This window comes from Triturus cristatus, chromosome 3_2 (assembly GCF_964204655.1).
Source record: "Triturus cristatus chromosome 3_2, aTriCri1.1, whole genome shotgun sequence".
Taxonomy (NCBI): Eukaryota; Metazoa; Chordata; class Amphibia; order Caudata; family Salamandridae; genus Triturus; species Triturus cristatus.
The window spans coordinates 576,251,921-576,324,009 of NC_140584.1; the positions used below are offsets into that span (position 1 = coordinate 576,251,921).

Sequence of the window (72,089 nt, forward strand, 5' to 3'; positions counted from 1 at the left end):
ACAATGAAGGACAGCTCACTGTTTAGCTCTTTGTCCAGCAGTCTGTTTCTAAACGCTTTTGTCCTTGAAAACTGACAAAACTCCCCCACCTACTGTAAACTACATAACCCCCGGAATCCTCTCTGAAGCGGCGTTCGGCATATCTGCAAGCTCTGGAGCAGTTTCTACTCGCTCAGCACTGGTCTATAACTAGTAACCAGAGCACGCGAAGGGCACGATAAACGAGCCCAGGAATGGTGCGTGCGCAGTCTTCACTTTTCAAGCACTGCACTCGTGGCACGCCGCTGCTCGCTCTCGCAAGGTGGATGCCGGCACAAGCATGAGTGCAGTTCTTGAAAAGTGAAGACCGATGGCTAAAGGCCTCCTAGAGCAACGCATGCGCGCTGCCTAGGCGAGACCTAAACACCTCTCCAAATGTGTTGCCCTCTCACCATCGAATCCAACAACTTCAGACTAGAAGACTTTAATGCTCACCTGAAAGACTGGAACACTAACACCACTGTACTCGAGAGCCTAGGGAACCTGGGACTGACAATACGTCAGACAACCCACTCAGTGACATATCCTCCACCACTATCTACACCACATTCAACAGCATTGAAATCACATCAACCACACCCATTACCTGGACCAACCACGCCATCATCCAATTCCAAATCAGCATCCCACTCCAAATACTGCAGCTACCAGCCTGACCAGACACAGCTGGAGCAGCATTTTAGAGTACAACTAACTCGATAACCTGTGCCACAAACAGCCAAACCCTACAAGTGACCTAATTAAATATTTCAAAATGGATCACAAGCAGCACTGACTGGCACACCTCAGAGAACACCGCAAACAAATGGAAAGAACATGGAGAACTTACCACCTTGAAAACACCAAATACTTTGAATGCAGCCCTGAGGCGTTACAAACAGTAAAATCAAGGAAACCAAAATACCCTAGCAGAGCTACATCAAAGAAATCTTCGCAATCAAAGATCACTTCACCAGCTCAAACCATGATCACCCTCTTGCAGGAGCTTTGCGACATTTCTTCAGCAACAATATCAAAACTATAACTTCTGCCCCTGACCGAACTCCTGCACAGTCACCTCAAACCTACCACAGACAACCATCAGAATTACCATGAAACACCAGCTCCTACCCAATCCAATCAGGCTTCTGGCCCAGCCACATCAGGCTGATCCTAGACTGTGGCGAGAGTGATCCTCAAACTGCTCAACCAGCCTGCAACTTCAACACCGTCTCATGAAACACCCAGATCAGAAGACAACATAAAAAGGGCAACAAAGAACCCACCCTCAGCTGGATCTGCTTCCTCAGAGAAACAAAAATACATTTTAAAAAAATTTACACAAAAAAAAAAAATCTACCTGCCACTTATGTCCGATGCAAATCATATGAGAGTTTCCTTCAAGGATCATTATTCAATATCTACATGACCCCGCTGGTGGACCTCCTCATATCACACATCACTCTACTTATAAGAAGCCCCCCCCCCTCCAAAAACAAGCATTTACAATGCAACGGTCTCTGCATTGTTAAAGTTAGAGCTATTGGCATTGCTCATGACAATGCCGTTTCTTTAACCTCTTCAGCACTGCGCGGATTCCCGCGCAGTGCTGAAAGATCTGAGCGTGGGCGGGGCCATGACGGAACGGTTCCGTCATAAGCACAGCCCAACCGGCGTGCATGACGGAACCGTTCCGTCAACGGCATCGAAGAGGTTAAATGTTTTAAAAACAAAAACATAAACAAAAATAATGTCATGAGCAATGCCAATAGCTCCAACTTTACCAATGCCGAGACCATTGCATTGTAAATGCTTGTTACTCCCTGTGAGCTCAGTGCCCATCCCTTCTTACCTACTAAGGCAGAACAGCCCACAGCATCACCACTCGTTCACTCGGGGCACCTAGCCATCCCTTTCGACCGACGTCACCAGCCTCTCATCTCTTGATACACACTGCCCCGCCTGCGAGGGGAGATGTTCAATTTTAAAAGAGAAATGTTCCTCCTCCGGGGAAACATGAAGTAGTAGTTTCGGACAGTGGCTCTGTCTTTCTCTAATGCGCTCTCCTCCACGCAGGCGTAATATGTCAGAGTTTCCTTCCGCACTGTAATCGGGGTCAGTGTCATGGTGTGCTGCAGCGTAACGCCTGCGTAATACGGGCCCTGCTGCATGCTTCCCAAGTGCGTGGAATTGCACTAGTGCTCGGATCCATGTGCCTCCCGTATTACTTGTAAAATATGAGGTGGGTAGAGTAACGGAGAGAAGGAAGAGGGCGGACGTCACTACATCAGAATGTTCATGAGGGAGTTGAGATGAGGGAGGGGGGGGGGGGGGGTGTATTCTGCTCAATACGATTAGAGGGGTGCGAGTCTCATATTTTCCCGGCACTCACAAAGGTGCCCCCAATTAGAAAACGTGATACAAGTGTGGCACGAGGATGGTATAAGAGGCATTGGAAGCATAGGGGGTTGTGGGGAGAGGGGGTCAGAGGCATCAGGGGGAGAAAACATTAAATAACCAACAATTTGGAAGACTTTATAGTACATCTAAGCACTAAGGTATCTGCGAAAATATTACCATGGTTTAAACATCAGGTTTGAGTAGCATTAGAGTCCCATCAGCAAGATATTGCCACACGGGTGCCACCTAGAAGGCAGAGGCCGGCTAGTGCCAGTCAGGTGGTGGTATCCCTGTCTTTGCCAGTGGCCAACCAAACCTCGACCCAGAAGCCAAGTTATGCACAAACACCAGCTGACAAAGGGGGAATCCCAGAAATGTCCTCAGAGATACAACTGGCATGCAGGAGAGGTTTCCCCTTTTGCTGGGAGTGGGGGAGGTACTTGTGCCCCAAGAGAAGGTAACCCTTGGGGTTGACATGGTGCCTTGTAGCCCTCATGGCCTGGTGAAGCGCAATAAATCCCTTGAGACTGCCCCAGGATGTCTCTGCTGCACTGCCTGTAGGCCCAGAATTCTCCACAGCTGGGGAGTCTCCACCAGGTGCTGTTTCCACAAAACAACCATTCAGAGATGTCATTAGTTGAGAACAATTACCACCAGTGGATGTGGGAATGGCAGGCAGCAGAAGGGTCCTGACTAGCATGGAAGCAATGCCTCTGCCCAGACCTGAACAAGGCCTTTGACATCTTCATCACTTTCCGGTGACAAGCTTCAGTAGTGTTTGCAGCAGAGTTCAGCTGATCAGAGGTTTTATGCCAGTAAGATGGCATGCTGGGTTAAAGAACCTGTTTTACAAACATGTGTTTGTGAGAAGGCAGTGCACCTTTTGAGAGAGTGTGTGTGTGTGTTTGCATACGTGCATGCATGGGTGTGTGTGAATAATCACTTCCAAGGTTTAGTGGGACGAGTCACTCCCGTCATTAATTTTTTCATCTACAAATCTTTGTTTTCAGCTGTGTTAGTCTAATGGAAGCAAAGCAGGACTACAACCCCCAGAATGCATAGTGTGGTCACACAAAAGTACAGGACGGGAAACTGTGTCCATAATGACACAGGAAGTGTTTCAGTCTCTCCAGTGCCAAGGGCGAGTGGAGACACATACTGTGGTGGAGAAGTAGAAGAAGGACACGTGTCCGTAGACGAGAAGTAGAGGGAATGTAAAAGGAGCGAGTGAGGTACGGAGGAGAGCTGCCCCCCCTGCGATACAAGAAGAGGGGCATGTGTAGGTGAGAGGCGTTGGAAGCCAGAGGACATCGGCACTCGTAAAAGCAATACAGTGACGAAAAGACTGCATATGGAAGACACCGAGCGACTGAAGTAGTGAATGGCCATGTGGAGAGAAGCGGGGAGAAGGAATGAACACGTGGGGCAGAAGCAGAGGTTAGAAAGGGAATCGAAGTGGAGCGGGGGAGGAATAGCTGTGCTTGTGGGAGAGACGTCGAGTTTAGAAGGTAATGTAGCTGGGGAGAGGACTGCGCGTGCAGGAAAGTATATGGGAGACAAGGGATGCGCACCTGGGAGAGTAGAAGAGCGAAGAGGAGGCATGTGCGGAGAGGAGAGCCCGTGAAAGTGCATGCGTGAGAGAAGACGTGTGGAGAGGAAGCGAATTAGAGCGGAAGAGGAAGAAATGAGACGAGGGGAAGGGAGTGCGCACCGAAGCGGAGAGCGGAGAGCGGAGGGCCCCGGAGAAGGGGCGAGGAGGGACAGGGAGATTGAGAGGGAGGGAGTTTTGCATTTACGGCTTACATAAAAGGCCCAATTATTCGCCCATCTTTGCGTCACTCGCTGCTCCGCCGCCGCGCTGGCACACACGCGGCTGGCAGGCACCAATTAATCTGTCCCTGCCAGCCCACGACGCGCGCCAGGGGCTCCAAGACACACCCGCCTCCCCTTCAAATGTATTATTATTTTCCCTCCCTTGAAATAAAGGAAAAGGTCAGCTGCGCCCCCCTTATAGAGTGGTCTCAGGTCTGCACCCCCTTGCTGCCAGGCTCGCCGGGCCCTCCAGATCTGCGACCCCGATCGTGGCGCGAGCTGATGGAGTATTCATGCGTGGAGCGGCGCCTCGTGCCAATTAAGATTCCTTTATCCTCCCATTCTTTTTATTTCCGAATGTAATGAACGGCCTGCACTCTACATCTCTCTAGAAACCGTCAACATAATTAATCTTCTGTTCACAGCTCCAGTAACAAGTCCTAAACAAGGAGATCAGGTGAGGGAGCAACGCCGGGACACCACCGCCTTTCTCCAAGGCAGAGAAGAACTGCCTCGGAGAAACGCAGCCTCGGTTTCGGATTCGGGGGCGTGTTTCTTTTTCTCTCCTCTTTCCATTGGCTGGAGGAGAGAAAAACACGCCCTGCGAAAAGCAACGAAAAAACACGCCCCCCGATCCGAAAAGGACGGGGCTTCAACGGAGTGACTGGACCTCTTCTCCAGTGGCTGGCCAGCATTTAAGAGGCCAGCCAATGGAGAACAGGAGAGAAGAGGGGCGGGTGCAAGCCCCTCTTCTCAAAGTCACTCAAAGTCATTAAATCTCGGAGCGAGACTGCGCAAGCGCAGCCTTCGCAGCCGAGACCTAAAAACTATTTCGCTACTTGCATGACTGCTGTAGCCACCTGGATGAAATCCAACTGCCTCCAACTCAATGACAAAACTGAAGTAGTGATTTTTGGAAGGGAAGTCTCTACTTAGGACTACACATGGTGTGCAATTGACCTCGGAACGCCCCCCCCCCCCCCCCCCCCGACATTCATATCGGAATTCCAAGAAGCTCCTGAACCGGCACAAGATCATCCAAAATGCCACAGCAAGGTTTAACCCACCTCACCACTCCCGTATCATCCCACATCTTGAAGACCTCTACTGGCTCCCCATACACAAATGCACCCAGTTTCAACTCCCGACACACCCATATAAAGCACAACAGCACCATCCAAGTGTACATCAGCTGCATACACTTCCATTTACCCACCCCAGACATCCTCCACTAAGCCACAACTGGAGATCACACAGTCTCCTACATCTTAAAGACTTGGACCGACCTCCCATACCAGAGCCTCCTCCTTACTTCTGGGACTACACAGAAAGATCAAGACCTGGCTCTGAATAACCTCTCAAAGGAAACCGTTGCCTAAACATGTGAAGCTCCTGGATTCCATGCCATACAAATACTCATAACATGATCAGATCCCCTACTGGATTTTCTCTCATTATGGTGTCAATTTATTAATTTCTATTAATTTGGTTCGAAATATTTTGCTTTTACTATTTCAGTAATGCATAAATACTTTCACCCCCCCTCCCCCGGGAAGATACTTGCATCCCAAGGGAGAGGGTCATCCCATGCACAGGGAGGTAGAATGCTGCTCCGGGGGAGGTGGGGTGCTCATGTAGAGGTATCACTGGAAAGGAGACTTTTTCCACTCTTGGTGCAAGTCGCCTGGTGGGCTGACACCAGAACTCCATGTGTTTGGAATTTGATCTCAGGTGTGTACTACCTTTTCACTCTTAAATTAGTGGCCTGCCAAGGGAACTTGCCATTTTTACATGGAAGAGCGCATATCATTTTGACAAGAGATTTATAAGTCAGGTGATGTGAAACCCTTTTTTTGTAATTTTGAGAAAGGCAGAAGCTCTGTTAGCATCCTCAGTTTGTACAACCACTTGCATGAAAGCTACAAGAGAAAATGTGGACCTGCCACCTCTTGGAAGGCCAAAAACAGACTACTTTAGAGAACCTGAAGCAAACCTTTCAAGTGGCCATTGGACTAGTCTTGAAAGGATGGATTTGCCTTTACAAAGGAGAAATCTCATCTAAAACTCCAGGAAACTCCAAATTACAGAAAAAGGGGAGGTGTTCTGAAAAATGAACATGGCAAAAATTTAAAAAATAAAGCACACCATTAATGTTATTGCCCTCAAGCTGCGTGAGAACAAAGCAATGTGGAGACGGTCTGGTAACAATTCTATCAGCTAACTATGCAATACCAAGAAACCACAGGGGGGAAAAAAGCAGTATACTGAAGTTTATTTCGCATGAACCAAATAATGGTACGGAAAAGTTACCACAGACCAACAATCTCTTAATGTGAAAATCAGAGCCGTCAATGGGGAAAAAAGGGAATTAAGACTGCTTTGGAAAAAAATAAAGTGTTGACACTTAAATGGGCATTTTCTTTAACAAGTTTTCTAAATATCTTTTGCTTTATGCCCAGTATTAATTTATTATTGAAACCAAAGCAGAGTATAGTCTTTCGAAAAACATTTGTGGTATGAAATACGCAAACAAGCTTGCTAAATGAGCTACACGCATATGGTACTTGATGGCATCCAATAACAATCACAAATCAAGAGACCAAGAATTACAACATGCAGGGTTGGAGCCCCAAGATTTCAGATTGAGGGTTTGACCCAGGCTATTCATTACAGTTAGACATCCACGACCACCTTTTATACCAACTCCCAAAAACTACTATGTTCCAAAACAAGGACAACAGGTGTCAACATCTACTCACATCAGCAATCACCCAACACTTCTTCCCATGACAGTTGCTCACCCAGACCAATAACGTCGCTTCTACCCGCAGAGTAAAAAAGCATGACAGGAGCAGCAAAAGAAATATTGGCATAACTTTATTAACAAAAGTGTACATTTGAGAGCGCCTCACTTTCCTGGAAGGATGATGCCATCGTACTGAAAGAGAAAAAAAAAACGTCAGCAGTGAAAACGAAGGCAATGGTCACTAAAATGCAAGCACCGAGAACTCAGCCAATGATAACCAATAAATCAAGATTTGGGGCAGGAATGTGAAAATATGTGAAAGCCCCTCAAATCTAGGGCAACAATTAAAAGGGTTATGGATAAAGGAGCCCTCCTCTAATCAAAGATTGTCCTGTGACCTTGCATAAACTATTTAGGCTTGCTCCATTCCCAATTGTTCCTTGCTTCGCTAAATCTCACACTGAAGGAAACTACTCAATCCAAAATGCTAAGATACGGAACTTGCGTCATGCAAGAATAAGCTTTGCAACCATCCTGAATTCCGGGGAGCAGCTGCCTCTTAAGTTAAAATTAACATTTATCTTAACACCCAAGTCCTTTCTCAACTTTTCCTTAACATCTCATGCTTATGTTCAGCATCTAGCCTGTATGAGTTACAGCACGTTCTGGAAAGCTCACCCTTATCCCACATTTGCTACATCCCATATTTGCCACACAATCAATAGCAACCTGCCCAATCTAGCAATCTGAAAGGGTGAAGCACACAGCCATTCATGCGTGTTTACACATTTTACAATACACTATTTCACAAATGTGGAGATGTGATGTGTAGGAAAGATTGTGTACATTTCTAAGGAGGACAGTGGAGCCCTTACACACGGAGGGTCCAAGGTGAGAGGGCTTCATTAGCAGTAGGCCAGGTACAGCTGAATCAGACACCCAGACTGTCCAACTCTAGCCCCTCGAGAACGGAGTTTGTGACTGGAATAGGTTTCAGTATTCATTGTAAGCAAGACAAATCAACTTGGTAAAAAAGCATGCCAGGAATAGGACTCTGGTTCACAGAACGCTGGAGGAGAATTTTTTGTTTTACCCTGAACCAATCCAATGACTGGTTAGCTTTAGGATGTTACAAGGTTATTGGAGAAGAGCTCTATGCAAGATGCTTAAAGCTTTCACAGTACGCAGGGACTGCACAAGCCTGTGGGTGCAAGTGTACAGAACCCACCCAACGTGGAAACTGCAGAGTTAAGTGTGGAAGGAATGAAGTACAATAAAACTCACACAGCCTTCAAGCTGCTGTAGTACCTGCTCCTACTTGACCCCCAAAGCGCTTTCTAGTGGTTGAATAGGAGGTTTGCTGGGCATCTTTGCTGGTGTCAACTTTGATTTGTTTATGTGGAACAGTACATCATGTATGTGCGAACCTTGAAGTATTTCAAACTTGTCAATACGAGCTTGAAGTAGCACTGAAGCATGTTGTCAAGAGGATATAACGGCCTATGGAAGCAAACCCCATGAAACTGATCCACCTGGGCACTGCATGATTAGAAACTGTGCCAACTGTCTAACCTGGCAGACTCTGAAAAACGTTCTTAAAAAAAAAAGCTTGTTACAATGCAGACCAGGTAAGAATTAACAGCCACTTCGTCAAGCAGCAGTGTACCCTCATTTCTGTTAGTCAAATAACCAGTAACTCGTACTAAACAGTTGTGGTGTAACCATATTGCAGGCTCACCTTCTGCTGGAACCAGCGCATGGCTTCCTCCTTGCCAATTCGGTGCTTTGCGCCAATGACTCCAGTCCTACGTTTTTTGTCTGCAATGCTGAAGCCGGGTCTGCCTAGGACCTGCATCGAAGGCAAAATATGATTTTAGTCTCAATTTTTCCAATTTCATAACGTCTAATGATTATGGTACTGATTTCAACACTCACCACGTAGAAATCCAGGCCATAGATACCGATGCTAGGATCATACTTAATTCCCAGATCAATGTGTTCCTGGATTCCAAAACCAAAGTTGCCGGTGGCTGAGAAATTGTTTTTCCTCAACTCATATTCTCTCACCTGTAACAAGAACACACCCCAGTCACCATCTCTCACCTCAGACTGGTCAATGTACATTTTGTTTTTCATAAGCAGCTGCATATATCTAAGACCTTAATAAGGACTATGATGGTACAAGGATAGGTAAACCAGATCTGTTTTTTACAATGGCAACTGAAATTTTGATTAAAGAAGCGGTTTTGTGATTAACAGCAGCAAACAGGTTAGTGACACTTGACGCATTTAAAATTCTTGCACAACAGCCTTGTCACATATGTAGAACACCCAAGACATTTCGTATTGTTTCACTGCATGGTCACCATTTGCCCTTTTATACAGAACTAGTAAGGTAATCGAGTTATTTTGCTAGATGTTAGAATGCGAAATAGCAGAGCATGTTCAAGGCTTACATTAAATTGAAGAAGGTGTCTGGAGTTTTAAGTAAGGTGGGTGCCCCCAAGAGCTCGCAGTTTTCTACACTGAAGTCAGCTGCCCACCGCTTGGCATGAGTAAATAGTTAACATCTCAGCCTAAATATAAAACTGCAATGCACGTTATGCTCAATTTTTTGCAGTTATTTAACATTGAGCCCAATTATGGTGCACATCAATGCTATTGGTTTAGCTCAGTTTTGAGGCCTTCATGCTAAAGTTGCATTGTTGTGGGCAGGAAAGTAAGAGTTCTCTAATGTGTGCTGTTCAAGAAAACCCACATGAAGGGGTGCCTGGAATGTTGTTTCCAAATAGTACCATTGGGAATCTCCGAGCCCAGTTTAAAGGCTTTTGGACAATCTTTGGGTGTAGGGGGTATGGCCTTTGTAAGGTGTCACTTTGCCATAAAATGCCAACACGTGCATTCAAGCTGAAAGGACACGTTTGCACTCTGAGGGACAAGCTTGCAATTTAGTGGCAGAGTACGAATGATGGGAGCCTTGAAAGTAGAGATATATAGATTTGCCACATGGTTGTTTGTGTGGCCATCAAATGTTGGTTGGCAAAACAACCTCCTGGTAAGTGTGTTGCAGTTCTGTATTTTAAGGGAGCCTAGAACCACTTAAAATGAGATGACAAGTCTAATAAGTTGTAGAGGGCCTTTTTAAAAGAAAAATTACGAAGATTCATGATAAATGAGTGTTCCAGGGCAGATAACTTGGGGGCAGATTACAATGTCGTTCGGAAAGGCTCAGCATGGGATTCGGAACCCTTTTTTTCTGAACGAATCGTCCACATTTCCCAATGATGGATTCCGATGTGCGGAAACCGTTCGGGCAGTCCGAATAAACGATTCTCTACATGCTATTGGTTGGAAAGTACAGAAAATTCAAAGAGGAGTCATAACGACCTGATGGAAAAAGAACTAGGAGGATGGACTGGTGTTGTGGATGAGGGAAAGTAAAGGATCACATGTTTATACGGGTTCAAAATAAAACAGCTAAGGATCAGCCTCAGTTGAACTGCTGTGAAGCAATCAGATGTACAATTGGAGATCGGGGAAGAGGATAGAAAAAGGCCTCTTCAGTCTTCGCGCACCACACCTGGGTGAAGCAGACTGGCTTCTGCTGCACCAGAACCAATCGGAGTGCTAACCAAGGCTTACTGGCTTTCTTTCCCTTGTTTTCACCCCACTTTGAAATCCTTGTTGCAACGCACATCTGCTCTTTGATCAGGATGACATGGAAAGATTTTACTTGCGTTTCATGGAACAATTATCGATGAAAGATATTGGGGGGGGGGGGGAGGGGGAGAGGAGGGTCTTGTTATCTTGATGCCTCGAATTGGCTGAATACCTCCTGTAATTATATTTGTCCTTAAAAAGTCCATTGTTAGACTTACCGCGTGATGCTTTTTAAAGAAAAGACAGACAAGAGTTACTTTTTTTTATTTTGGTTATGGTGCACCTCTACGCTTCACTGTCATTTGTAACCATTTTGGTATATGCACCTAAGCAGCAGGTGCCTCTAGCATGCGCACACATTGGTATACACTTATGTTGACCTACAATTTCAGAACACATGTCAAGTTCAGTGTATGGGATCCGCTGCTGTTGCGCTCTTGTTTTTGAACAAGACCCAAGCCATAGAGTATCAGAGCGCTAGAGTGCTTTACATGCACACCAGTTTCGTTACATTGTTAGGCACAGAGAGATTAAGTGATTTGCCTAGAATCACTGAATGTTAAGCGTTGTTGCCAAGACTCGAACCTGGTTCCCCAGGTTAGAGGTCGACCTCTCTAGCCGTAGGGCTACATCCTCTCTTCCTGCTGTTGAGATACACAAAGGTGGTTGTATACTCATCCCCATATTCGAAAAACTCCTGTTCTTCGCGGGGTTCCAGCAAACTGGTTTTAATGTCCAGTTCCTCGCTTTCTTCCAGCTCAGGGTTTGGTTAGTGTGAAATCCCTTCAGGGGCTCAAAAGTCCTTCCTCTGCAGGGCAGCTGCCATTTTGGCCTCAAACCAGCGCTTCTTCCATTCTATTGCAAGCGTCTGTTGTAGAGCTGCATGGCTTTCTCTTTTTCATTCACTTTCCTGCTCCTGCTAAGGGATGTTCCAAAGATTTGCCTGCATCTATGTCCCTGTAGCTTGCCACATGCTGGCAGTCTTGGAGGGCTTACAGTCCAAGACTTTTGGCAGTTTGCAGGACGTGAGGAGAAGTGCCAAAAGGTAACCAGTCTAAGGACTGCGCCCACACCCTCTTTGGCAACAGAATCTCCTCCCTGTGCCAGTTCTGTGTCTTCGACTCTTCCCCTTTGTCACTGGACAGGACCATCTCCTTCAGGGAGGGCTGCTGCTCCTACTGGGAGTCAACCATGGCGCAGTGTGCCCCCTGGGCTGAAATTCTGCCCATGCCTTGCAACTCTGTACTATGGTCCTCCAGAGGGCACAATTTATAGCTCGCATTTCTTTCTGAACAAACTTGTGGTGAAAGTTGATGCAGAAATTGGCTGCAATGTTCCCCATCTACCTTTGCTGCCTCACCTCTCTGAATTCTATGGCTAAGTGTTCCCAGCCAGAAAAGTCCTCAGTCAGCAAACATAAAGGCCACTTTTTCAGCTTCTCTGCAGGTGTGGCCTTCTGTGTTAAATGGTGCTCACTCCATTCTATGTAGTTTTGCCCAATGATCGGTCATTCGATTCTTTCGGGGCTCATGTGCCTCGTCTCCAGACTGGACAGCAGAGAAAAGAATAGGATGGCGATCTCACACTAACTTAAAGGGCACACACGTCTGATATCCCTGAAGGGCTAAACATATGGGCAAACTACAAAACGGTGGTTAATGACAACGTCCACAAAAATAGAACCCAAGAAACATCATTGCAGACCCAACGACTAGATTGCAGAATGGTGCCCAGCATGTGAATCCAGAAAATGACTCTTGCTGAAAAACCCCAATATAAAATACTTGGGAGATTTCACTCTTGAGGGTTCCACAGATAAGTATATAGAGTCAATCTGCCACTTTTAATGGTAGTGTTTAAAGGCTAGGCACATAAGGCTATCCTCTGGAAGCAAAGGATTTAAATTAGCTAGATTGCGTTGAGTTAGGAAAAGAACCTATTTGGCATTGTGCGAAAACACGTGATGTATTAGTCTCCGTTATCTCCGATGAGAATTGATCCAACCACCTAACTATACGTTGAAGATTGAAATCTCTTGCAATAAAAACAATGCTGTAAGGCACTGAAGCCTAAATTTAAACCAATTCGTTTTTTTTTTAAATTAGTCTTAAAAATGAGAATGAGGGTTATAGGTATTCACATACCATTGAATTGCATAAAACCAAGGCTGAATAAACACGATACACAACAAAACTTTGCTAAACTCAATTTTTTTAACGTATGCTGGCTCCATAAGAGACTAATCTAACATGTGAAAGCTCAACTTTCATCACATTCAAGTCTTATAAAAGATAATGACTGAATGGTGAGTTGAAGTTTATGGATTGCTTATGTCTGCCTTGATTTTTGTCATTTAGAAAAAAGTGACATTGGTTGCCTCATAGATGCAATTACAGTAGGATGTCACTAGAATAAGCAGTCGTAGGAATCTACTAAAAGTGAGCAAAATATTCCACAATTAACCCTGAGAACTCAAAAAAAATGTCAGTACATATTGTAAGAATCCTTTAATTCCTTCATCTGGTGTCAACAGAAGTTCGTGAACCATTTCAATGCATCCAATAGCCAACACATGTTTCGTCAATGGTGTATAAACCACTGACTTCATCAAGGGTGTCCACACAAGGTCCAGGCTCTTGTTCTGTCTAAACTCGATTACACTAATAGCCTCTACCACGGATCACCCTCAACTATGAGACTAACAGATTGAGAACCTGGCTGCCAGACTACTCTTACATATAAAGCCACAGGCCCACATCTCCCCTGCTTTGAAAGCCCTATATAGGTTACTGGTTGCCAGAAGAGCTACATTCTAGCTGCTTTTTATCACCTATAAAGCGATGCATGGAACAGGACCCCTCTTGATCAGGAATAAAATCACAAAATACAAAGGAACCTTCACTTTAGATTGGAACCTCGCCTCAAAATCCCACCATACAAGAAAAAAACAGATGGAACATCCTTTGTTCAAGCAAAACTATGGAACTCTTTAACCCCCCCTCCCCAACGCAAGATCAACAGATAACTACCTTCTCTTCAGAAGACTACTCATGGGTTGGCTATTCCCCACATAACCACCCTACTCAAATATATAGCATATCCCTCTGTATACAAGCACTTTAGATTATAGATACGTACCTACATGTAGATTGCTTTGTATAAACATGTATAATTATGTTTTTAAATATATGTTAGTTCTGCTTAACAAATGCACATATTACAGTTAGATTATTCAGTTTAACATGTACATAGGTGACTGCAAAAGTAAGTAAATCTTTTATCATATCAATTGCTTCACTATTGAATTACAAAAATCTTAAAAACAAACAAGTTAACTTACAGTACAACACTGGAAAGTATTTAATACAACTTAAATCTACATACATTACCTTCTTTATACATATAAAGATACACAAGTACATGGGAGGTATATATTTATAACTATGCTTCAAATTCAGCATCACCAATGCACTACCCTTACACTATACCTCTTGCAATAGATTCTCTACCTCCACTCAGACGCACCTCAAACCTCATTCTACTACTCTCTCCAATACACTACCCTATTTCTCACTGTATACCTCTTTCAATATATCCTCTACTCCCATTCACTCACTCTAAACCCCATTCACTACTATGATCCCCAAAAGGACCCTTTGTAGACTATTTTCTCCTTGCATTCTCATACCCCCAACTATTCGGTTCTCCCAAACAAGCATTTCTAAACCCTTCCCCCACCTCCCCCTTCCCTTGTTCACCAACTGTGCAGCTGCGGTCAGCAATGTCTAGCACACATTGCAGAGGCAGTTTCGCTATTACAAAGTTTAGGATTCACAACCAATGCAAAAAGTTTCATCTAGATAGTAACTACAACCATTCTGGGAGCCATATTAAACGCCGTAACATGTAAGGCCTTAACCAAAAAAAGAGGGGATTGCACTTCAAAGGCCGCTTCCCTTTTGTGACGCCTTGTCCTTTGGCTGGGAGGACCAGGATCAAGTTGATGGGGCTGATAGTGCAGCACGCAAGACCAGGATACACCAGTTGCAGGAGGGTCTAGCACAGCAATGGTCGCAAGCAGTATTACTGGGAAGATTTAGGGTTGGTGAAGCTGAGAATTCAGTACTGCCTCAAATGGTGGGACACCTAAAATTTGACATTGGGTGGGGTATTTCTGAACCCTCAACCACAGGTGACCATTAACATGGGTGCCTCACTCCTGGAGTGGGAAGCACACCTCTGCTACAAAACTATAGAGCACCGGGGTGGAGGAACACTGACCTGGAAATGGCAGTTCAGTTGGCACTCAGTTTACACATTTTTTTCGGGGCAAGACATCTAGTGAATATAAACAGTTTGGTCACTACCTTCATAAACTGGAATGGCTGGACAGAACTGGCTCACTCGCCCCACCGGATAGTCTTAGCTTTAACAATCTGGCATTGTGCTGCTTACAGTTCCATTCAGATGCTAGCAGAGCACCTACCCGGGGTGGACAAGATTATACAGACTTGATAAACAGGACTTGAAGTACACGTGGGAAATTAGTCTCCGAGTAACGCAGAGGAATTTTACAACATAACAGAACTTTCAGTCTTACTTTCCCCAACTGCCGAAAATGCAAAATGCCCAGGTGTCTGCTCTAGGTACCCACATACTCAGGCCACTGACCATGCACCATGGATGAATTGGTCCGGGAAATTTGCTTTTCCTCCACTACCTCTAATCCTACTTGTAGTGAGGCAAAAGTTTCCTAATCGCCCCCATTTGAAGGATGCAGCCATATTACTCACGGTCTAGAAATATTCTATTAGCAGGAAAAGCTACACATCCGACCACACCTGACTCGGCACCAAGGTCAACTGGGCAGCCCAACCTCAGAGAGATGACATCGGGCTACCCAACCACAGGGAAATGACTTCGTGATTTGGCAACCGAGGTTAAGGGTTTAGCTAATTGAAACTTCCACGAGTGTATGCAAATCCTGTGTGAGGCACCCAAGTCCACCACATGGGTTTGTTGTTCTTCAAAACAGGCAAGTTTTGTTCAGGGTTGAATAAGAAAAACCAGTTACAACCCCACCTTCCTTACAGCAACACAATTGCAGCATTTTTAAGAGGCCACAATAGCTTACACTTCCACCCATTTACAACTAGCCGCAGAAGCAACTAGCATGCAAAATTGAGAACACTGCCATTAAAAACGTTATGGAGGATCTTAAAAGCGCCATTCCTTCTAGAACTTCACTGTCCCCACTTGGGATCCAAGTGTGATACTTGAGACTTGCTGGACTTTTGCTGCTTAACTTGTGCCCTTCTATTTCTCTCACCAGAAATACAATTCCTTGTTGCAAAAACCCCACTAAGGAAAGTTAATGAATTGCAGGGTGGAAAACAAAAGAAGAACTCTTCACTTAAGTTTAGGATAGTGGTATTCTTAAAAACAAACCCTAGCTTCCTACCAAAGGCGGTTTTCCATTCCACGAAAAGCAGCCCACCGAGTTGCTCATTCTTTCCTCTACCTCAAACAGTGGCTGAAAGGTCTTTTACACATTAAATGTTAAGACAGCACAACATAGACGGGCCATCATCTGCAATACAAATCAGCTATTTGTTGCATCTGAAACCACACAAGGAAACCCCATTCACAAGGCTGGAAATGCACAAAATCTAGTTAGGTGAATACAAACATAACATGATAAAGCTAACCACACTAGAAAGAGGCAACTATGGCTTTTTTACGAAATGCATAGCATGAATTTGTAAAGCTGCTACATGGGCGACAACACATCCTTCACTAAACATTACTATGTGAATACACAAAGCAGGCAGAAAGGTTTGGTTGATCAAACTATCCGTAAAACCTTACTACATAGCAACTGCTCAGTGGGACAATACTACATCTTTAAGGTCTAAGCAGAGCAGGTTACCTACAACAGCACACTATAAACTCAAAATGTTACGTACCCTGTGACCATCCGTTTCTAACTTGCTAGGGCTGCTCAAAGCGTAGGCTACCCACGATGTATGATGGAAACTGCACAAGCCATTCCCCTAGACAATGGGAAGCTACAGATGAGTGGAATTGGCAATTGCTTGGACTGTCAGACGGTCCTACGGTTTGTGAATGAATAAGCTTCAGCTGACGGTCTGCTATAGGATATGTCCAGGCATGTTAGCTCAAATGCCTCCGAGGCATTAGAAAAGGCCTTTAGAGTCAGACCTAGATTCACGTGGTTAAATGACGTTTAACTAAAGGAGGTTTAAAGATTAGATGCAAATCACAACAGGAAGGTGGCGCTGAAGTAGCGAAAAGTCAGATTTTTTCCCTTGGTGTTTAAAGGGAGTGGAGCCTGGATATTGACATTTTGAATAGGCCATTGCCCTACAGTGAATTATTTGGCCTCTAACGCACCCATCAATTAATCACCAAGGTAGGTGTTTCAGTCTCAGAATCATTATATGCTCTATTAAGACATTACTCTGAGCGACAATCTGGTTTGCTTGCAAACCAATTAGAACCTCTGGTTGTCCTGGTTAAGTTGATTAGAACATCAAAATAAAATAGACGGAGTTTTGAATCTTTTCAAACACTCACTCCACGTCACAGATCTGATTTGTTGCCCTGAGTGGGAAGGGCATGCCCAAACGCGGGTCCTGTGCTCATTGTGCACCTGCATTTAGGTTAGCCTGCATGATGTGGGGGTGATACCCCGACACAGTTTACGGTTCAGGGAAGACCTGGCCTAGCACTTCGGGACTGACATTTCCCCATGAGAAGCAGGGTCAAGACTGGTCTGCCCATGTCCCAAACTGGAGAGGCGTGGTGAGCAAAAAACAATGGATTAAACCGAGATCTCCGAATGGTGGTGAATGTTTGCATTGTTAGGCATTCCAGCCGAAATCTATTACAAACCTACAGAAGTAGGTACATTCATTACAACCAGACTACATGCAAATGCCTATATTTTCATTTACAACAGGTTGTAAACAAGGTCTGGACGTTTTTATTTAGTATTCCATATAACAGGTGTGACAGAGTGGGTTGCACAATGCCAAGTTGTGAGCGAGGGGAAGTGTAATGCAAGACTTCAGTGTGACAATCGAGGCCAGATAATACACCAATTTAAAAGTCCCAATAATGAATAAAATAGAAACACGGGCTGAAATAGAGAATCCTAATATAAAATATGAGGACATACCAGGGAGAATGCGAGCAAGAAGTTATCGCATGGTCAGAGGATGCAAGGTGGGGGCAGAAACAAGTGATATGTAAACAGGCAAGATGATCTATGTGGCGATGGGCTGGTTATAGACAACTAGGAGCGAGAAAGAAATCCAGAATATCCATGGATGTCACCATATCCCGTGGCTACAAGATCTCACCTTAAGGCCTTTCTCCAAAATTTCCTCAGCCTTGGCCCCGCGCACTGTGCAGTGCACAGCAATCTTTTCATTTCTACGGATGCCGAAGGATCGCACTGTGTAACGCGCTGAAGAAAAAAAAAACATGATTAGAATGGAACAAGTGCACCAGCCATGAGAAGCTGACAGTTAACAGAAACGAGTCAGAAGCCACACAAGACCTCTCCTTCACACATCATGGCAAGTATAGCGCACCCTTAAATTCCTCACTTTCACAATTGCCTCCCGTTTTCTTATAAAAACCCAAACCACCTTTCCCAGCACACACCATACTTTCCTCTGAGGGCCTCTACTAACCTTTGGAGAACACTGGTGTCTGGCCGGTGAGTTGTTCGAGCACCTTGGCTGCACGGGTCAGTCTGTCACCGCTTTCACCTACACAGATGTTGAGGCAGAGTTTGCGAATACGCAGTTCCCTCATGGGGTTCTCCTTTTCACCTTTATCCTGTAGGCACAAAAACAATTAGCATCAATTCACACGTTGAAGTCCAAACATACTCCTCACAAGAAAACATTTCAACGTCATTTATTCCCCTCCCCTACAAGAGATAACAGTTCACACCTACCACTATAATCTGCAAGAACTCAAACCAAGGATTCTTCAAATTACACGTTTCGCAAGCATATAAAAGACTGGTTCGGTCATTTTCACAAATGTCTATCTAATCATGTGACCTAACCTCAAGCCACCTGCCAACCCTAGAAGCAGACCTCCATCTCCAGATGTTATGAACCCTAAACACCAAAGTAAAGATACATTTAACTCAAATCCTTAAAATTATCAAACCATGACCACTCTAATCACTAAACTCGCCTAATTTAGGTCTGCAAGACCTTTATATGCTTTCATTCCACCTACCAAATGCCTCCAAACTGCATATCCGGATAGCTCTGCCCAATAATCAGTCTCGCCCCAGACACTACTTCCCCAACTTACCAGTGATAGGCCAACTGCAAGCTCATCTAAAAAGAAACATCTTGCACAAACTTACCTCCGGAGAGCTAAAAGCAAAGCTCTAACCCAACACTACCTGTGAACATACAGAAGTCTGAACCCACCGGGCCAGGCATATTATCTTCTTCAGAACTATTTCATATACCCTCCTGCTACCTTCTTCCGTCTCCTGCCACCTGCATTGGCTAACAAATCCCACACACATGACGCTAAGGCGCTAGCAAATGGTCTCCGCGCTTTGAGGCGAATACGAAATTAACAGTTTAAGAATAAACGTAACTTCCCTCCCCCAACTTTCGATCTTCTAAAAAACTCGAGACATTAGCAAACTGACTACATGCCACGCTTTTTCTTGGGAAGCATCCAGAGAAAAAGCAACACAAATCGCATTTTATAGCTAGGATCAGTACAGTGACACTTCGCCCTCTGTTTGAATGCTATAAGAGGTTGGATCAGCACACGCATCAAAAAGCGTCGAACTTTAACCTTTTATTAAATAATGCGGGGTTCGTAGGAGCAAAAAATAGCGGCTTCTTGGAAACACGACTCGATACCCTTGAATTACATACAGAAGGGTTCGCTGCTCTCCAACAGGGGTAGAAAAGAAGCGTACCAAACGTCTACTCAAAAGAGAGGAGGCACGTCGCAATGCTGGCTTTCATGCAATAACCAGACCCACAGAATCTATGGGAACCCAACAGTCAGTTTCTATACGTGGGTCGGAATGAGACGGGGAATACATGGACAGGGTAAAACCTTCATCATATAACCTGTATCAGAAAGATACAGGGTCAGGAAAACCACTCAAATTTGCCTATGAGCAGAGGAGGCGTACAGCCTACAGGATGGACATGGATTAAGTAGCGCAACGACTCCTTCCGTCCCACAACACCATGTACTCACCGCCATGATGGGAGACTGGAAGAGATCGCGAGATTTCCGGCTAAGCCTTTTATATGGCACGAGACCTTAGCTTCAAAATAATGTACGTCACGTTGAAATGCGGAAATGAGAGGAGTAGAGAAGCAAATGTAGCCGTACAGGTTCGACTTCCAACCGGGTGCTCAAAAGAAACAGAGAGCGGACAAAAGAAGCAATTTGAAAGACATAGAAAAAGGACACTAGTCACTTGCGCTTTTTTGCCCAAACCTGGCGGCCATCTTCGCGCAGTTTAGTGTTTTTCTGAGACCGTCTCTGAAGGCGAACCCACCACCCCAACCCAAATACCTTGAAATACATTGTTTTGTCTCTGATACGAGTATGAGCTTCGGCATAAAGAATAACAATATTAATACATGATCGAACGCTTATCGCAACCTTTATAGTGGCAGATTAATAAAATTACTTACCATGTTCATTTAAAATTCCTTTTCAGGATTGGAGGATCATATTATGCTTCTATTTTCTGCAAAATAAACAGCAGCCAATGAAAACAGTATATTTCAAACTACATTACTAGAACACTGTCCCAAATCAAGGGCACCAAACACATATTCTATTTTTTTGCCCTGAGCAGCACCCTCGCTTTCTCCCATTCAAAATTACTACTTTTCAACCCTTCCTAAAAATACTTGAGGACTTTGTAACTTTTCCGAAATATTCCAGTACTGGAGTTAAAATAGTAAATAAGTCCCCTAGAATATTTTGGGGAAAGTTGCCCTTTCACCAAATATTCTAAAACTGGAGTTTATAGTAAATTTGAGTCTACAGTGTCTGCCACGTGCACTGCTGCCCTGAGGCTCAGATTATGCTGAAATTTCTTTACTGTTTACTCACAGGAGACAATTAAAACATGAACTACAATACCCAGTAGGCTTGTATAACAAACTACCAAAAAATGTGATACAAAATGTCCAATTACAGTCCTTATAACCATATAAATGATCCTGTCACAGTCTCTGTTCCTCTTTCTTCGCTGCTCACAGCAGCTGAGATTAGTACCTTGATTCTATGTCAGGACCGGAGGCTCCGATTATGCTTCTCTTTTCTTTACTCAGAAAACTCAGCAGCCAATCAGATTACAGTAGCAGAAAAAACAACTACAATACCCATGAATACAGTGGGTATCACCTGACAACCATAGAGAGTCCCTCTATAAAAGGTCCATAAGAGAATACCACATCCTCTTTCTTTGCTGCTACGCAGCCAGTTAAGTGCTTTCACATTATTATTGCATTGTTCATGTTCTTAATGCACTGTATTACTACGTATTGCTGCCTGTGATATTCATTGCTGTTACCTCGCTTTCCCTCCGTTTGCCGCGTAGCGCTGCTATTCACTTGGCTCCCGTTTTTCATTGCTTTGCCTTGCCAGTTTCTCCTTTCTGTTTGGGAGCGTGTGTCACCTCCCTGCCTCGGGCGCTTCGCGCCCGCGCGCTTTCTTTTATTTGTGGAGCGGGAGACCGGGGGTAGAGGACAGCGCGTCTGTGTATCACGCTGTCCTCTTTTCATTGCAGACTAGGCAGCCGATACCGCGCATGCGCGGCGGCCATTTTGTTTGACACTGCAGATTTTGCCGTTTTCCTTCAAATTGGAGCGCGGGAGCAGCGCTTTTGATGCTCATTTTGCCCACAGCCTAGTTTTTGCCCCCACTGACGCCCAAACTACCATTTCAGGCTTTGGGCTGTATAATTGTTGCATAGGCTCTGCCTAGAGTGGTTCTTTTTGGCAAGCCCTCCCTCCCCATTTAAGTTACTTTTCTACACAGTTCCTTCGTATCTGTGTGTATTGGCTTGCCTGGGGTTGTTTCCACTCCCCCTTATTTTGCCTTTAGGCATTACATTTAAGTACTGTTTTTACTACCTCCTGTGGGCATTATTTCACTTCTGTGTTCCTATGGCTGAATATATTGAGGAGGAGGAATGCTAGTATGACGAAGGGGCCTCTGGGTCCATGGAACAGGAGTTGGCCGAGGCACTTGATGTGGGTGTCCAACAGTCGGTTAATAAAGCGCTGGTTTGCGCTATTCAGCCTTTGAAGCGCCATTTATGTTCTTATGCTGTCCAACAGGGCTGGTTGCCGGGTCCTTCTGCTAAGGCTTCGAACCCTCAGAAATCTGATTTTGCTAAATTGGCCAAGGCTCTCTCCAATGACCATTCTTAAGTTCATTCCTCCAAACCTGCGGCGAGCTCTCCTTCTCGCCAGGCGGATGATGGGGAAACGTCTTCTGGTCCGTCATCTGACCCTAACGATTCACCCCCTCCTGCAAAAAAGGCTCGTAAGGAGCATTTTGTTGATGCACCCTCGCATCCTCAACTTCTGACTTTTGAACCTAAGGACATTGTACATCCTAATTCTTCTGCTTGGCTCCCGTCCACAGAGGTTGCAGAATATGTCCAGGCTCATATTCGCCAACCTTTTGATATAGATGCACGGACGCGTCTGCGTTCGGAATGTCCGCGTCCTGATCTAGCCGATAAATTGGCTGACACACTGGAAGTAGATCCGTCCATGATGACGTATTTGAAAAAGTATGCTAAGGACACCAAAAAGGGTATTGATAGAGCTTGGCGTTCTTGCCAAGACAAGTTATTAGACTTGCTGGGTCCCCTTACAAAAATTTTGGATTAGGGATTTCGGGCTAAGGAATCCTCTTCTGCTATTGCCACTGATGAACTTATTGAGTGGGCTCAGAGAGCCGTTTGTATTTTGGGCAACGCCAATTGTGCCATGTCTTGTGAACGTAGGCTTTCAATTCTTTTAAAATTGGATCCGAAATTAGCGGAATTGTCCTCTTCTGAATCTGGCCCATTGGCTCAGGGTTTATTATTTGGGCAACCTTTTCTGAAAGTGTTGACCAAGTTTGTTGCCACTTTCAGCGGTCTGGACAAGGCTCAGTCGTCCCTTCGACGAGCTTTCCGTCCGGTTTTTGGTCGGGCCGGACGATATAGAGGACGATCGTTCGGCCGCGGAAATAGTCAGGGTTCCCAGCGTGGACTTCAGTCCCACCGTGGAGGGTATCAAGACTCCGGATATAATAATACCTCCAATTTCTACCCCAGTCGCAGAGCCCGCAACAGGTTCCGGAAAGGACGTTGCGATACAAATCAAGGGGGACATCACGATTCCTCCACTTCAGGTGCGTTTACTAACCCCTTCGGAGGTTGTGTTGGGGGCAGGATTCCATTTTTTCTCCCCAATTGGCGACACATCTCGAACGATGCTTGGGTGTTAGAAACCGTGATGGGTTACAAGATAGAATTCTTCAGTTTTCCCACCCAGTCTCATCCTCCATCCCCTCTGGTTTTTTCCCTTCAAGATCAAACAGTTATTTCTGCAGAAATAGATTCTCTTCTGCACAAAGGAGCCATTGTTCGAACCTCCCCTCATCCTCACGGTTTCTCCAGCAATATCTTTCTGGTCCAAAAGAAAGGGGGCGGATCCAGACTGGTTCTGAATCTCAAAGACTTCAATGGCTGGGTCGTTTATCGTCACTTCAAGATGGAGGGCATCCATCTTCTTCGAGATCTTCAGGAAGTGGACTGGATGGTCCGTCTGGACCTGAAGGATGTGTATTTGTTATTTCCCATTTTTGGTCCTCATCGTCGGTTTCTCCAGTTACAATGGCAGGGGGCCTGGTTCGAGTACAAGGTTCTCCCTTTCGGCCTATCGTCAGCGCCTTGGTGCTTCCCGAAACTTCTGAGGCCTGTCGTGGAGTCTCTCAGAGCACGGGGTGTTCGTCTGATCATTTACTTGGACGACATTCTTATCATGGCTCGTTGTCCTCGTCTTCTCCTGACTCATTTGGAATGGTCAATACATCTTTTACAATCGCTCGGCTTTCTAGTGAATCCACAGAAGTCAGTGTTCGTCCCGTCTCAATCAATAGAATTTCTGGGATATCTGGTCAATTCTCTCAATTGTCAGCTCCTTTTACCCTCTCAGAAGATCAGATCCATCAAGAGGGAATTGAGATTGATTTTACGCAAACAGATTGTGTCATTGAGATCTGTAGCCCGGATAGTTGGCCTTCTAGCTTCATCGATTCAGGCAATATTCCCGGGTCCTCTCCATTACCGCGCACTTCAGCGGCTCAAAATCCGCCATCTCCAGAAAGGTCTCAAATATTCAGATCAGATTCCTCTTTCGGAGGAGGCGAGGTGGGAGATGTTGTGGTGGTTGGAACACATGGAGTCTTGGAATGGTCGAGCCCTATTCGGGGCGACTCCGGAAGTGGTGATAGAGTCAGATGCCAGTCGGTGGGGGTGGGGAGCCCGTTGCGGTTCTCTAACCACGGGGGGCCGGTGATCCCAGGACGAATTATCTCTCCATATCAATTGTCTGGAACTTCTGGCAGGATCTTTTGCGATTCGTTGTATTCCACCCCGCATGACGAATTGTTGCATTCTTCTCTGCATAGGCAATGTGTCAGCGGTTCGATATGTCAACAAATTAGGGGGCACGAGGTCCAAGATCCTGGCAGAGATTGCCAAGGATTTCTGGCACTTTTGCCTTGAGAGACAAATCTCAGTGATTGCGGAATATCTTCCGGGGTGCAACAATCTGATTGCCGATTGGAACTCTCGTCATCTCCGAGACTTCAGCGATTGAAGACTTCATCCTCGTGTCTTCAGGACTCTCACTCGGGTTTGGGGTCCGTGTCAGATAGATCTTTTTGCCTCTCGTCTCAACAGGCAACTTCCTCTGTTTTTCAGCTGGCGCCCGGATCCGGAAGCTCTGGCCACGGATGCAGGACTGGCCGTCTCATCTGTGTTATGCCTTTCCCCCGTTCATGATGCTCCCCAGAGTCTTGGTTCGCACAAAACGTTATCAGTCGGAATTGATTCTGATCACTCCTCTTTGGAGGGCTCAGGCTTGGTTCCCGGTTCTTCTGGAGATGATTTGTGCAGTGCCACTCCTTCTTCCCCAACGCTGGAATCTGTTGCTGGACCCTCTAGGCAACCCGCATCCTCTGATCGAATCAGGTCAACTTCTTCTTGTGGCCTGGCGGGTTTCGGGGATTGCTGGAAAATCCCAGGCCTTTCGCGAGACGCCTCCAAGTTTATCAGCGAGGCTTGGTCTCCCAACACACACAAACGTTATTCCGCAGCCTGGAAACAATGGTGTTGTTGGTACGATCAACGGGAGGTGGATCCCGCTTCAGCAGATATCTCTTTAATTGTGCATTTCCTTGCATCTATCGCTTCTTCCGGTCTTGCTTATAGAACGGTTAATAATTTTCGTTCTGCAATTTCGGCTGGCCATTTTATGATCAATGACAAACCTGCAGGTGAGCATCCCTTGGTTTGCAAATTACTCAGGGGTATTAGGTTGGTGAAACCTCCTTGCCCTAAATATGTTGCTTTGTGGGATGTTTCGCTGGTTTTACGATTCTTAGAAACCTGGCCATCCAATTGTAATCTGTCCCACAAACAGCTTTCAGCCAAATTAGCTATGTTGTTATGTTTGGTTTCATGTTAACGCGTTTCAGATATCCGTGCTCTGGATCTGGCAGGTCGTAGATTTTCACCTGAAGGTGTTACTTTTGCCATCTCCAGATGCACTAAGTGCAATACTACTTCTATTACTTACCCGAGTTTTCCTAACAATCCTAAACTTTGTGTAGTTCAATGTATTAAGGATTATGAGGTAAGTACTGCTCAATTTCGACAGGATACACAGGGTCAGTTGTTGATTGCTTTACAAAAACCTTTTTGCCCGGTCACCCCTGCTACCCTGGCACGATGGGTGAGATGACTCATGAGTGAGGCTGGAATTGATGTTAGAAAATTTGGTGCACACTCGGCTTGTGGAGCTATGGCCTCCAAAGCTTTATCTTTGGGAGTTGGTTTAATGGATATTATGAAAGCCACTGATTGGTCAACTGATTCTATGTTTAAAACTTTTTATTACAAACCAATTGTGGATATTGCTTCTGTAGTGGTGGCACAGCTTTGAACAAGCATAATCGGAGCCTCCGGTCCTGACATAGAATTCAAAATTTGCAAACATACGTGACAAGAATTTTCAATTCTATTAAGGACACGGAGGCGAGGATTATCCCACCCAGTACTGTTTCATATGGTTGTTTATATCATCTGCTTTTACTGCATATGTATATTTGTATTTTGGATATATTCCTTCTTTTCCCTCCCCTTTACTGTAATGTTTTTTCTACCATGAGGGAATGGTGTATTACGACTCTATCTTTCCTTTCAGGTTCGGATCCTAAGTAAGGCGTGTTACTCTGTCTCCATGGGGTGTCTAATTATTGTTGCAGGTTCCTGTTTTTTCTGCTGCTGTGTGCATCCAGCCTTCTGTTTCCATCCTGTTGATCTGCTGTTCAAGAATCGAGCTGCTTTCATTTCCAAGCTCTTTGCAAGTTGGACTGTTCTTCAAGCTACCTGTTCTGTTTACAAAGAAAGAGGATGTGGTATTCTCTTATGGACCTTTTATAGAGGGACTCTCTATGGTTGTCAGGTGATACCCACTGTATTCATGGGTATTGTAGTTGGTTTTTTTGCTACTGTAATCTGATTGGCTGCTGAGTTTTCTGAGTAAAGAAAAGAGAAGCATAATCCTCGCCTCCGTGTCCTTAATAGAATTGAAAATTCTTGTCATGTACGTTCGCAAATTTTGAATTTTGTTTTAACTTCTTTATGAATAATGTGTAACGCCCTGAACGTCTCAGGATTGTTTAACAGACACGACAATGAGGACGCAACCACTTGTGAAGGGTTAGTTCTTTTAATGAAGGCAAATAAAATACAAAGAACAAACAAAAGTTATAGTCACTGGAATCCTCCAGGCTAAGTACGTTACCAGCCCACAGCACGGATGGTCCTAACCGTCCTCTGCATATACGCCGATCCCGGCGTATGCCAACAGAGGGCAGAAATGAAATGGCCGACAATGCCAATCGGTAGGCTGTGAGGGGCACGAAGAGTGTTGGGGGAGAATCGAGGAGTCAGGGAAACACCCAGCCGGGGTCTCTACCTGAAGGGAGCAGCCGCTCAACCTCTTCCTCAGACTGCACCGGGACGCGGAGTCACCTCCTGGTGATGCGTCACCGATACCCCAATCACAAGCAAGAAGACTGAACCGAGAGCAGCCGCTCGATCGATCCTGTGGACTTCCGAGTCTGTAACGCGGCAAACACCTCCTGGTGTGCGTTACAGCTGGCAGTCCCTGTGTCTCTGGTCGGGCTGGGAGTTACGACTCCAACCAGCAAAAGCGCCACTGCGCTTGGACTCAGCCGAGTCAAAAAGCGAAGCTCAATGGTTGACCGGTAGAGCTTCCGGGTCCTTCACAGGTGACGATGGGGCAAGACACGGCCCAGGGAGTAACGACTCGACCTACCTCCGTTCTTGCCTTACTGGAGCACCACTCCTGAACACTGCTCTTCACGAAGCAGGTACGTCGGTGTAAACACAATATCCGACAGCCTTGTACCTCCCGGTTCCTCCCTTTATAGGGCGTGTTTTCCTTGAGTTATGTAACAGCTCTCCTGTTTACATAAGGGCGTGTTTCCCTTGAGTTATGTAACAGCTCTCCTGTTTACATAAGGGCGTGTTTCCCTTGAGTTATGTAACAGCTCTCCTGTTTACATAAGGGCGTGTTTCCCTTGAGTTATGTAACAGCTCTCCTGTTTACATAAGGGCGTGTTTCCCTTGTATGACAGGAATTCTTGACAGTACATCCTCCCTCTCAGCGGCTCCCCATGGGTCCAGCGCTGGCAGGAAAACGCCGATGGAACAAGGAGACCAAGCGCGGAGCATGAACCCCTTCAGCCGGTTCCCATGAATGCTCCTCCGGGCCATAGCCTTTCCACGCAACCAGGTACCACAGCTTCCCCCTGCGCCATTTGGACGCCCGTATGCCCGACACTTCATACTCCACCTCCGACTCCACGCATACCGGCCTAGGTGTCCCAGACGGCTTGGAGGGTGCTGGTTTGAGCAATGATACATGAAAGACAGGGTGTATCCGCAATGACTGGGGCAAGCACACCTTCACGTTCACGGGACCCATACACTTGGTAATTCGATAGGGGCCCATGTACTTGGGATGGAACACACTGTTCTTTCGAAACCTCATGTTTCTTGTGGATATCCAGACGTAGTCTCCAGTGCGGTACAGTGGCCCGGGCCTTCTCTTCCTATCTGCCGCAGCCTTGTATCTTCTCTTGGCCTCTATTAGGACAGCCCTTGAGCGCATCAACGTGTCTTTTATGTGTGCCACCCTGTCCGCTGTGGCGGGAATCCTGTCCTCTCTGAACGGATGTAGAAATGGCAAGAACCTGGGATGTTGGCCATAGTTCCTATAGAACGGAGATGACTGTGTGGAGCTGTGAGTGGCGTTGTTATAGGCTATCTCTGCAACCCATAGCAAGTCGACCCATTCTTCCCTGCCCTGGTCCACAAAACATCGCAGATACTGTTTGAGCGTTTGGTTCAGGCGCTCGGTTTGGCCGTCCGTTTGAGGGTGGTAGCTGGTGGACAGGGCGGTCTTAACATGCAGCGCAGTGCACCAAGTCTTCCAGAATTGCGCAGTAAACTGCGACCCCCGGTCCGACACGATCACCCCAGGTAATCCATGCAGTCGTACCACATTCTTTAGGAGTAGTGACGCCAATTCCCCGGCCGTAGGGACTCTCTTGCAGGGGATGAAGTGCCCCATTTTCGTCAAGTAATCCACCACCACCAGTATTGCCGTCATCCCCTGGTCTACCGGTAGGCCCACCACGAAGTCCAGTGATATGCTATCCCATGGTCTATCCGGGGTCGGAAGTGGATGTAAGAGCCCTTGGGTTCGGCCATGGTCGGCCTTCATGGTAGCACACGTAGGACACTCCTGTCCCCACCTCCTGACATCCACTCTCATGGTTGGCCACCAGAAATGCCGTCCCATGCTAGCCACCGTTTTTTCAAAGCCCAAATGACCTGCGCATGGAGAGTCATGGCACCAGATGAATGCTTGTTTCCTTAGCCTAGGCGTGGGTATCAATAGGCACCTGCCCTTCAGGGGTATCCCGTCCTTCAGCTGCCATTCTCTGTGACTGAGGAGCCACCTCCGCCATGCGAATGACCTGATCCCTCTCTTTATTCCCCTCAGGAAAGTATCCGGTTGGATAACCCCCAATACCATCCTCGGGGAAATGATGGAACGCTCGGTTGCAGGCAATGGTTCCTTAACTGCAGATTGACGGGACAGGGCGTCCGCCTTCCGGTTTTCCGTCCCCGGCCGATATGTGATGCGGAAGTTGAACCCCGCAAAGAAGATCATCCACCGCAGCTGCCTGGGAGAAAGGTGTCTAGTGGCCGTCATGAACTGTAGGTTCCGATGGTCCGTGTACACCGATACCACATGTCTTGCCCCCATCAACCAATGCCTCCATTCGGTGAAGGCGTCCTTGATTGCGAGAAGCTCCTTCTCCGCAATATGGTAGTTGCGTTCGGCGTCGTTGAGTTTGCGGGACATGTACGCAACGGGATGAAGCACCCCTGTGTCGTGGTTGCGTTGGGACAAGATAGCCCCCAGCGCCACATCCGACGCGTCCGCTTCCACCACGTAGGGGAGATCCGGATCGGGGTGAGCCAACACCGGCGCCTTACCAAAGGCGCTTTTCAGGGCCTCAAAGGCTTTGTTCGCTTCAGGGGACCAGACAAACTCCTTGGACTTCCTCAGTAGCTGTGTGATTGGGGCCACCACTCCTGAAAATCCATCTATAAACCGCCTGTAAAAGTTGGCGAAGCCAATGAAACTTTGGACGTCCTTCACGCTTTGGGGCACCGGCCATTCTTTCACCGCCTTGATCTTTCGTTCTGCCATCTCCTGTCCCTCTGGACTCAGCATCACTCCGAGGAATTCCACGGATGTGACGTGGAAGTCACACTTGCTGAGTTTACAAAACAGCATGTTTTCCCTCAGCTTTTGGAGCACAGTTTTGACGTGGTGTACGTGCTCCTCCACACTGGACGAATAGATGAGGATGTCGTCGATATATACGACCACGTAGATATCCAACTCCTCTCTGAATACCTCATTCAAAAAGTACTGAAAGGCTGCCGGGGCGTTGCACAGACCGAACGGCATGACGAGGTACTCAAAAAGGCCGAACCTGGTCTTAAAGGCGGTCTTCCACTCGTCTCCGTCCCTCATGCGCACCAGATGGTATGCCCCTTTCAAATCCAACTTGGTGTAGATACGAGCTTTCTTGACCTGTTCCAGAAGTACACTGATGAGAGGCAAGGGGTACCGATTTTTTATGGTTATCGCATTCAATGCCCTAAAGTCCACACAGGCTCTCAGCTCCCCATTAGCCTTCGGGATGAAGAAGAGTGGCGAGGCGGCCGGAGACTTGGACGGGCGGATGAATCCTAGCCTGAGGAGTTTATCCAGGTACCCCCGGAGATGCACGTTTTCAGGCTCCGTCAGGGCATACAGCCTGCCGCTGGGAACGCTGGCCCCTGGCACCAGGTCGATCTGGCAGTCAAACTGTCTATGTGGTGGTAGCACTTCCGCCTTCACCTCATCAAATACATCCTCAAAACTGTGATAAGCCTGGGGGAGAGCCACATCTTTTTCTGCCGCTGTAGCCACCGTCTGACTCCCGCTCTCATCTGCGTCAAGGGATTCCGTTCTTATTCCACAATGCAGGATGCAATACGGTGACGTAATTTCGATGCGATGTGTTGGCCAATCTACAAAGGGGTTGTGTTTCTGTAGCCACGGCAATCCCAATATGAAGCCATATTGGGGCGCTCGGATGATGTTAAAATCGATTTGTTCCAAATGGTTCCTCCCATATCTCATCGGAAGGACCCCCGTGTGCTGTCCGATGGGCCCCGTCACCAATCGCCTTCCGTCTACCGCATAGACGTCTTCGGGTACTGCTTTGGGAAGAAGCACTAGCCCTAGCCTGCATGCCTCGTTGTGGTCCATAAACATGCCAGTGGCCCCTGAATCCACCATGGCCACAACGGGTATCCACTGGTCATGCACTCCCACGTGCACCGTGATAAACAGGTGTCGTTGTCCCTTAGTGACCGAGTTGGAAAGTGAAGGGATGGATGAGTGACTCCGAGATGCCCCTTCTCTGGTCTTGGAGTCCTCTAGTTTTCCGCCGGTATGTCCACCACGGCTGTTACCGACCGGTTGGCCCGATAACGTGACGTCTTCGGTTTGGCAGGGCATTCACGTACGTAGTGGCCTTTTTTGCCACAATATAGGCACAATCCTTGTTTACGGCGTGACTCTTTTTCCGTGGCTGTGAGGCTCGCTCGTATTGCGCTGATGTCCATGGGTTCTCCCTTGGATGCGGTGGAAGTTTCAGGACTTCCCACCGTCACATAGGATGGAAGGGATTTTCCTTTTCTCCCATGATCCCCCTTTCTTTCACTTAGCCTATGTTCCAGCCGTAATACCAGGTTGATAAGGCCCTCACATGTCTTGGGTTGAGGGTCAATATGAGCCACGGCGTCCTTGAGCTCATCGCACAGCCCTTGATGGAAGAGCGCCGTCTGTTTAGCAACAGGCCACTTGGTTTCCGCAACCAGCCTTCGGAACGCGTTGAGATACTGCACCAGGTCGTTGGATCCCTGTCTCAACTCAAGCATTTCACGGTCCGCCGTGTACGAGTCAGCCCTTCTGTCGAATACCTTCAGGAATTCCTCGCGAAAAGCACCCCAATCACATAAGAGGGGGTCGTCCCTGCTCACCAGAGGTACGGCCCATTGTGCCGCGTTTCCAGCCAAATAGGATATAAGGAAAGCCACACGAGCCTGACTCGTGGGGAACGCCTTTGGTTTGCACGATAAATGTAGCGCCACTTGTGTGAGGAATACCTGCACTGTGTTAGGATCCCCACTGTACCTCTCTGGTGTTGCCAAGGGGATGGCTACCGGCATTTCCACTACTACCGCAGGGGTCTGGTTCGTGAGGGAGGTGCTGGGCGTGAGCGGGTCCAATTGGATAGCATCCAGTCTGGCTTTTACATCGGCTGTTTCTTGCCTAGAGGCAGCCACTTCAACTTGCATGGCCGCTAAAGCAGCCAGCACATCATCAAGTGTTGCCATGTCTGTTATCGACCGGGAGACAGTTAGTGTTATTAAGGTCGGATATTTTGTAACGCCCTGAACGTCTCAGGATTGTTTAACAGACACGACAATGAGGACGCAACCACTTGTGAAGGGTTAGTTCTTTTAATGAAGGCAAATAAAATACAAAGAACAAACAAAAGTTATAGTCACTGGAATCCTCCAGGCTAAGTACGTTACCAGCCCACAGCACGGATGGTCCTAACCGTCCTCTGCATATACGCCGATCCCGGCGTATGCCAACAGAGGGCAGAAATGAAATGGCCGACAATGCCAATCGGTAGGCTGTGAGGGGCACGAAGAGTGTTGGGGGAGAATCGAGGAGTCAGGGAAACACCCAGCCGGGGTCTCTACCTGAAGGGAGCAGCCGCTCAACCTCTTCCTCAGACTGCACCGGGACGCGGAGTCACCTCCTGGTGATGCGTCACCGATACCCCAATCACAAGCAAGAAGACTGAACCGAGAGCAGCCGCTCGATCGATCCTGTGGACTTCCGAGTCTGTAACGCGGCAAACACCTCCTGGTGTGCGTTACAGCTGGCAGTCCCTGTGTCTCTGGTCGGGCTGGGAGTTACGACTCCAACCAGCAAAAGCGCCACTGCGCTTGGACTCAGCCGAGTCAAAAAGCGAAGCTCAATGGTTGACCGGTAGAGCTTCCGGGTCCTTCACAGGTGACGATGGGGCAAGACACGGCCCAGGGAGTAACGACTCGACCTACCTCCGTTCTTGCCTTACTGGAGCACCACTCCTGAACACTGCTCTTCACGAAGCAGGTACGTCGGTGTAAACACAATATCCGACAGCCTTGTACCTCCCGGTTCCTCCCTTTATAGGGCGTGTTTTCCTTGAGTTATGTAACAGCTCTCCTGTTTACATAAGGGCGTGTTTCCCTTGAGTTATGTAACAGCTCTCCTGTTTACATAAGGGCGTGTTTCCCTTGAGTTATGTAACAGCTCTCCTGTTTACATAAGGGCGTGTTTCCCTTGAGTTATGTAACAGCTCTCCTGTTTACATAAGGGCGTGTTTCCCTTGTATGACAGGAATTCTTGACATAATGTTTTTAGTATGTCATTTTGTGTGCCTTGGGCTGACAGATCTTCTGTGCTTGTTTTTCACCATCTCTCACATTACGCCCTATCTCCTTGCGATCCGCCGACCCGCCAGAGGTCCACCCGAGTTAATTTCCTAACAGGAGCCCGCTCGATGGGAGGGAAGGTTATACTGTTTCCCTCCTGAGGCTCGGTCGCGGACTGTGACGGTGCACCGACTGCGCACACCTACTCAGAGGTTTCAGTCCTCTTTCTGTCACGGCAAAGCAGCATCTGAGAAACGAGGTGGCCTTTTAGTTTCCCTCACCACCTAGTTTAGGTTCACCCACCTCTTTCAGGGGTTATTTAGATAAGCAGTCTGCATGTGTTCAAACCTCCTGCAATATGGTTTACTTTTAAATTATATTCTTGTAATTTTGAAATTAGTCTCACTAGTCGTGAAGATGCTTTGGCAGTACCTCTGCCACATCCATCCATCATGTACAATAAAGGCTTGTGATAAGTCACAAGTTCAAATTCTCTGCCCTACAGATATCTTTTTAGTTTCTTGACATCCCATACACAAGCTAGGGTTTTTTTCTCTCGATAGTGCTGTAAAAGTTATCAGCACTTTTCAGTGTTCGTGAAATGAATGCCACAATTTGTTCCTTACCCGAAAAAACCTGACTGAACACAGCTCCTATCCCTATTACACTAGAATCCACAGTTACTATATTTTTGCTATTGGCATTGAAGAGCAGGTGCATTTAATATAACATTCTTAGTTTTATTAAATGCAGTTATCTGTTCCATAGCCCATTCAAATTTTATCTTTATTTCGCAGCAATTTCCTTAGTGGTTCAACCATTTTTGGCATATCCTATGATGAATCTCGACTAATATTCACTAAGTCCTAGGAATTACTTTAAAGTATCTTTATCTCTTGGGCTTGGTGCTTCTCTAATGGATCTAACTAAGTCCCCTTTATGCGTCATACCATCTGCAGACAGAGTGTAGCCTAAATACAACTTTCTGTTTGTAAAAATGTACATTTGGATTTACTTACTATTATACCTTTATCACAAAGAGTTCCCAGGGCTGTATTTAGAATGATATTATGGTCATGAATAGTTTCAGCATTGATTATGTCATCCTTAGATTTTTGGACACCCATCAGACTGCCAAATAAGTGTCTATTAATTTCTGAAAAACACTGCCAGCTGATGCCAATCCAAATGGTAGCCGAGCATATCTATACACACCAAACAGTGAAACAAGGGTGGTATAATCTTTAGATTCTGTAGATAGTTTTACTTGATGGTAACTTAAAATAGATCAACAAAAAGTATTTGGAACCACTGGTTACAGGCAGCATTTTGGATTTTGGGGAGTGGGTAGCAGTTTGCTATTATACATTTGTTTAGTGATCTTAAATCAGTACATAATCTGAATTCACTAGGTTTTTCTTTATTATGACCGCTGATGAAACCCATTCTGAAAAGTCTGTGGGTTCTATTAAACCCTCCGAACATTGTTTTTTTAAATAAATCTTTTAATTCATTCCTTACTGATAAGTAACAAGTGCTACTTTATGTACCACCGTTATTGCTTTTTTTTCCTACTTAATAGAGTTTTCAAACCTCTTTGCACAACCAATACAATTTGCTAAAGCTTCATGGTTGTTATTTAATACAGCTTCAATAGTTATATCCTCTTCCTCATTCTCTACATACAAAATATGTACAACACCCAGAACAATAGGATCTGGTGAGCCCCGTTTAAGGATTATTCCCAGTCTACCTAAGTCTTGCCAACCTACAATGTTTCTCCCCTTTCTGCTACATAAATCTTAGTATTAATTATTCAACCCTTAAATTCTAGAGCATCTTTGCAGTAACCCAGCATCCTAATATCAAATTCTCCAAACACTTTTCATTTACATTAGTTTTTGACAAAATAAATGTTTCCATAGTTTCAAAAATGTGTGGCCTGCTAATATAGTAATTGGTCACCAGAGTCCGCCATGATGTTCAATTTCACTTCAATGTTAAATACTCCAAGAGCCCCCCTAAATTTGCTAGTTGCACCATCCATTGTTTAGGTACAATATTGGAACACTTTTCTTCATCAAATTCTCCCACTGCATTAACTTTGATTCTACTAAAATTGTTAACTTTTACACTATTACAAACGACTCAAAAATAACTAATTTTCTGACATTTAAGCATTATTTACCTACTGCAGGACACCCTGGATTGTCTCCCAGATGTGACTTACAACGACACCTATAACAGATAAGAGGAATTTTAGTGTTGAATCTACTACTTTTAAACCTGTCTCCTGCACCTGACATGTTATTATTTTTTTACTCATACTTCTTTTCATGTACTGTATAAACAGCAGGTGCTTATATTTTATCAGAAGATAATGCCTTAGCAGATAATAATGCCTTAGTAGAGAACATTGACCATTCAATTCCTTTGGCAATGTCAATAATCTCATGTAAGATAGGATTCAAGCAAGCTAATAACCTTTCTTGCACCCTTTTGGAGTGGCAATGGAAAATAAACTGATCCCTAATGTAATTTTTTAAGATGATGACAGCACACAAAGAGTTCATATTATCTCTCTTTAATTCATCCACCAGGTGTAACGACAGCCACAGCACAGTTCCTTTACCAAACATCTTCTGTTGCCAGGTATCCCATTCCAGATGATGCCCATTGTTTGACATGGCAGTTCTTTGGAGATTCCCCTAAAACCTTTTGCTTTTTGTCCTCCTGGGTTTTGCTGACTCTCTGTTCGTGGCCATAGGACTCTGGAGACTTTCCCACTGTACTGCCGTGGGGAAGGGCACACACCCTTCCTACACATGCCTGGAAGGGGTGCTTACTTGATTATTTTAAGTGTTGTACCTGTGAGTGCCCTGTAAAAAGGTACACCACATACCCAGGGTGGGTACTGCACTGGCTAGTAGTGGGATGCAGCACTGATTGTGCAATCCACTTGAATAGCCTGTCAAACATGTACCATGCTCAGGTTGGCCTTTCTCACTCATTAGCCTACACTGAGTGGGCCATTCACTATCACCAGAGCACCTCTAGGGTAAGTCGTGAGTGGAGGAGCACATACAAGGAGGGAAGCCGTGTAGGTACACATGCGCGTTCTCTGCCTGGGTTGAGAAAAACCCCCATGTAAGTTTTCTCTACCTAGGGGTGTCGGCTCTTCCATGGGATACCTCCTGGGTTTTGCTGAATCTATTGTTGTGGCCTCAGGGCTCTGGGCACTTTGACACTGTAAATGCAGTGTGAAAGTGCGTGCTCCCTTCCTACACGCATTAGGAAGTGGTGCTTACCTGATGTTTCTAAACATAGGCCAGGTCTGCCATTGCAGGCCTATGTGTGCACACTTGCACCTATGGTGTTTTTAAATATATGCCCAGCCTGCTATTGCAGGTCAGTGTGTGCGCACTTACACCTATGGCATTTTTAATTTTATGTCCAGCCTGCCATTGCAGATCAGTATGCGCACTTGCACCAATGGTGTTTTTAAACTGGTGTCAAGCCTGCCATTGCAGGCCGGTGTGCGCATTTGCACCTATGATGTTTTTAAACATGTGTCCAGCCTGCATTGCAGGTCTGTGTGTGCGTAATTGCACTTATGCTTAGGCTGGCCTTTGTAAATCACTAGCCAATACTGAGGGGACCTTTCACTACCACTAGAGAGCCTCTAGGGTAAGTCTTACAGGGTGAAGTGAGTGGTAGGTAAAAGGCAGGGAAGGTACACGTGAGTTCCCTTCCCAGGTAGGGAAGAATATCCATTTGTGCTTTCCTTACCAATGAGGTTTGGTGTTCCAATAGGCTAACATGGGGGTGTGGTTGAAATTACTTCAGGCTGCAATAGTAGATTGCAGTGGAGCAGCCTCATGATGTTTCCTATCATTGGATTCACAGTTATAACCCCTTGCCAGTGGTAAAGGTGGCTTTGTCGTACTATGCGAAGAAATGCCACTACTAGAAAGTGAGCATTTTTGTGCTCTAAACTCTGTGTGCCTTGGTGCTTGGCTCCAGTCCACACTGGAAGCTGGTGGAGCACATCTGTGCATTTCCCAGCGACAGCCATAATCCTTGGGCATGCAACTGGAACAACAGACCTCTGCCATTTGAGGGCCTGGCTGGATAGATTGGAGGAATACGTTTTGACACTTTGCCTCTGAAGCCAGAGCATGACCCCTCTAAAGATAGAGGTCTGCATTCCCCAGCCTCATGGTAGACTGGACTGAAAGTTAGGGGAGACATCTCTGGTTCAAAGGGGACTCTCGGAATCAACCCCAACTTTAAAGGCACACTGAAGTATAACTACAGGTGCCATACTTCAGCATGGTAGAGATACACTTGTGGGCATGCTGGACCAGAGATCCTGGACTCTGAAGTCTTGAATTTAGTGACATCCAGGCCTGGGGTAATGTCCCCATTTCCCACCACAGGGGTGAGGAGGGTAGGAAAATATGTAAAGCCCTTTCGGCTCGCCTCTATGTCCCACACTTCCAGTGTGGGTGAGGAGACCATGGATAGGTACAGATTCACTGGGCGATGCATATGTGCCAGAAAAGGGACCTTTCACAAAGCTGTTCCTGCTAGAGCCCTGTCCATAGATAACCATCTCTTTTCGGATTCCGGATGTGACCATTCCAATGCAGCAGGTATGGGACTCCCAAACAGCCCTCCAGGGGCATGCACCAGCTATATTCCCTGCTCATCCGAGGTTGTTTACATGCCCACATGAAGTTCTGCAACTCACTTTGTAACTGCCGCAGGATCCCCTTTGGAGGCTGCAATGGGAGCACCCTTCCAGAGGAATCTGTCGTGCACCAGAAGGATTACTGCCATTGTGAGGGACAATGTGCCCTTCCTGAATTGTGGCTGGCCCGGACTGACTACCTAACTGCAGCTGTGTGGCACTCTGAAGTGTGCTCTCCAAGGGCTTGTTGGCTTGCCCCCTTTTCTTTTTATGTTTAAATGTGTGTTTATTGTTAGAACCAGAGGCAAGTCACTACAATCACAATATTTGTTTTATCATGTTACATCAACAGCTGGCCTCTCGGACAACTTTTCGGTAAACAACTCCCATCCCCACACAACACCCCTTACCCCTGGTGCTCTGATAGGTGATATATATAAAACAGAAGAAGATCCTTAACTGTGTCCTGGTCTAATAGGCTAGGGCTCACACCAGTTGTGCCATTAGGCGAAGCAGTCACAGGTATCTAGCGCAGGTAAGCTCCGTAAACTCTTGTGAGAGGAGCCTTAGGAATGGCTGCCATAATTCTTGGTACGAGTCTCCTCGTTGTGTCAGGGTCGGGGAAAGACTCTTCATCCCCAAAATGTGCCACAGCCTATATAGCCAGTTAAGTCGAGAGGGAACCCTCTCTGTTCCCCACAGGACCAATATAGATTGGTGTGCTTACCCCAATGCCAAAGCGATATGTCGGCCTCGTCTAGATCGAAGAGGGAATGTGAGTGGGTTAGGGAGACCTAGCACTATGTAAGAGGGGAACCTATGTAATTGATTGTCAAAATGTGTCTCAAAGTCGATTAAACCCTCATCCCAGAACTGTTTCGATTTAGGACACTCCCGCAGTATGTGGATCAAGGTCCCCCACGAATCACAGTTTCTCCAACACCTATGGCTACGTTCCTGGTCCCCCGATGCAAGTGTTAGAAACAAGTAGCGCTTTTCATCATTGTCTCCATACTGGAAGCGTTCGAAGCTGTGTGTCGTGCTCGGTAAAAAATATCGTGCCACTCTCTTGTAGATAGTTGTCTGCCTAAATCCTGTTCCCACTGGAGTTGTGCAGGGGACCTCTGGTCTAACTCCCCCTCCCGCAAGAGCCCATACAGTTCGGTGATTAGGCGCCTATCTTTGTCCTTACAACACAGCCACCTCTCGAACTGGGTCAGGGGATGTTGTGCCGCCTCTCACACTGCAGGTTGCATCAACAAATGCCTTAGCTGAGTGTAGCTGTATCTCTCCCCTTCTGGTATTGCGAATTCAGCTCACAAGGTGTCAAAAGGTATGGGGTATCCTTATTGAAGAAATGTCTCACTGATCGTCACTCCGGCCTCTGCCAAGTCTTGAACGTAGTGACATCCAGGCCTGGGGTAATGTCCCCATTTCCCACCACAGGGGTGAGGAGGGTAGGAAAAGATGTAAACCCCTTTCAGCTCACCACCATGTACCAGCTATGTTCTCTGCTCATCCAAGGTTGTTTACCGCCCACACGAAGTTCTGCAACTCAGTTTATAACTGCTGCACCATCCCCATTGGAGGCTGCAACTAGAGAGTTTGAAATAAATACAAGATTTCACTAAGATCCTTATTTTTAAGGTGATGACCCATTCAACCCAGGAAAGCAGGCAGGGCTGCCAACGTACTAAGTCTGCCTTCACTCTCCCCAGCAGATCGCAATAGTTCAGGGTCGTCAGCTCTGCCATAGTAGGGGCGAGCCAGAGGCACAAGTATGAGAATGACCACAGGGCCCACCGAATCAAAAATGCCTGCGAAAGACCCTCTCGGGTCCCGGGGGCCAGCCCAAGATCCAGGACCTGGGATTTGGGGAGCGCCCGAATCGCTGCGCCTCTTCTAGGAAGCTCGGCATAGAGTGTGATAAGAAGCACCTGCCCTCCAAAGTTCACTCCTGACACCGCTAGGTTATCCCTAACCGTCTGAGCAAATGGCTCCATATATTGGGCAAAGAGTAGGGGAGACAGGGGGCAACCCTGTCGGGTTCCTCGACAGATTGGGAAGGGGTCTGAGCTTCGTCCGCTGACTTCTACTGAAGTTGTTGGCGTACTGTATCCGCTTAATACCCAAGCACGGAATCTCTCCCCCAGGCCTAAGTGTGCTAGCGTGTCTCCCAATAATGCACATAGCCTGGTCGGAATGAACACCACGTGATCGGGCTCCATCAATACTGGCATGAGGAGTGCGAGGCGGGCCGCTAGAATTACTGTTGACAGTTTCAGATCAACAGATAAGAGGGAGGTAGGATTTGCACTGGCGTTTGTCTTCCCGGGTTTCGCTATGACCATTATGTAGGCCGCTGCCATAGAGGGCGGGTGGGTGTCTGGGCCCTTGATAGAGTTGAAGACCCTAGTGAGAAGAGGGACATGTTCCCTGCAAAAGGTCTTATAAAAGGCCCCCGGGTAGCTATCTGGTCCAGGCGACTTACGTGTCCTAAGCCTTGATACCGCGGAAATGACCTTGTCCACTCCAATTGGTGTCTCCAAACTGGCCACCTGGTCCACCACTAGGTGAGTCACAATAGCTTCTGCCAAATAGCTCTTAATGTCCTACTTGGAAAGATCTTGTGGCGTGTACAGGCCTGCATTAAAAGGACCCAAACCTCTCTGCCACCTGTTCGTCTCCCACAACCAAGGTGACCTCTGCCATTTGCAGGGATTCCACCACGGTGGCCTGTCTCTGCCCTTTAAGTTTACTTGCCAATAACCTTCCACATCTGTTTCCCCCTACATAAAATGCATTCTTGAGACTCAAAAGAGTGTATTCTGTGTAGTCTAGATCTAATTTGGGGAGAGGAGTTGGCCTAATGGCTAGGACGGTCATCCTCGAATCTGGGGAACTGGGTTCGAGTCTCGGCAAGGACGCTGAACATCCTGAGATTCTGGGCAAAATCATTTAATCTCCCCGTGCCAAACAAACAAAAAAAACCATGTAACCTCATGTAATGCAACTGGTGCTATGTAAGGCGCTCTGATACCCGATTCGGGTCTAGTTCGCGCTATATAAAACTCTGTAAAAAAAATAAAATAAAACCCGCCAGTTGTATCTAGCGGCCTCTAGTTGTATCTATACTCTAGGCGCCCCAGTGTGGTGATTAATGCGTTCAAGCTCTTGCACCTGTTGCTGAAGCTGAGAATGTTTTTACCTCCTAATCTTATTATCTGCTGCAGAAATGGTCATAAACTACCCTCGAAGCACTGCCTTCATTGCATCCCAGACCGTCGAGATTCTCATCTCTGGTGTATCATTAATCTTCAGGTAGTTCTCTATTGCTTCTCTTATCTGCCTACAATTATGGGCCCGGGGTTTGGCCCCGTGGGAGAGCAGGTCCAAGAGTACAGCGGAATGATCTGATAAGGCACGGGGCTCAATCTTGATAGAGTCTGTCACGTCTAGTACTTCGCGGGAACCCAGGAAGTAATCAACCTGAGCGTGAGATTTATGTGCATGGGAATAGAAAGTGTAATCGCTTGTGGCTGAATGTTGTTCTCTCCATAGGCCCTTCAGGCCTAACTCCTGAAACCAGCAGGACCCCCTGGTGGAAATTGCTCCCGTTGCCCCTTGTCACTGTGATGAGCGGTCCAATTGTTGTGAAACACTGAGTTAAGGTCCCCCCTAGGATCACCCAACGGTCTCTAGCCAACATGATGTCGGCCACTGCCCTGTGTAGGAACTGTTCATGACTCTCGCTAGGGGACGTAGATAGAGACTATGATTAGGGAGTGTTGACCAAAATGAATGCAATACCCCAGGAGGCGACCTTTAATTTCTATAATCTTTGTCCCCACCTTCCCTCTTAAGGAGCCCGAAAAGAGCAACGCCACCCAAGCAGCCTTACAAGGCAAGTAAGCAAAAAACTGTTGAGCGATTGCTCTAGATTTTAGTCTGTGCCGTTCACTGACTTGAAGATGGGTTTCTTGAAGTAGGCAGACACCAGCCTTTGTGTGTTCCAGGTATGAGAGCATGGCCCGTCTCTTAACCTGGTTGTTGAGCCCTTTGACATTGAAGGACAAGACTTTTAACCCCCCCGCCATGGATACCTTAGGGGAAACCATTCACTCAGCCGTCTCCTCCCTTATCTCCCAGCCCTCTCCCTACTGCCCTGCCCCCGCATGTTGAATTGTGTAACCCTGGGCATAGTGGGCGTAGCGGGGCTACGCGGAGGTCCATGGAGTTGTGAACAAACTCAGTGAAACTCCGCTCCGCTCTGCCACCCCCCCATTAACAATTACTTCTACATTAATAAAAAATGAAAAAAAACACTTACCTGTAACGCGGCGTCCCCGGGCATCCCTCCTCCTCTTCCTCGCCGTCTGGGTAATCCTTGAGAAAACTGCGCATGCAAGCGCACATGCACATTTCTTGTACAGGTAAGTGTTTTTTAAATTTAATTTTTATTAATGTAGAAGTAAATGGGCAGGTGGAGGCGGGGGCTGGCCAACTCCGCTCCGCTGCAGAGTGTGCAGAGATTTGCCTTCTCCACGGAACGCGATAGGCAAATCTCCGCACACTACGCGGGCGGAGTAGAGTTCTCCGCCCGGGCTTAGAATTGTGTGGAGCACCCGGAAAAAAAAAACCAAATCAAAAACAGTGAATAACCATTGTCCCTGAAAGGAGGAAAAGGAAAGAAGATCCAGCCCCAGTCCAGTGGAAAAAGCAAAGTAGGGGAACCTGACCATCCACCTCTCTTCTCACCCGGCCTCCAACCCCAGCCACCCTCCGCCCCTAGTATCAAATCGCTTATTTTCAGGTTGGTCCTTGAGTCCCTGAGTCTTCTGACAGCCTGTCTAGCAAGGTCTTCCTCTTCGATGATCTCCGAGTCCGGTATGGTGCCCACCCGTCCAGTGCGCACCTGTCTCTACTGCTGGCGCCCGCTCGCTCGGCCACTCTGCCTCTCCGGTCCTCCTCTCTTCAGGTCTTGGGTATCGATCTGTAACAGTTCACATGTCTCCCCCAAGGAGCGAAGGTGATGGAGTCGGTCTTGCCAATGGAATGTCAGTCTAAAGGGATGGCCCCATGAGTATGAGATCTTCTTATCCCTCAGTAAGGCCGTGATTGGGCGGAACTCCCTCCTTTTCTGAAGTGTAGAGGCTGTGAGGTCCTGAAACAAGTGCAAAGTGTGTCCTTGGAAGACTATTGGCGACGACGATCTAGCCACTTGTAGGATCCGTTCCTTCAGAGGAAAGCTATGTACAAAGGTTAGGATGTTTGCTGCCTGCAACTGCTCTGGACCCCCTCAGCCCACTCTGTGAGTTCTGTCCAGGCGGATCTCGGCTGCCGGCACACCTCTCAAGATTTGGGCGAAAAGGTGGGCCACGTCAGCTTTCACATCTCCTTTTTCCACAGGGCCCCTCTATCCGGATGTTGTTCCTTCTGGAGAGGTTCTCGAGGTCCTCAGCATGGGCCGGCAGGTCCAATTGCTAGTCCGTGAGCCGTTTTATCTCCTGTTGCAATTGCTCAATTTCCTCGTCTTGCACACTCTCATACCCCTCCAGAGCATCCACTCAGTCTCCAATAAGGGCGGCTCCTCCGCAATGGCGGAAGAGCATCACCCCACTGCTTTCAAGCAGTGCAGAAGCAAAAACTTGCAGTTATAATCTTTTTATCTTTAGTTGCTTTGCGGGCGGGTAGGCGGGGCTCCTCTGTGAGCATGGCAGTGGAGGGGTGGTTTGCCCACTCCTAAAAGTGCGCAGTGACTGTTTGGTCGGCCCGAGAGGGCCGATCAAAATAGTCATGCGCACTGTCCCACTTCTCCATGCAGGCTGCATTACAGAGCCACCCTACATCCCCTGCAATTGCAGCGTTGTGATTGGCTTCAGGGAGGGAGCCTGGCTGTCTGCTTCCTGTTCCTGAAATCGGAAGCAGGAGAGCAGGAGCAGCGACACGGGACCGAGCAGTGACAAGGTGATTAAAAAAATGATAATAATTCCCTCTCTCTCACAATCACGACCCCCTTTCCACTCTTGCATCCCCCCACCTGGCCTCCTACCTGCGATCCATGCTGGCCGCTGCTGGTCTCCAAAGTCTGTCACTTCCTTTCTAATAGACTGTAACTCAATCATGAGATCTCGCTTGACATGTTGTAGGTCCTCTCTTCAGGAGGAGAACAGGGTTTCCGAGTAGGGATGTGTAACTGGGGCCTCCGTATCTTATCTAGTCGATGAGTGTAGGAAGCTGGCTCTGTATATACTTTACCAAAATGAGGTATTGTTTACACAGAGTCCAGTGGAACCCCAAAGCTAGGCAGAGGTAAAGTTAGATAGCACCTCACTCTCTATTTGTGGTAGTGTGGCAGTATCAGAGGACAGTGTTAAGCATTTGTTGTAAACACTCAGTCAGCAAATGAATTCACACACTCAAAGACTGAACTTCAGACCAATTGTTTTTGTATGAAAATATTATTTTGGTTATTTTATTTTCTAGAACCAAACAAGCTTGGCACAGGTAAGCAATACATACTTTACAGTAGTAATGCAGTTTGTGAACAGTTGGAATTGTAATTGCTTATTCACCTTGTTTTGACTTACAGTATGGTTGCAGAGAAATGCAACACGTTGTAAATACAAAACATAGACCTGAATGGGCTTTTCAGTAAAATACCAGGTAAGTTACTTTTTGGATTACTTTTCTTACACAGAGTAGTATACCTAGCTACTACTCTGGGACATTTCCTGTAAACAGGTAAGTAAAATCATTTTTGTTAAACAGTGCAATTTTAAAGAATTTTTTTAGGTCTTCAAATTCCACACTTAGAAAGTTTTCCAAGAAAAACAGTCAATGTTATCCTTTGGAGGAAAATAGTGTTATCAGTTTTCAGGTAAGTATTTGGTAGTGGGAATTGAGGTTCTGGGGGTAGACTCAGGGGTCCCCCAGGGTCAAAGATGCATTCTGGTTACAACCTCAGCAGCACTAGGGCGGCCGGGTGCAGAGTGCTGGGGCTCAATGTTATCCATCGGGGGATGGGGGCCCTCCGGTTAGTGGCTGCTGACGAGCAGGCCACTTGGTTGTGGTAACAAAACTCCTAGACTTTAGCTCAGGGCAAATGGGGGAAACAAAGTAGCACCAAAGGTGCACCCTCAGCAGCACCAGGCGGCAGAGTGCAGGGTGCTGTTTTGACGTCGTGCACCCTGTATTTTGCAATGGGGAACCTACGGTTTGCAAAGGGCCTGCAGGCTTGGGGTCGAAGGTCTTCTGGGTGCGACCACCACTTCGAGAGGTAAGTTAGGGGTTGGTTAGGTACTGTCGGTTTGGCCACCCAAGGCCGTGGAGCGTCGGGTGCAGGGGTGCCTTTTGGGGTTGGATCTTCTTACCAGCTTCCGGTCGCAGTTGGGGGGATCTTCAGGATTTAGTCTGCAGGCGTCGGCTCGAGGATTGAGGCAGGTCGGGGTTGCTGGATCTCGGGTCAGGATCGCCGGGGCGACCTCCTCGTGGTGTTTGCCCACTTGAGCTCGGGCCGTGGACGGCGGGTGCAGAGTGGTGGGGATTTGTGGTTTCCGGCCGGTAAGGGAGGTTGCAGATGAACAAATCCGGTGTTCACGGGATACAAAGTCTTTGGGGTTGAAGGCAGGCAGGTTCTCCAAGGTATTCGAGGTTGCTGGCTGCAGGACACACCAGGATTTCACAGAAGCAGGTTCAAGTTGTAGACAGGCCGGTAGGTCTGGGGCCAAGTCAGTGGGCGTCTTCCTCTTGTTAGCTTCGGCACGGCTGTTCGGTCCTTCTTCTTTTCTTGTTGCAGGTTCTTGTCTGAGGAAGCAAGGTTCAGGGGTGCCCCTAAATACTAGATTTAGGAGCGTTAAAGGTAGGTAAAAGGAAGGGACCAATGGGTCCGTTCCCTGGGGTGAGTACACCCCCTATTATGCAACCCTCCAGTGGGAGGGGAACATGAGCCTGTCCCTGGTTGGATGAGTCCCCCCATCTGCAAGTTGGCAGAGACTGAGTGCTGTGCTTCACCTCGCCTCCCCCACCTGAGGGGCGGAGTTGACAGAGGTGGGCACACCTCTCATCCTCACTTGTTTTTCCCGCCGGTTCTCCCGCCCAAAGTGGGGGGTCAGAACCAGTGGGGACCAGTTGCTGAAAGCAGCAAGTGGCCTGGAGAAGCTCACAAAGGCGGCAAGCCTTTGAAGCTTCCCCTTCGTGAACCCTGCCCATCCTGGGGGAGGAGGCGTGGCACCTCGTCCCAGGATGTGCATTGTTTCAGGCCCCAGAGAGCACCAGGCTCTCGACCTAGGGGTCCAGAAACATGTCTGGTTTTGGCAGCTGTAAGCAGCCACTCAGCCTGGACACTAGTGATAGGTTAGTTTTAGGGGGGCATCTCTAAGATGCCCTCTGTGTGCATTTTTCATTAATCCGACACTGGCATCAGTGTGGGTTTAATGTGCTGAGAAGTTTGATACCAAACTTCTCACCTTTCAGTGTAGCCATTATGGTGCTGTGGAGTTCGTAATGACAAACTCCCAGCACCATATACTCTTAATGGCAGCACTGCACTTACAATGTCTAAGAATGGACTTAGATACTGTAGAGGTACAGGGCTCATGCACCGGTACCCTCACAACTGGTATGGTGCACCCAGCTAGAGGGGTGACTGACCTATGCCAGGGCAGGGGGTTGTAAGCATGGCACACAGGGATGTGTGCCATTTCAAATCATCACTTTGTTCTGCACCAAAACACGCAGCCTGCCAAGGCAGTGAGTGAGTGTGAACGTACAGGACCTCTAAGAGTGGCACAATACGTGCTGCAGCCCTTAGAGGCTTTCAGTGCCTGGGGTACCTGTGGTGCCATTTATCAGGGGCTGACCTGTGGCCAGAGATGCCAATTGGGTTTAGGCATCAATGCAGTTTTAGGGAAAGAACATAGGTCCTGGGTACCTGATTAGCAGGAGCCCAGGGCACACTCAGTCAAAGCACATCAGTAATTCAGCAAAAAGTGGGGGAAACCATGCAGAAAGAGGGCACTTTCTCACAATGAGGTTGCCCTGCCAGTGACCCTCTGAGTCTCCTCGACCTGGGGGACTGTGTGCTCCATGAACATGTCCTTGAGCGTACCTCCTTTTTTGGCACGGGATGACACCATTGGGGCAAAGCTTACGCAGTACAGTGGACCAGGTGCTCTACACTTTGCCGCAGATCACACCCTGATTTCAATAATGTTTGCTCCGCCTCTCCAGAGGTCGCCTTCCCCGCTCCACCATCTCTCCCATGGATTACTCCTCTCCAACTCCAAGTGGAGATCTCTCAAAGGTGCCTTGCCCGGGCTACAGTCTCCAGAGCCTCTCTACTGCCTCGTACACCCCACTCTATATCCCCGCCTCAGCTAGACTGGCTGGCGTGTAACCCGGGTGGCACCGAGGACAGAGATACCGAGTTCCAAGTCCTACTCAGTAGCTATCTTGGCCATGCACCCTCCCTGTTCTTTTTGAGGTCTCAGGGACATCAAAGATCTCCTATGAGGAAACTACACCATTTACTTGTGACACCTGGAGAGAGGTGCCCTCTTAAGTGCCCACATCGTCTGCTGGATCCCAACTGGTAGCGCAGCATGACCGTAGAACTAAGAATTGTGCCTTGAGATTGTTTTCCTTGTGCGGAGCCGCAGAAGTCTTGCCTCATCTAAGGCATGTTGCCCCCTGCATTATGTGGCCTCAAGACACATAAGCGGCTTGTTGGTGGTGAGCAGATTCACTGGTTGCGTGATCCTGTGGGGCCCGTTTTGTCGATCATGCCGCATCTCTCTTGTGCGACACACCAACTGCATGCTTACTGTGTGCGGTGTCCAATTCAGAGGTTGTGACCCTCGGAGGTGAGGGTGTATCCATAGTGTTGCCTTATTCTACCTTGTATGGCACTGCTGAACTGGCGTTTGTGTGTGACCAGAACTGTCTGGTGCAACCCATATCAAAGCGCACCAGGCATTGTGCCTCATTTCCAGGCAGGTGCGGACTTTGCAATTCCTCATTTTGTGTGACCGGAACTGTCTGATGCGACTCGTATCAACGCACACCAGGCATTGTGCCTCACTTCCAGGGAGTTATGGAATTTGCAACTCTTTTTTGTGTGTGACCGGAATTTCTAAGTGCGACTCAGATCATTGCGCACCAGACGTTATGCCTCCTTTCCAAGGAAGTCCGGAGAAACTCTTCATCGTAGGAAGCTGGAATTATCTGGTGTGACTCGCATCACCGCGCACCAGACGTTGTGCCCAGATTGCCTGGGCAAGACTCTGATCAAGGTGTACCTGACGGGGTGCCCCTTTCTTCTGAGAAGCTCCCCTGTTTCATTCCCCATTCGTCGAGTGTTCCATTTTGGGCCCTCAGTGTGGCGGACCAACTGTACTTTCCCCACCCAGCCACTGATGTGTTGCCAGCCAGTATTGCCCATAGGGCCTGGGTAAGGAGAGCGATTGCCTGGGCTGAATGAAAGCTTCCAAGAGAGATCGGCAGTGGGTCAAGTGACTGTGTGGCCCCCATTGCTTTGCAAAACTGGGCTGGTGCCGGAAGACCCCTTGTGGAATCCTTTTGAGTGTCCGACTATTGCCCTCAGGCCACTTCTGCTCCACATCTTGTAGATTAACTTTCCGAGTGGTGGCCAAACCCCCATTTGACAACTGCCTCCTAATTAGTCCTGCTACCTACTCCCACCTTCTTCCCTGGGACCCTGACTAAATGTGACTTCGCTGCATGCGGCCTAGTACCCAGGGGAGGTCTGACTAGCTCCAATCTGTGGACTTAGGGTAGCCGGGTGAGTTGGAGGGTGGAGAGAGGCTTGGGCCACGGGGTCTGCAGTGTGCTATCAATTAACCTGCCGGGTATCAGATGCACCACATTACGGTTCTGTGTGCGTATGTGTGCGAGCGCATTCCGTATGGACCTGCCTGATAATGGTTGCACCATGTATCGGTGCTGAGTGAGTGTGTGTGTGTGGGAAAATGACTGGCAGTGGACCAGCCGGGGTTCATTACACTGCCCAGAGATGTTGCTTTATATGTTGATTCCTTGCCAACAGAATACTATCTTTGACATTAGTTTTAGCAGTGCAGCCTCAGCCCAAGGCGCTGCTTTAAAGTGTTGTGATTTTTTGTATGAACATATTTTTGATAGCGTGATCTGGTGTGCACCCTATAACTGTGTGGTATTGAATTATAATGATTTCCGGGATGGGCCTAGGTTTGACAACGTTTTGCACAGGATAAGGGTGCTGGAGGGTAAAGTAGGATCTTTTCCAAAGTGTGCATACTACTGATGTCAGTTTAACACAGTTGGGCTTAGTACTGCTAGTAATATTTCCAAGCGTGATTTATGCCCAGAAATGCATGATGTTCATGTTGTGTTAATTGAAGTGTGTGTTGAATATAAACTTTATTTACATACACCAAGTGTAAATCCTCTTTTATGCTGTTCAGTGTATTTATTGTGTGGAAGTGCCGTGCCAATGCTTTACACACTGCCTCTGTGATAAGCCTGACTGCTCAGTGCTGATCTACCCAAGGGTGAGCACAGGTTATACACTGAGTGTTATCACCCGCCCCTTCACAGAACAAAAAAGCATCTACGGAGCATAGACAGAAATTTAGAGTCTCACCTGTCCCCCCCACGCACCCCCCCTTCCTGCTCAGTAACAGCACTTGCATGTGGCGTGGCAGAGGCTTTTTTAAAAAGAGCATGTAATTGCTGGCTTTTTTTCCAGCCCAGCTGTCCTGTCTTACCTGTCCTAGCCTTTTTCTCGCCACCGCATTTAACTTCACAGCTGTGCATCATTGCTTCACCTAGCCACCGGAATTGCCCAGAATTGGGACTGCCAGTGGGTCACAGACCTGATCAGCATCCTGAGCTCCTCTGAAGCCAAGCTGCCTGCAGAAAGGCAGAGGTAGCTGCTCTGCAATGGCGGAGGGGCGTCGCCCCACTGGCTCGGAGCCAGCAGCAAAAAAATAAAAGCTATTTCATTAGCCTGGGCGGGGCCGGGCATGGGAGGGCAGAGGAGGAGTACTGAGTGCACTCCCTAAGTAGGCATATGTGTTTGGCTGGCTGTCTCAGGCCGACCAGAACACACATGCACACTTAAGTTTCTCTAACCCGGCTGTATAGTACAGCTGGGTTAGAGAAACTCCCCAGACTCCCTGACCTGAGCAGAGTATCTTTCCAGCCCTCTCAGGCCAGGATTGAACAGGGAGTCTGTGACATAGTCACAGTGTCAGCAAGGAAGACCCAGCACAGAGGCGGCCGGCAGAAGGAAGTTTAACTTTTTAAAAACATTTTTTATTATTATCATAGTTCCTAGTCCCCCCATCCCCCATGCCTGCTGCGGCGCTCCCCCCACTCCTGTTCCCCCTGCACCACCACTTTTTGTATGTGGCGGCCACCACTGCAGAAAGGCACTTAAATGGGAATGGGCAAGTCACAAGAATCTGCTGCGGGAGTTTCATTTTTACAAGTAAGTCAGCTTGGCAGGAGATGAAAGGCGGGGGCAGGGAGGGTTTGGTGAAGCGAGGGTGAAAGCCACAAGGGTGCAGAAAAGGTGATTTTAAGGAGCCATATGCATGATTTCTAACATGATCAGTATTAAATTCCGATATTTTTAGTATTAGTGAGGGATTAAATGTATCTACTTGGCCCATTTTAAACGTTACTTTTTGTGGGCACCCAACATCGTTTTTTTAGGGGTTTGACTTGTTTCTAAAGGAAGTTCAGCTTGTTTTAGGAGGTGGACTCATCCTCAACATACAATTGCATTCAGTCCGACCCCACTTTGCAGAAGCATGATGGTGTTCCATAGCAGGTTTCTCCAGATTAACCCCTTCGCTGCTAGGCCTTCCCCCTCTGTGCTAAGCCTTTTTTTTTGGCTATTTGGGGTAGTGCACGCTTAGGCCCCTGTAAATGTTTGACCACATAAGGTATCCACTCCAAATGTGCGTCCTTTTCTTCCAACATCATGGGGATTCTAAAGGTACCCAGGGTTTGTGGATTCCCCTAGAGGGGTCCCAGAAACTAGCCAAAATACAGCAAAAGTTTATGTTTTTGGGAAAAATGGGAAAAACGGGCTGCAAATGAACGCGTCTGGGTTTTTCCCTGCAAATGTTATTAAAAAAGGGTTTGTGGGGATGAAATCACCATTTCCCCAGCTTTTAGGGAATGACAGACTTTTGTCAGAAAACCAACATTTTTTTACACAGTTTTGGCATTTTTCTGGGACATAGCCTATTTTTGCTACTTTTTTGTGCTTTCAATCTCCTTCCAGTTAATGGTAGAAATGGGTGTGAAAGTTATAATGTATAATGGATCCTGGAAAGCTATACATTTTAGAAACGTAGACAAAATTCTGAATTCAGCAAGGGTCATTTGTGTAGATCCATCAAGGTTTCTTTATAGAACTTAACAGTTAAATATAGGAAAAATTGAAAATTAGTTGAAAAAAACAGGCTTTTGTGTCAACGTTTTCACCTGTAACTTTTTCTAATTATGACAGCTCTTTGAAAGCAATATACCCTTACATCCGCTGGACCTTCTGGTTGTGGGGATATATAGGACTTATAGGTTCACCAAGAACCCGACGAACCCAGAGTCAAATACTTAGCAGCAATTTGCAATGGTTTTTTATTATGTTCCAGGTATATAGCAATTATTGTGGGAAAATGTATACATGGAAAAATCAGTATAAAAGACACCTATGTATTTCTGAAATGGGAACAAATTATAGAGTTTAGAAACAGTACATATTTGCACATTTTCGAGATTGGGAATACTCATACTAGCATGAGAATTATCGGTCATTTTTCAAAATGACTTCTTTTTTACAAAATGACTTTCATTTGGAAGGCAGAAATGCATCACAAATCAATAGGTAATAACAGTTGCTTTACAAATCTGAATTACCCTAAGTCTCCCGATAAAAATGGTACCTCACTTGTGTGGGTAGGCATAGTGCCCACGACAGGAAATGGCTGAAAACCCAACGTGAATACACCAAATTTTCACAGTGAAAATTTTGCCTTTTTTTGCGAAGTGTATAGCTGCAGTTTTTGAACACTAGCTCTGCCGGCACCTATGGAAACTTAGCAAACCTATACATTTTTTTAAACTAAACACCCAGGGGAATCCAGGATGGGGTGACTTGACTGCCTCCCACCAGGTTCTGTTGCCCAGAATCCCGTGCAAACCTAAAAAATTGTCCAAAAAAACCCATTTTCCCCACATTTCTGTGGTGGAAGGTTCTGGAATCTACGTACCCGCATTCCCCAAAGTCTTACAAGAAAATTGGTACCTCACTTGTGTGGGTCGGCCTAGTGCCCGCAACAGGAAACGGCGCAAAACACAACGTGGACACACCTAAATTTCGCAGTGAAAAATTACCCTTTTTTGGCAAAGTGCTTAGCTGTAGTTTTTTAACCCTAGCTCTGCCAGCACCTAGGGAAACCTAGCAAACCTATACATTTTTGAAAACTAAACACCCAGAGGAATCCAGGATGTGGTGACTTGACTGCCTCCCACCAGGTTCTGTTACTCAGAATCCCTTGCAAACCTAAACAATTGTCCAAAAAAATACATTTTCCCCACATTTCTGTGGTGGCAAGTTCTGGAATCTGTGTGAATCCACAAATTTCCACCCACCCCGCGTTCCCCAAAGTCTTACGAGAAAAATGGTACCTCACTTGTGTGGGTCGGCCTAGTGTCCACGACAGGAAATGGCGCACAACGCAACATGGTCACACCGAAATTTCGCAGTGAAAAATGACCCATTTTTGGCCAAGTGCCCAGCTGTTGTTTTTGAACCTTAGCTCTGCCGGCAATTAGGGAAACTTAGCAAACCTATACAATTTTTAAAACTAGACACCCAGGGGAATTCAGGATGGCGAGACTTGACTGCCTCCCACCAGGTTCTGTTACCCAGAATCCCTTCCAAACCTACATTTTTTTCAAAAAGAACACATTTTCCCCACATTTCTGCGGTGGAAAGTTCTGGAATCTCCGTGGATCCACAATTTTCCACCCACCCCGCGTTCCCCAAAGTCTTCCGAAAAAAATTGTATCTCACTTGTGTGGGTCGGCCTAGTGCCCGCGACAGGAAACGACGCAAAACGCAACGTGGTCACACCTCAATTTCGCAGTGAAAAATTACCCTTTTTGGCAAAGTGCCTAGCTGTAGTTTTTTAACCCTAGCTCTGCCGGCACCTAGGGAAACCTAGCAAACCTATACATTTTTAAAAACTAGACACCCAGGGGAATCTAGGATGGGGTGATTTAGCTGCCTCCCACCAGGTTCTGTTACCCAGAATCCCTTGCAAACCTAAACAATTGTAAAAAAACAAAAAAACATTTTCCCCACATTTCTGTGGTGGAAAGTTCTGGAATCTGCATGGATCCACAAATTTCCACCCACCCCGCGTTCCCCAAAGTGTTATGAGAAAAATGGTACCTCACTTGTGTGGGTTGGCCTAGTGCCCGCGACAGGAAACGGCGCAAAACGCAACATGTTCACACCTCAATTTCGCAGTGAAAAATGACCCTTTTTTGGCAAAGTGCCTAGCTGTAGTTTTTTAACCCTAGCTCTGCCGGCACCTAGGGAAACCTAGCAATCCTATACATTTTTTAGAACTAGACACCTAGGGGAATCCAGGATGGGGTGACATGACTGCCTCCCACCAGGTTCTGTTACCCAGAATCCCTAGCAAACCTAAAAAACTGTCCACAAAACACATTTTCCCCACATTTCTGTGGTGGAAAGTTCTGGAATCTGCGTGGATCCACAAATTTCCACCCACCCCGCATTCCACAAAGTCTTACGAGAAAAATGGTACCTCACTTGTGTGGGTCGGCCTAGTGCCCGCGACAGGAAACGGCTCAAAACGCAACGTGGTCACACCTCAATTTCGCAGTGAAAAATGACCCTTTTTTGGCAAGTGAGGCACCATTTTTATCCGAAGACCTGGGGGAACGCTGGGTGGTGAGAAATTTGTGAGAGCCCAGTGATGCCACAACTTTCCCACACAAAAATGTGTGAAAAAAGTGATTTCTTTCAGCTAAAATGGAGGTTTGCAAGGGATTCTAGGTAAGGAAACTTTGGGGGATCCCCGCAAGCCATACCTCCCTGGAAGCCCCCAGGTGTCTAGTTTTCAGAAATGTGTGGGTTTGGTAGGTTTCCCTAGATGGCTGCCGAGCACGGGGCCAAAAATCCAGGTGACCCCCCTTGCAAAACCAGGTGGTTTTGAGATAGGCAATTTTGATGTCGCCTCGCTACGTTTTGGGCCATTGCCTGTCGCGGGTACTTGGGCCTCCCACACAAGTGAGGCACCATTTTTATCGGGAGACCTGGGGGAACGCTGGGTGGTGGGAAATTTGTGTGAGCCCGGTGATGTCACAACTTTCCCACACAAAAATGTGTGAAAAAAAGTGATTTTTTCAGCTAAAATGGAGGTTTGCAGGGGATTCTGGGTAAGGAAACGTTGGGGGATCCACGCAAGCCATACCTTCCTGGAACCCCCGGGTGTCTCATTTTCAGAAATGTGTGAGTTTGGTAGGTTTCCCTAGATGGCCACCGAGCACGGGGCCAAAAACCCAGGTGACCCCCCTTGCAAAACCAGGTGTTTTGAGATAGGCAATTTTGATGTTGCCTCAGTACGTTTTGGGCCCTTGCCTGTCGCGGGTACTTGGGCCTCCCACACAAGTGAGGTACCATTTCTATTGGGATACTTGGTGAAATGCTGGGGGGTTGGAAATGTGTTGTTACTTTCCGCCGTGTGAAAATGTGGGCACAATAATGCAAGGAAAATGTCACAGTCACATTTTGAGGTTTGCAGGACATTGTGGGTAAGATAACTTGTTGGGATCCACAAGAGAGACATCACCATGCACTCCCATGGGTGTTTAGTTTACGAAAAAAACTACAGTGGTTAGGTTATTCTTAAATGAAATGTACAGCTTGGCAGAAGGACAAAACAGACAAAGATTACTGCACAGCCATCTATTCCTCAAGCACACACACATACTGGTTGGATTTGGCACGAGGGCGAGTGATGGTTCAGTATATAAAATTGTATAAACAAGAGATTTCACAAAAATGAAATGCACTGTCAATAATTGAATGGACAAAAAACTGAACAAGTGACTCACAGCTCGTGAGCTGTAAAGCCACTTCAAGGCACCAAAAGCTTTACAGGCCATTCACACACCTTTCATACATGATACACACAAGACCATTTACACCACCAGGCACAAAACCAAAACATTACAACATTCACAAAAAAGGACAAGGAACACCCTGCTTGACAAAAACAGAAAAGACACATTTTTATGCACAACCACCAATTCCTCAAGCACACACACATACTGGTTGGATTTGGCACGAGGGTGAATGATGGTTCAGTATATACAGTTATATTAACCAGAGATTTCACAAAAATGAAATGCACTGTTAATTGAAAGGACGAGAAACTGAACCATTGACTCACAGCTCGTGAGCTGTAAAGCCACGACAAGGCACCAACCTCTTTACAGGCCATTTATACACCTTTCATACGTGTGACACATACAAAACCATTCACAACGCCAGCCGCGGGCCCAGCACATTACAACACTCACACCAGCAGACAGCGCCATTCAAGGGCCCATCACTTTCAAACGCCCACATTCCTGACACAGCAACCACACCACATCACGGAGTTTGTGAGTGGCGTTTGGCAAGCAGTGTGTGTAGTGACCAGCAGCTAGTCACTACTCACACACCGCCAGCCAAGCGCCAGTCCATGCACACCACACCGCCAGCCAAGCGCCAGTCCATGCACACCGCCAGCCAAGCGCCAGTCCATGCACACCGCCAGCCAAGCGCCAGTCCACGCGCACCACACCGCCAGCCAAACGCCAGTCCACGCACACTGCCAGCAAAGCACCAGTTCAAACACACCGCCAGCCAAGCACCAGTACAAACACACCACCAGCCAAGCGCCAGTCCACGCACTCCGCCAGCCAAGCGCCAGTCCATGCACACCACACCATCAGCCATGCGCCAGTCCATGCACACCGCCAGCCAAGCGCCGGTCCACGCACACCACAGCGCCAGCCAAGTGCAAGTCCACACACACAACCAGCCAAGCGCCAGTCCATGCACACCGCCAGCCAAGCACCAGTCCAAACACTCCGCCAGCCAAGCGCCAGTCCACGCACACTGCCAGCCAAGCGCCAGTCCACGCACACCACACTGTCAGCCAAGCGCCAGTCCACGCACACCGCAAGCCAAGCGCCAGTCCACGCACACCACACCATCAGCCATGCGCCAGTCCAAGCACACCGCCAGCTAAGCGCCGGTCCACGCACACCACAGCACCAGCAGGGCCGTTTCTACCATTAGGCAAGACTAGGCGGCTGCCTAGGGCGGCAAAGGGCTAGGGCGGCAAAAGGGGGATTTTTTTTTTATTTGAACCTACGAAAGTAAAGCTAGGCGGCCGCCTAGTCTTGCCTAATGGTAGAAACGGCCCTGATAGGGGAAAGATAAGGTGGGTATTTGTGCAAAAGAAAACGTGAGCCACACACGCTAACCAGCTGCTTCAGTAGCTTAGCAATGGAAAACTGAGTTGCCCTACATCAGAGTAAAGGGGCGTAGCTCTATGGTGACAAACGTGCAAGGTGGTATGTATACTCCAAGGCCATCTTGGACTAGATTTGCATAGTCTGATGTGAGAGTTTCAAATTTAGTATGCGTAGGGGTGAAGGGGTTCCACTGTTAGGCCTTATTAACCTTAACTAGCTGCCTAAGCATTATTATAACTGCTTCGGCAAATTAAATAGTAGCTCAGTGCACCTTTTCTGCACTTTATTTTGAGATGTAATTCTATTTCATTTTTCTTCCGGACGAATAATAATTACTATTGTATTTCTCGAACATCATACCCCACGTTAGCGCTAGCATACTTGGAAAAACTAAGGTAATTGGCGTAACACTTGTTTTAAAATACAGCAACAAATCACTCATTTCAAGATGGCGACCACGCATATACACTACTCGGGCGACTCTATGAGCTCCAGAATATTTGCGCTGAATTTCAGACTAAGAGGCAGTAGACAAGTTTCCTGGGTTCGGGGAGAGAATGGGGTTTGCAGGGCCAGGGCACGTCAAAGGATTGTAGTGAAAGTGAACTAAGTTCCATCTTCCACTCGGAATACTGTGACTGTTCTTCTTGCCCTCGTACCTGAATGTGTACAATGGAGTCAGACGTCTCGGATAGCACGGAGCTCTCCCTCATTGACAGGCATATGATATCACTAGGTATGTAACTGTTGCTCGTCCTGCAACAATTCACTGCGGAGTTTAGTGAAAACCTGCTTTGATTTTCTGCCCCACACCTCCCTTTGTTCAGCCCCTAGACCGCCCCTAGTTGAACTATTAAAAATGGTTATTGTTCTCTTTCGGAATTCTGGGTTGAAATATTGGCAGCTCAATGAACTTTGCGACGGTTGTCATAATAATAGGCTGTTCGTGACTAACAAAAATGAATGTGTCCTCATGCTGTAACGCAACTTGTGCTCGTTTAAAGCGCTCTGATACCCAATACTTTCGGGTCAAGATCGCGCTATATAAAACTCCGTAAAAAAAAAAAACTGACCACTAGCCTAGTGTCATGCCCGATACTGTCATCCGGTAGTGACTGTTTAGGCCAATAGGCCAACGTCAATGTCCACGCTGGGATTTTTGAGCCACTGCTTACCCTGTTAAAAGTAAGACTACAAATCCCAGAATGCAATGCACAGATGGCAGCAAACCCGTGATTGGTTGAAGGTGTTTCCCAACATGGAACCACTTTTCAACTATGGTGAAGTGTGCATTCTGCCTTGCACCGGCTCAAATTCTGGTCAGGATTACTCTCATAGCGGTACCATGCACAAGCTTGTCAATAACTTCTATTCACAGTGCCAAGAAGCAGTTAATTCTGTGTTGTACGCCAAACTTTAATAACGTCTTGCCATAGTCTCTGATTAGTGCAGATTTGAGGATCATGAACTATAATCTCCCTGACGTGGAAATCTTTTAATTGTTATGATCAGCCTCTATTAAATGGATACAATGGTAGATGATAACTATTTCAGGTGCCTCAGTGAAAAAAAACAAGCGTTGGCAAAACCACTAGGTCTGGCCTTGGAAGATGGTGCAAGTTACTATTTTTGTTGTTTCTGGTTTTGAAAACGAAGTGCACTTGACGCCTCGGTGGTATTTAAACACAAGGCTCTATTCGGCATCCGTGTACATAGTTCTGTGAGTGTATGGCTACAGTAATGGTCTGGCCTGGGCCTTTCTTTGAGGTCGTTTGCAGGACTGACTGTTGTGATCGTGTTTCCTGATAGTAAATGTGAGTAACATAGAAGGGTTCGGCAGTAGAGGGTGTGCCTCTCTAGCCTGGAAGACAGGGGGAGAGAGTGATGGTAGGAAAAGGGAGGGGGCGGCATGTTTCAGTTCTCGCCTAGGGCGGCGAAACACCTAGAAACGGCCCTGAGCACCAGCCAAGTGCATGTCCACACACACAACCAGCCAAGCGCCAGTCCATGCACACCGCCAGCCAAGCACCAGTCCAAACACACCGCCAGCCAAGCGCCAGTCCACGCACACCGCCAGCCATGCGCCAGTCCACGCACACCGCCAACCAAGCGCCGGTCCACGCACACCACATCGCCAGCCAAGTGCCAGTCCACGCACACCGCCAGCCAAGCGCCAGTCTACGCACACCACACCGCCAGCCAAGCGCCAGTCCACGCACACTGCCAGCCAAGCGCCAGTTCATGCACACAACCAGCCAAGCGCCAGTACAAACACACCGCCAGCCAAGCGCTACTCCACGCACACCGCCAGCCAAGCGCCACTCCACGCACACCGCGATCACCTTTAGGATTTTTTTTTATATAAATAAGAAAACACAAACAAATTGCAAATAGATAAAAATCTACTAACACAAAAACTGAAACTAAATACACTACACAAATGCCAACCTTGAAACTGAACAACAAATATTAAACAATAGAGGCCAGGCAGTTCACTTTACCACTCATGGATGCTCCCAAACATTATTTTGCGTGTGGTACATTCTAAAACAAGCAGGCACACACAGCCCAGGGTTAGAAGGACACTCGGGGCAGTACATACGAGTCTCCTTCCGCATACCTCTTCGCCAACAGTCTCTACATCTCCTACTGGGAAAATCTTTTGAGGGTGTGGGAGGAATGTGATCAGGAAAGTGGCGATCTTTCAATCTAGCAACATCCTCCACCACTCCAACTCTAGGAACACTTGCCTGTTCCACTAAAACAAGGCTGCCTATTACAGACTCCTGAAACTCAGCAAAAGTCATCTTTGACTCAGGACAAGAATCCTGGAACACAACAAAAGCATTAAAGGTTGCCAAGTGGAAAAGATGGATAGCCAACTTCTTGTACCAAATGTAAGCCTTACGAAGAGCAGCGTAAGGTTCCAACCTCTGATCTACTCTGTCAACCCCACCCATGTGCCTATTATAGTCTAAAATGCACACAGGTTTGCGCGCTTCAGCAACCTGACCCCAAACAGTCACAGGTGCAGTGCTTTCATCATGGATGGTAGTCAGCATGTAGACATCTCTCCTGTCTGAAAACTTCACAGCTAGAAGCTCCTCGCAACGCAACGCACTGCACTGTCCCCGCACAAGCTTCTGACAAACAAGTTATTTTGGGAATCCTTTACGGTTAGAGCGGATTGTGCCACAAGCAACAGTGTCCACTTTGGCCAATTCCCTGAACAACCGCACACCAGTGTAGAAGTTATCTACATATAAATGGTGATCTTTGTTAAAAAATCCTCTACCAAGATCCCACACAATTTTCTCAGTCACTCCAAAAGTGGACGGCCAAACAGGGGGTTAATCCTAGATTCCTTACCGGTGTACACCCTGGAATTAGAGACATATCCAGTCCTACTGTCACACAGCCTATACAGCTTAATTCCATAGCGTGCCCTCTTACTAGGAATGTATTGCCTAAAAACCAAGCTACCCTTGAACAACACCAAAGACTGATCCACTGCAATTTCTTTCCCTGGAGCATAGATCTCAGAAAATCGATCAACAAAGTGATCAATGACAGGCCGAATCTTAAAAAGACGGTCACAATCAGGGTGATCTCGTGGCAAAGCTAAACCATTATCGACAAAATGCATCATCCGAAGCAGAAGCAAATACCTATCACGACTCATGACTGCCGGAAATATAGCAGTTGCCATCAAGGGACTAGTAGACCAATATGAAGACATTGATGGCTTCCTTAGCAAGCCCATCAAAAAAGTTAAACCCAATAACTTCTTCATCTCTTCTAGATTTGTGGGAGTCCACCGGGCAGCTCTAGAGTGGGGCTTAAGGCTGGCACTGTTGTCCCTCAAAAACTGTTCGGCATACAAATTAGTCTGCTCAACAATCTCTGCCAAAAACACATCATCCATAAACAACTGAAAAAAAATTCTCGCCAAAAGGTTTTCAGTATTCACTCTACACCCTGGAACACCAGTAAAGTCTGGCAATGCCAGCTGCACCATGCCTGGGGCAACCCAGAGGTCAGCACTTTCAATGGGATGCCTTGCAGCCCTAGGCTGCTGCCCAGATGCCTCTTGCCGCACTACACCAACGGGAAGCCTTGCAGCCGCAGGCTGCAGCCCAGATGCCTCTTGCCTCACTATACCAACAGGAAGTCTTGCAGCCCCAGGCTGCAGCCCAGATGCCTCTTGCCACACTATCGGCACATCAATATCCTCCTCTAACACAGGCACTTCATCCGCACTAAGAGTAGCTTCATCCGCATTGAGAGTAGCTTCATCATCGGATGATGCCATGTGGAGAGAAAACTCACTGCCTGAATCTTCCCCTCCCACCTCTGCCTCAGAATCAGAGTCAGTCTCTGGACCCTGGTCAGAGGAAGAATCAAAAAGCATACCAACAACCTGCTGAGCAGTAATCCTGCGGCTAGCCATTATCCTTACTAAGAAAGGAGACTGCACAAACAAGTCAACAACCAACACTGTGGAAAATAATTCAAAAAATGTGTGCCTTTATCACAAAGATCTATATACTCAAAAACTATACGATTCACTTACAAGAGACAGCTACACTCACCAGTACCTACTCTGCAAAGACAGCAAAAATCAACGATATCCCACTAGAAAGAAAAAAAAAACACAATTACTCAAAAGACAACAAAAGACACATCAAGCACAAATGCAAAATGTTTTAGACACTCAAAAAACAGAAGCCAAACATACTGGTATTATTACACAATTTGCAAAAAACACATTCATGCAGAAAAATGAAACTCATTTACATTGTACAAAAAAAGTCTCTTACCAAACACATGCAACTACACAAACAGCAGAACCACCAGTAACGAAACCGCAACCTGCAACAGTCTAAAGAGCAAAAGCCTTGAACTAGAACAAAAAGGGAGAAATAAAGCATTACAATTACAATTCACAAGAAATAAAAACAATTCACATTATAACACGCTATGTCACTACCCAAATGGGGGCAGAAAGGCTAAATAAACAGGCTGATCTGCCCCCGGGGGGGGCAGAATACACATAAACAAATATATGTCCCCTGGAAGCAACCAATTACTTTATTTTTAAATCCCTGGCTCTAGTGGGCTTTTCTGCCCCCACCCGGGCCAGAAACGCCAAAAAATATAGGTGATCTGTCCCCAGGGGGGGGCAGAAAAGTCTTTAAAATTATTTAGGCCCATAAGGAAGCGACCCTTGCCCAAGGGGTCGCTTCCATTTAAAATTTAAAACACTCCCTGGTGTCTAGTGAGGTTTTCTGCCCCCCAGGGGCAGAAAGGCCAATTAAACAAACCGATCTGCCCCCAGGGGGGGGGCAGAATATACTTTTTTTAAACTAGGGCCCCTGGAAGCGACCCTTGCCCAAGGGGTCGCTTCCAATTTTTACAAAACAAATTCCCTGGCTCTAGTGGGCTTTTCTGCTTCCCCTGGGGCCAGAAACGACCCAAAAATCAGGCTATCTGTCCCGGGGGGGGGGCATAATTTAATATTTAAATAAATTAGACCCCTGGAAGCGACCCTTGCCCAAGGGGTCGCTTCCATTTAAAAAATAAATAAATTCCCTGGTGTCTAGTGGGGTTTTCTACCCCCACTGGGGGCAGAAAGGCCAAATAAAAAACTGATCTGATGAATATACTTAAAACATATTTAGGGCCCCTGGAAGTGACCCTTGCCCAAGGGGTCGATTCCGTTTTTTAAACAAAGCAATTCCCTGGCTCTAGTGGGCTTTTCTGCTCCCACTGGGTCCAGAATCGGCCAAAGAAATGGCCGATCTGTCCCGGGGGGGGGGGGGGGGGGCAGAAAAGTCTGAATTTTAATTTCCCCCATAGGAAGCGACCCTTGCCCAAGGGGTCGCTTCGTTTGCAGCCAAAAAGACATCCCTGGTGTCTAGTGGGGGCATTCCTGCCGCACGATCGCGACGCTGTGCGCGATCGTGCACCAGGAATGCCCTGTATTGAGACATCAGGGGAGAGGAAACACTGTTTCCTCTCCCCCGATGCCTCTAGGCATCTAGATTAGGCCCCCCACACCCCACCGGAGACCAAAACTTACCTGCTCCTCCGTGGACGCGCTGGAAACAAATGGTTTCCAGCGCGTCCAACGCTTCCTGATGACGTCGGCGCACGCTGTGTGCGCTGACGTCATGGGGAAGCGTGGGGGAGGTCAGGGGTGGCAGCGGAAACTCTTCCGCTGCCATCCCCCTCTGTGGTGCCAACATCGATGCCCCAGGGGGGAGCGCCAGCGCTTCCCCCAGGGGCTGTGCTCATGACGGAGCGGTTCCGCCATAAGCACAGCCCAACCGATGCCGTCATGAGCATCGAAGGGGTTAACAAAAGCTATGATGGGCAATAAAGAGGTAAATGTTGGTTTGGGCTGTTTTAAACAAGCATTGGCATAGCCAATAGGTCTCGGCTTTGGGTTCTTATAAGTGTTTAGCCTGAGATTTTTGTAATATTTTTAAAGTATGTTATAGAGCAATGTAGCTGTTGTGTTTAATACTGTAAAGTTTGTGTGCAAGTTGTGATTAGTGTAGTGACGTAAAGGTAGTGGCATGGTGTGGAATATAGTGGTGAGTTGTGATATGATGTGTGTTGGTGGAATGTATGTATGTAGTGTGTTTTGCTGGTGTGTATGTTGGTGGTATATATAAATTTACACCCCCAAAAAAAACAATTGTAATGATATTAGTTATGTGCGTAGTGTGATGGTATTAGAGAGAAGAGGGGAGCAAAAGACAGAGAAAAGGGACAAAATGTGGGTATGAGAGAGAGTAGTAGGGAAACAGAAAGGGCAAGAAACAGGGGGACTGAAAAGAGAGGAGAGAGGCAGAGGAACGAGAAGAAAGACGGCTCTAGGCGTTGTTCCTAGGCACGGAGTGGTTACGTGATTTGCCCAAAATCACAGGCTGTCAGTGCTTTAAATGGGCCGGTACTCACCAGTACTGAGTACCGGCACTTCCAATTGTTTTTGCCGTCAGTACCGGCACTTCTCTGTAGCAAGGGAGAGTACCGGTACCCTGATCCACGGCACAGCAGGCGCAGGTTAAGTTTCTCTTTCAGTGCAGGGCAGATTCCGCTCTGCTTCCGAGGAGCATGTAATTAACCGAGCCCTGAAGTAGCCTTTTACAGAGTTGCGGTGAAGATTCTAGCAGTGCCCATTTTAATGTCCCCAAACCGCAGGGGTTTGAGAGGGCTTGTGTCACGCTGTGATTAACAGGACATGGTCTCCAGACAGACCATGCACTCAGGGTGCGCAGCGACCATTCAGGTGAAAGTGCCACCATGACTTTCATATTTGTAAAGTAAATCCGTTTGATTTACATAAACGCATTTCTCGTGTGTTTTGATATGTGCTGCAACTGGTGCAGAAGTCATTATGTATGATCATATCTTGTCCAAAGCCCCGCCCCTAACCCGCCCACTTGCCACACCTCTATTTTAATGGGTACCTGCACTTTTTTTCCCAATTAAAGCACTGCAGGCTGTTAAGTCGACGCAGAGACTGAAGCTTGGATCGCCAGCTCCAAAGTAGGCGTCTCTGGCCGTTACGCCATACCTTCGACTCTAAGCCCTTGCCCAATCCTGAGTTTTCCATCTGCTTTTCTGAGCACACTAGTGTTTAAATCTGAGCTAGGGACGGAAGAGCGGAAAGAGTTAATAAAGGTAGACATTCATATTTTGCATATGGTGTTTAATTAAAGCCCAGCCCGGATCGATGGTTCCTAAAGTGCATCGATACATGCAGAACCAGCCGGGATGATGGAGGAGGTGGGAATCGTATGTGGAAAGGCCGTCGGAGAGTCCCCGCGCAGCCTTTCAGGGCCGAGCGCAATGTGTGATATTTATGGTGGCCGCCGGTATGGGGGCGGCGCCGAAGGAAGCACTGACTGCCGGAAGCGGCCTCGTCCACTGCCAGCTTAACTGAACTGTAGGGGCGGAGCATGCGTGCTAACTAGAACTCCAGTTGGATTAATATCTGACGCATGGCGGCCAATGGCCGAATATATATGCTCTAAAACGCTAGACACTGTCCCTTATGACTGCATGACTGAATCTGTGTTACCTGGAAAGTCAAAACTAGCATAAACGGATTGACACTACACCCCACACACCATGTGTTTAATCACACAAAAAATTCATAAATCAGTGAATTTTGTTAGTGTGGTTTTTGCTTGCTTCAATGGAACCAATTGGACAAACCCATGCAGCATTCGGTATACTTTTAAACATTTTGACAATCTTTGTGTTTCATTTGTTTGTGCTAAATATATACAGGTATGGACTCGCAATTCTGCATGTGTATGATTATACCAAAGCGGCCACAAACAGAATGGTTATGCAGAATACACTGTATTTTTATGAAGAAGAGATTGCTCCAAAGACATCAAGAATTGTACGATCATGGAGACAGAAGTATTGCCTTGCTCAGCACAAGTGGACTTCGCCAAGGAGAGGCCTCTGACTGAACGGACACCGACATTTCACTTTCTCCAAATTTCATCAGCAGTGGCGATAAAGATTTAGTGGCCATGTACCCTACATCACCTAAGTACGAAGTATGCATCTGCCAATGACTAAATATACACTATCCAACCCATTTGGTGTACATACGTTTGTCTGTCCTTCAGTCAGTTGGTATGTCAACCCTCCTGCCTGCCCACCCAACTAACTGCTCAAGTGTGCCTGCTTGTGTATTGTCTGTGACTGTGTGTGTCTGTATTCTCTGCAGCGATCTGTGTACGGTGTGCATGTTTATATGACTTCTGCGTGCATGGGGGTATTGATCTGAGCGCAAGGTTACTCACACGTTTGCTTACACGTGTGGATATGTACCGGTGTGGCTTTTGGCCTGCATTTATATTTGGCTGTATGTCTCTTGGGCTGTGTAGTCAGGTGTAAGTAAGATGACCTGTAGGTCTAGGAGTATGGGTGTCAAAGTGTGCATGTATGTGTGATCTTGTGGCACTTACTATACAAAATCATACCTATTGCTAATCAAGACAAAAAGAAGCACAAAACAACAATGATCGGCAGGCAATCTGATGTGCGTGTTTTCTGTAAATCACCTGTCACACTACAAAACGAAGGCTCGGACCTAAATGTTTGAGTGATAACGTAACCACACTATATACTACACAAATTTGATTACTTTAGCCAGAGTAACTAAGGTATAAAACATAGCGCACAAATGTTTTGGTTGGTATTAAAAGTGTGAAAGACGCCAGGTGAACTGCTAGCTATGCATGTTGCTTGCATGATAGCGCCACGGGCCTTCTCCTGGGCCCATTTCGTATAAGCAACGAGCAGGAGTCAGCAGTAAGTCCTGGGTTTACGGGACATGGGTCACATTACTTGCGATTTGTTTGCCTTTCAACAAAAAAACAGATAAGATTACAAGCTCCGGGATGCTGTGTGATGCAGTCGGTAAAACCAGGAGCAGCCCAGAATGTAGCCAAGAAACTAGAGTTGAACAACGGTGGTCGCCCCTATTAACATCACTTCTCGCGCAAGCAACTAAAACGCCCCACTCGGCACTGCTGCTCAACAAATCCATTCAAGTATGTAAACTGGACAATGTGCATGTTACCACACGACTGCGTCATTTCAATCCGTGGTTAGAGCCCGCATTTCACACCTCCTCTTTTCCCCTCAGGACCCCCACCTACCAGACGCCGAGTCGCCCAGTAAAACCCAACCTAGTTAGAAGAGTGCTCTGGTGACATGAATTTCCAGGGACATTGGGGGGTTGTCTGTTGCGCACAATACTGCGGGGACGCTAAAAACAACACGGTCGAGGGAAAAAAAACTCTGGCTGAAAGTATGTGCACAAAAATCCAGCCTCCTGGACAGAGATAGAGAAGCAGCTGGGTGTGCTGTTCCTGTGAACAGTGGCTGCCGCAGGCCAGCCGTATCCATGTTCAGGAGGAGAGGGGGTGGGAGGAGCTGCAAACACCCAGCTCTAACCAGCAAAAGAAGGACCGACAATCTTATTTAACTTTCAACCTTTAAAGCATTTCTGTACAATGTACTGTTTTCAGATTATTCAATCAGCTGAGGTTGTGACGGAGCTGCCCATTAGCCGATAAGAGATGTGACATGCAGTAAAACAGGCTTTAGCGGACCGTGCTCCAAAATAATTAAATAAACAAATGCAAATGTGAAAGCGGCCCGCACAACAAAACAAATAAACAAGCACGATCGCTGAAATTGCGTTTATGTAGGAGCCCGACTTGCGGGTGTTTGTGTAGGGGGGGCGTTGAAACAAAGCCTGACGAGCAGCGAGGGACGGCGAAAAGCTATACCAAAAAAAAGTGGTTAGCGGCTAATTAAGAGACACTGTCTCCTGCCGCCAGTAAAAGATGCAATCCCGGTGGGCGGGGCCAAAAGCGGACAGGGTGGTAACCAGGAGGGACTAAAAAGCCTCCTGGACAATCATAACACCCGGTTTTGCATAATTGGTGATGCAAAATGACGCACACCAATGGAAAACACGGGCAAAGCAGAAAGCGAGCTTCTGGAATCGTATTGATTCCAAGAAGCCCTCGCATGGCGAGAGCAACGAATGCGTGCTGCTAATTCCAGGCGAGACCTAAAAACCACATAAATGATAAAACGTGTGGTCATTTAAACCAGACAATATTGTCAAGTAAATAAAAATAAAAGTTTGCTGTTGGCAGGAAGGAATGCTGTGCTTTCTTTTAATGATAATGTGATAATGGCAAGCAGGTTGTATTTTTCTGGCTCGTTTTCGGTAGCTAAGTTAATAAACCAAGCAACATCAGTGTGTATTTTTTTTTATTTTAAGGACAGACTTTTTTTCTGTGGGTAGGTAGTTGAGCTTGTTGTAAGAGCAGGGCAAATCGAAACAGCGCTGCTAGTTGTCTCACCTAGGTAGTCAAATCACTCTGCCCTGTGCAAGGTCAGCTTCTGAGAGTGTACCTACCTAGATCACTTGGTCTGTGCTCGCAGCAAACATCTTGGGCGCCTAAGTGAAACAGTACAATAAACAGCCAAGCAGATTGACAAACGTGGACCAGGGCGGTGTCTTGCCATGTTGTTTTCTGACTCTGCAATGTCACACAACTCAGCTGTGTGTTCAGTCTTAATGTGCTTGCACAGGCGTTTCCAATGCTGGCTTGAGTTCATTCGGTCGTTATTACTATACACGAGATAAGGGTGAGAAGGAAAAACACCTTACTTCGCCCTCCTCCAAGACGATATATACACACGAAAAGAAGTAAGGTGAGTACAAGTCGCGAATTTTAAGTGTATATAAAGTTACGCCTGGAGCACATTCACTTTGTAAAAACTGCCCTCACCCACAGCAAGTTGTGGCATGCTTCATCATAGGGCGGCTGCTAAACGCCTCAGTGCAGACCAACGCTAGAGGCGGAGCAATAGGGAGGGGTATACAATACAAACAATTAGAAACAGGAAAAGTAAAGGATCCTAAACAGGTGCAGACGATTAGTGTTAAAACTGACTAAGAGATATCGTCATAACAATTTTATTCCTTGATTCCCTTGTCAGGAGTAAAAAAAGAGTGAGAAAATACCCTAGGATGGTGGTGGCATTAGTGAATTATGCACTCTCCACCCCTCCGTTCTGCATAGAGGTCAATATGTTTCTGCCGCATTCCGTCTCTCTACCGGCATTCATTAGGACTAACGTGATCCCTATGCTAATTTTCTTTTTTATATATATATATACCCCTGTACTTAGTGTTACTCCACCTGTTAGTATGATGCAGTCCAGTACACTTACTCATCTGTGAAATCTGTAAGTGGAAAGAATAAAAACGGTGAAAACAGTCTGTACAATAGTAAACCGCCAAACACATAAATAATACAAGTGAAGGACAAGTGCTCACAGAGATAACTTCATAAAAACAACTTCATAAAAACAAACAATTAGGTGTGACACGGATGTTCTGCAAAATATAGATAATACACCATTACATTTGGGCAGACAATGGCCCTATCTCTTTAATTATGAACACTCAATGTGAATGTCTTATATCTGAAGATACTGTGCCTATGTATCATTGCTATAGTGAACACATCTGTCAAGAAATGGTTATGGTGGCACGACATCACCCACACCATACTCATAGTCTTAGGCGTATCCTTAAATGTGCTTCAAAGGTCATACATATCTCTCCACTCGGCACATCTTACAGAGTTTATGGAGATGAGCGCTAGAAAGGGCACGAGAGTAAAGGGCGACCCCCTGTAGTCACACACTGTGAGAAGAAATGGTCGTAAGGTAAGTACTGGTAAATGCATAGCCTGCACGCTTTGGGAGAAGCTCGTCTAATTCATAGTGCTAGTATGTTATGATGCTGGCGCAGAATGGTCTAAGAATAAAGCCACTCGCCCATGCAGATAGCACACAAAGTACAAAGATCGACTGCTCGTTCCCCCAGTCGTGGTCTATGTGTGCACACAACACTACGTTTCAGCTACAAAACTCCCCTATTCCTCCTTACTTCACCAAGGGTGATCAGCAGCTACCAAATCGGTCTCTCCGGGTGCTGCGCAGGTAGACGGCCAAGTGGAGGACCGGTGTCCGAAATAGAGGATAGTCACGTGGGTAGCGTATGATGCAAGCAAGGAAGCCGAAACTAGAGTGGTGACTCGCACTCTGCTACATCGGTATGCCATCGGTTCCAGAGCGTGGTGGCTATTCTAAAATGGGTATTTCTGAGGAAAAATAATAATGTGCGCCCCCATCACAGATTGTTTGGATCGGTGCATTATGCCTTCTCTGTATAATCAGTGGATACACAGAATAAGACAGAGGTGTTTCCTATAACAGAAATGTGTGTAAAAAATGTTATTGTTCCCAAATGAATAGAGCTGCAGGCTCAAATAGATCCCGCTGGAACAAACAGAGGAAAATAGGGTTTATCTACTAGTAAAGCCTGCTGATGGAAAAATGACTCTTACAGTCACATGTCGACTGGAATAGTGGCTAAGAGACAGTATTGACTATACCACGGCTATATGTGTCGATAATGACATAGTGGTAATAAACTGAATAAGTGGCACAAGAAATAGTCTTAGTCAATGAGCAGACACCAGACTAGAATAGTCTGGTAATTACAAAGTGTTTGAGGCTAACAGTGATCAAACCTGGAGCTAAAAAAGGGGGTTTATAATCAGTTGGAAAACAGCTCAACACAAAAGACACTGGTAATAAAAACCTGGACACACTACAGGTCGGCTACTATTACCTATGACCTGCCCAGGGTAGTCCAAGGGATGTCGTCATTGCGCCCTGTCTCATGACTCCGTATCCTCTAGAACCACATCTGTTCAGGTATGAACAAGGTCCGAGTGGGGTCCCTGGTGTTGGATGAGATGTAGGTTTATCTAACACCGTCCAATACATATCTTCAACAGTGTGTCCCTTCTCAGCATAATGTAATGTGAGGCGTGTTGTGGTCCTAGCAAAGCGGATGTTACTCCTGTGCTCCATTATTCTCACTTTCACCTTACTGGAAGTCATACCCACGTAGATCAGGCCACATGGGCACCTGATCATATAAATTACATTTGTGGAGTTGCAGTTTGTATGCACTCGTTGTTCCCATGGGTAACTTAGGCCCAAGTCTATGCTTTTGGTGTTAGTGGTTAATCTACAAACGTCACACGTGCCACATTTTGTGTGCCCTGTGAATGGTGGGAGGGCCCAAGCCCCCCGAGGAGCACCACAGGGGCAGGTTTGGAGTCTGGTCCCTGATATTTGAACTCCTTCTGAAGGAGAACAAAGGTTTCTCAAGGCAGAGGCCACTGGAATTCAGTATCCGCCAATGTTTGAGGATGATACGTTTTATGTCGGTAGAGGCTGTAATAAATGTTGTAACACAGATAGTGTCACACCTTCGGCAGTTGAATGTCCCTCATGGTTACACTGAAACCATGGAAACGTCACACATAAGCAATCTGAAAACTTGGCAGTTACGGGGCTGTTCCTAAACATATTGTCGTGTCTTCGCAGCGCCAATGACGACAGACACGATGGGTTTATCTTAGGACTCTTTATTTCATGTCCTTACACCAGCGTGGCCCTACTCTCGACTGCCCTTGCTGTCCCCTTGCTCCGCCCCTTCCTGTCGGGGCAGTCCTCCTCCTACTCCACCCACTCTGCTCCGCCCACACAACTACTAGACCACCTCATCTCTACATCTCCCCCTTTGTTAGCAAATGAAATGAGTCACCAAGAGTTACATCTCTTCAATCAGCCGCTTGGGCTGGCAGATTGTTTGTCGTGGTCTAAGTGTACGTCCTTCAGGCACTACAGTGGTGCCGGCGCCGGGTACCTGTCCCGGGTGGCTGTCACCGTCGCTCTGTGCTTCTAACTGTCGAGTTCTTGGAGGTGTCATTCGCGACTCAAGCGTCTCTTGCAGAGCTGGGCTGCACTTCTGAAAGTGGGACACGTTTCGGGTTACGCGCCTGCTGTCCGACTCCGCTGTCAGCATGGTGCCTTTCTGTCGAGTGACTGTTAGAGGTTCCGCTCTGAATTTGCTATCCGTCTTCTTGCATTGCTCCTGCTTGACGACCACGCAATCTCCTTCGTGGAATGAGAGGGAACGAGCACGTCTTCTGCCATCCGCGTACGCCTTCATGCTTTCTTTGCGAGCTTTGTCGGTGGCTTCCACTTCCCGATGGACGCGGCTGGGGGAAATGGGTCGTAGTGCTCCCTCCCAGGTGGGTATCCGGGTCCTGACTGGGCGTCCCAGCATGAGTGTGGCCGGGCATTTGCCTGTGGTGGCATGCGGTGTCGTCCGATATGCTCGGAGTACATCATTGAGTGCCGCTTGCGGGTCTCTCTTGTCCAGAGCAGCTTGTTGGAATGTCTTTTTGAGGGTGGCCATGAATCTTTCCGCTGTGCCGTTTGCCTGCGGCCATAGTGGTGTTATCCGTCGGTGTCGCACATTCATGAGTGTCAGGAAGTCACTGAATTCCCGACCATTGAAAGGGGGGCCATTGTCCGTTTTCACCTCTGTGGGTATTCCCCAGGCTGCAAAAACTTCATCCAGGACGGTGAGCGTGGCGGCCGCATTGGTGGATGGTACGAACCGGGCGATGGGGAATCGCGAGTATTCATCTATTATGACCAATACATACTTGCCCGACGGCATGGGGCCATAGAAATCCATTGCTAGTTCTTGCCATACTCCTGGCGGTAGGGGCGTCATCTGGAGGGGAGCTGGCGGGTCTCCTGGCCTTACCACTTGACATTGCAGACAGTCTTTCAGAGTGTGCTCTACCATTTTGTCTAGGAAAGGGAACCAGACACGTTCACGAAGGGCCTTTTTCGTCGTGACCACTTCTCGATGACTTTCGTGTGCCAGGTTGACGACTCCTTGCCTCAGTTGCTGGGGGATTACAATTCGGTGATCTCGTAACAATAGGCCGTCCGTTGTAACAGATAGTTCCTCACACACATTCCGGAATGCTTGCCACTCCTGGCGCTTTGTAGTGTCACCGCTCTCGTCCTCCGAGTCTTCGTGCCGCCACCGGTTTGTTCGAACTCTTCGAATCACCTGTTGCAACATTGTATCTTGCTGGGTGGCGTCCAGGATGGCCTCTAGGGGGACCGCTGGTGGCCGCGCTTGATTCACCACAAAGTGGATGTATTCGTCTGCCATGGACGGTGTG

General features: G+C 47.1%; 1 protein-coding gene across 5 annotated transcripts; it reads right to left on the reverse strand.

Moving 5' to 3' along the window:
- Positions 1–7,091: 7,091 nt before the first annotated feature.
- RPL11 (ribosomal protein L11) lies at positions 7,092–49,785 on the reverse strand. Of its 5 annotated transcripts, XM_085648322.1 has the most exons (8): positions 49,584–49,755; positions 35,314–35,363; positions 20,365–20,420; positions 18,358–18,505; positions 18,022–18,128; positions 8,912–9,043; positions 8,715–8,825; positions 7,092–7,168 (listed from the first exon to the last, which is right to left on the reverse strand). In XM_085648322.1, the coding sequence occupies exons 3-8, from the start codon at positions 20,371–20,373 to the stop codon at positions 7,139–7,141; spliced, it is 537 nt and encodes a 178-aa protein (XP_085504448.1). In that variant the 5' UTR covers positions 20,374–20,420; positions 35,314–35,363; positions 49,584–49,755; the 3' UTR covers positions 7,092–7,138. The 5 variants fall into 5 exon arrangements, with proteins under 5 accessions (XP_085504448.1, XP_085504449.1, XP_085504447.1 ...); XM_085648323.1 differs by lacking the exon at positions 35,314–35,363 and having other exon boundaries at positions 49,584–49,785; XM_085648321.1 differs by lacking the exons at positions 35,314–35,363; positions 49,584–49,755 and adding an exon at positions 20,957–20,980.
- Between the last annotated feature and the right edge of the window lie 22,304 nt (positions 49,786–72,089).

What these genes read in the sequence shown, in the direction of transcription:
- RPL11 (XM_085648323.1), bottom strand. An exon ending in ATGGCCTGGATTTCTACGTG is followed by an intron (nt 8,826 to 8,911) that starts GTGAGTGTTGAA and finishes CCTTCGATGCAG; the next exon opens with GTCCTAGGCAGACCCGGCTT. An exon ending in TGCGCTGGTTCCAGCAGAAG is followed by an intron (nt 7,169 to 8,714) that starts GTGAGCCTGCAA and finishes TTTCTCTTTCAG; the next exon opens with TACGATGGCATCATCCTTCC.